The sequence below is a fragment of the Dermacentor andersoni genome, chromosome 1 (assembly GCF_023375885.2).
Source record: "Dermacentor andersoni chromosome 1, qqDerAnde1_hic_scaffold, whole genome shotgun sequence".
In the NCBI taxonomy this organism is placed as follows: Eukaryota; Metazoa; Arthropoda; class Arachnida; order Ixodida; family Ixodidae; genus Dermacentor; species Dermacentor andersoni.
The window spans coordinates 204,258,205-204,330,293 of record NC_092814.1 but is presented as its reverse complement, the minus strand read 5'-3'; the positions used below and the strand labels follow the sequence as shown (position 1 = coordinate 204,330,293).

The 72,089-nt window shown below is 46.6% G+C and overlaps 1 long non-coding RNA gene across 2 annotated transcripts; it reads right to left on the bottom strand.

Annotated features, from left to right (window-relative positions):
• Positions 1-30,055: 30,055 nt before the first annotated feature.
• Positions 30,056-64,346, bottom strand: LOC129380850 (uncharacterized). Of its 2 annotated transcripts, none has more exons than XR_008609068.1 (2): positions 64,267-64,346; positions 30,056-30,701 (listed from the first exon to the last, which is right to left on the bottom strand). It is a non-coding gene; the product is annotated as an uncharacterized lncRNA (long non-coding RNA). The 2 variants fall into 2 exon arrangements; XR_008609069.1 differs by lacking the exon at positions 64,267-64,346 and adding an exon at positions 37,498-37,516.
• Between the last annotated feature and the right edge of the window lie 7,743 nt (positions 64,347-72,089).

The window sequence follows — 72,089 nt, the reverse complement described above, 5'->3', positions numbered from 1 at the left end:
TTCCAAAATTCGTTTATTTGCTGATGATTGCGTAATCTATCATCCTATTACTAATGGCGCTGATTCTCATGCTTTCCAGTCCGACCTTAACGTCATTGGAACTTGGTGTAATAATTGGCTAATGCCTTTCAATGTAAAAAAAACGTCGCTGCTTACTTTCCACCGTCGCCAATCATATATTTAAGCTAATTATGTTTCCACCGGTTCTGAAATATGTGCTGTGACTTCTTATGAGTACTTTGGTATTAACTTGTCCACTAACCTCGGTTGGTTCTCACACTTCTGCAGCATTTGCAATGATGCCATTCGTCTACTATGCTACCTACGCCGTAATCTACGTCTTGTCCCCCCTCGGTAAAACTAATCGCATATTTAACACTTGTTCGACCCAAACTGGAATACGCATGCTGAGTGTGGGACCCATACCAATCAAACCTGACAACAGCACTGGAATCCATACAGAATCACGCAGCAAGGTTCGTTCATTCTGACTACTCTTACCATACTAACGTCACTAAACTTAAGTCTTCTCTGAACCATCTAACCCTCGAGCACCGCCGGAAGACAGCAAGACTGTATGATTTACAAATTTTATCACTCGCTGCTTCACCAGACTGACATCCCGCCTGCGCATCGCACTTCATCCCGTCATAGCCATTCAAAGGCTGTTTATCCCCTCCAGCTCGCACCACCGCTCATCTTAACTCTTTTTTCGTTCAAACAGCGAAAGACTGGATCATCTACCTGATGAAGCGGTGCACCACTCCAGTCATTCATCGTTCAAGGCATTCATTGAAAATATGGCCTAAATACGCCCACCCCTCATGTAAAACACGGAATGGGGTATTTGAGGTATGAATAAATAAATAAATAAATAAATTTGAAAACTACTACAAGGTCATTTGTGTACAAAGGCAAAATTGTAGCAGCCGTCATCGCCTTCCATTGTTCCCACGCACTTCGCCCTTTTCTTTCTTCAAGCAGGATCAAAAGGCTGCTTTTGTCTTTCATTTTTTGTTGCTTTAGATGCTTTATCACTTCGGTAACAGTTGGCGAGCAGCACGCATTTGCACCGTCATGCGATAAGAGTCGCATGCACCTATACCTACACCAGGCATTACGCCCTGTTGCGGGCCAGTCTCGCTGCAGCCGACCTTGTTCATCTATCGCGCGCTTGAGAGCAGCAAAATAACAGTGCACAAGTGCACCGTCACATGGTATTTTTTCATATTTCACGGGCTTTCTTTGGAACGTGGGAAAAAGGGCCACATGAGATATATCGTGTTGGAAACAATTTCTTGAGAGGTATCTCAAGGTGCTCTACAAGTTTGCATATCACACTTGGGGTCTGCAGCCAATACTTCAAAAGTTGATTATTTAAACATAACTAATCCTTTAGTTCAGGGGAAAATAAAAAATAGCTTGAGTAACTTTAGGCCAGTACCAACATTATACATTCAGTTCAACTCGCGTCCGGAGTGCTTTTCATTTTTAAAACTTTGGCTGAAGTTATGTGAGACAACCTGTATATATAGTACATGACTGATATTGAAAGGTTAGATGACATGGCTGGCTGTTCATTGCACTATTACCAAAAAAAGATGTTTGTAAAGTTAAAAAACTAACCCTCATTTATGACTGGTTGCGAATAAGCTCATTATGTAAACTAGGTTGGTACTTAACCAGAGTTATTTAGTCAAGACAAGCATGGACCGGTTGTTGTAGCAATGCATTTTCCCATGGAAGAAAGAAACAAAATAGGGCACCTTGACGTCACATTTTTGAAGAAGTGACTAGCGCAAGTGTGGACACGGGACGCGTAAAAAGGTGGCAAGGACAAGCACTTGTCCTTGTCGCCTTTTTAGTGTCCCGTGTCCACTCTTGCGCTAATCACTTCAGCATGGAATACCAACTAGCCTGGTCTCACCCCCCCCCCCCCCACTTTTTTGAAGCCGGAAATGAAGCCATGTTGGTGTGCTATCTCCCTTTGTGCCTCCAATCAGCTCGCCAGAGCAGTTAGGCACGAGATTAGAGCTTGCATTGCTACGAGCTGCCAGAAGTGTGTGCTCCTGACGCGCATCAGAACAAAGCCCATGAAATTTCTGCAACAGTTTTAGTGAAGCAGACGCAATCCTGTGCTCTTTCGTGGCACGTTGAAGAAGATGGCAAAGACCGGCACCGTCATTACTTGAGTGTGTCTGTTGCTGACTCACACTTGCACTCGCAGACCCAAAACATATTTCGACCTTATACACCTCGCTCCGAAGTCAGCTTATCTCTAGGACATAATGTGCTGCGAGAAAGACAAGGGTCCAAAAAGCTTATCTCACTTTTCAGAGGCCTAGAGCAGCAGCGAGAGCTTCAGGGGCATGGTTGCTATGGCAATTTTTACGTTTTGGGTACCATTACCAGTGCTGCATTGCGAAAAACAGCATGCGACTTCTGCCAGAGTTCCTCCAGCACGTCTGGGCTGGACGGTGCCTCTCCTGCGCTTTCCATCCATGCCTTTTCCCGATGACAATACCTTTCAATGCTTCTCGCCTTCGCGAGTGGTGAAGCGAGGCTATCTACCGGGCGGAGCTTTGAAAGAGGGCACTCATAAACGCGAAAGGCGCTGAAAGGCATTGGTGTCGAAAAAAGGCATCGCTGCAAAATACCGGCCATGCTCGCCGCTTCTTTCTATATAAGTAAATACAAACAAAAATTGGCTCGAAAATCTACAGGACCTTACACAGCATAAGCAAGTGATCATTGTCTTTTTTTAGATTGTTAAATAATAAGGTTGCCATTGAAACCGTTTAACGGTGCGTAGTAAACAAAAAAAAAATCGGTCACATCCGAACATTCATACATTATTCAATCAAACAACCATGCAGGCTAACCGATCGCTGGTTGTCATGTTTTAGGCTTTGAATAACTTGTGAATCAAGCAAGCGAATTTTGTAGAGGCGTAGGATACAGCTAAAGTTAATCATTCGCACAACAATTTGCGTGAAGCGTTGCATATTAAGAGAGCTACGGAAGAATACAAGTTACCCTCCTCCGTAGCCACGCATTATCTCCTCAACTCGTTCGCCAAGTCATCGGGGCTGAGCTCCGCGTTCACTGGCTCTTCGTCTACTTCCGGTTCTCTAGGAGCGAGCGCGTGAAGCCTCTCCAACCTCTCCACCAGCTGCTTGGCAGTTGACCCCAAGCGAGAACTATCGAAGCAGCGTGCGTTGTGAGCATTCTGTCACAACGCCGAACGTGTCTGGTATCCCAGTAACCACAGGTGAGCTGGGCATTTCGACAGATGGGTGGAGGCATAAATTTAAGCTGATGAAGCAACTTTAGCGTAGACGTAGGTGAGCGGACTGATTGGTCTGCCCGGTCTAGCCACCTGTTGGCGCAGAGCTTAACCAGCCAAACAAAGAGCTAGTATTGCTCTAACCCTGTGTAAAACAATTTGAACATTTACAAAAACAACATGTTAACGATTATGCTACTAAGAAAAATTTACGCTAGCAGCAAAGAAAGATACACTTCGTTACTGCTACTGTGTTTGGTCGAGCTCTGCGCCACCAGGTGGCTGCACCATGCAGTTTGCGCTTCTGCTCATCCTGTGAGACGGCCCAGTCAAATGGCCAGGCACTGTCTCCTTGTGCTTGCATTTACCCGAATACCGGACTCACGAAACGCCATTGTGGTAGTAATCCTCTGGTATAAAGTGACGGCTACAGACGCGCAAATCTTGCCGCCGTTTGGGTAGCGACAGTCCGATGCGCTGCAGCCACTCCGCTCGTCTGCTGACTTGCATAGGGCAGCTTCACATAATGCAAGTGACTACGTTTGCAAGCCTCAACGAAACAAAGGCGAATCATGGTTCGCGCGAGAAGACTGAAACCGACAATGACCGCGTTTCTCTCGTCAAAATGGAGCACGTTGTAACACAAGCAAACGATGCTTGCTGTGTGCCAGAAGTGCTTAAGTGCAGTTAGAAATTGTTCTTGTGCATTCTCTTTCTGTTACTTTCTTTTTACAGAAACACATTAACTAACATTCCAACTATTACAAACAACATTTGTTCACCATAAAGCTTGAAAAATTATTGATGAAGCGCCCTGGGCGGCCAGTCAGATAGCTCGCCCTACTACCGTCATTCGGGCAATATGTTTAGGTGCGGCTGAAAATTCAGCCGAGTGGTGTGCTGTGATCGGCAGCGATATAATTTTTTGAAACCTTCTAATAAATTACGTGCTCCAACCGGAGCACTTAGATGCATCAATTAATGATCGGAAGGACCTATACTCTAACGTCTCAGTATGTTTGTACAAACTCATCAAAATCGTTTCATGGCCCCTTTAATGTGAGGCGCTTTACACAGATTGTTGTGCGAATGTTTTACTGTAGCTGTACCCCACGTGTCTACAAAATTTGTCCTGACCGTTTCAGGGACCCTTTAAGTGTGTTTTACCAACAATGCCTTATGTCAACGCTTGTTAGCCTTCATGTAGTTGTGTGATACTTTGGTGTTGCTATCACTGCTTCCACTTTTGGGTTAAACTTCAACTATTTTTTCATGCAAATTCGTTTTTTCCGATTGTCCGATAATTTCATAAGGTTTACGCGCCATTTTGGGTCAGAAAAATTTGTCGGTGACAATAAATAAATTAATAAAAGGTCAAATTGTCATTCAACAAATTTTGATACAACGAAGTAAAGTGCTGATTTTACCGGCTTCGTCATGGAGGACTAACTGTAGGTGCAAATGAATTATATAAAATTTGAAGCTCAATAAATTTGTGAGCTGTTCTATAAAACGAATGATTCACGTGCTTTTTCTTAATCACGATGTTGTAAATTTCTTTTCCATAACATCACAGGGAAAAAGGCCTTGCTATGAAAAGCTAAAATACGCACCTTGATAATGTCCCAAAGTCAAGCAATGGCTTAGTGGGGAATATCGACATTCGTTAATTTCATGTTGCATTGCACTTTACAATCCATAAATTTAAATTTGCATCCCACTTTACACTCCATAAATTTAACGTTGGATTCCACTTTACAATTCATAAACTCAATGTTCCCTTCCACTATACATTTCATGGAAATACAATGTTTCATCCATGGGAATTCCATATGAAATCAACACAATAACGGGTAAATGAAATTACAATGGTTCCACGGTGGCTACTTTTCAATACTGATCAACAAATCTACAATGCTGGGACAATGATATTCCAACAAAAATTTTGCTTATTGAGCAACAGCACGACAATAGAATATCTACTGAAATTCAACACTAATTTTTTAAGGACATAAGAACAGAGGTGATTCGCCCGTATTGCCCCTAATTTGGTCGGAATCCTACTTTGCCCATGGACACATTCGTGCGTTCTTCAGCGCTCCGCTCTGCCGACAATACTCTAGAAGCTTGTGGCGACTATGCACGTCAAGTTTCTCGCGCTCGATTCAGCGAGGTGCCGATCCACCAGCAATCTCGCTACACTAAGCATCGCAGGACAACCCAGTTTGCCCCTGGGGCCCTTGTCCTCCATTGTTTCCAAGCGTGCTGTGTCGGGCTTCATGAAAAGCTGCTGTTCCGGTACACTGGCCCATATCGAGTGTGCCGCCAAGTGGCCGAAGTGCCATAAGAAATCGCTCCATTCTCTTCCTCCCCATGAGCTCGAACCCACACCGACATCGTGCACGACGTCCACCTGAACCACTATCATGTCCCAGACACTTATTAACCCTATGAGCAGTGATACTTTTCCCTCTCCCCATTTCCCAACTCCACTGATCCGGTGCTTTTGCCGCCGTATAGTAACGTTATGGCTAACCTATCTTGCAGACCAAAAGAAGTTGTATAGCAGGCGATAAAGAGGACGTTCTGTGCAATGACCGCCGTTATTGCTGTTTCGCTACTCGCTGTCACTGTGTAAATATGCTATATAAGCCTTTTTGGAATCTCCAACTGACAGGAATTACATAATAATTATATTAGAGGGCAATGTACTTTGTGCACCACTAGGTACAACGACTTGCATCAGTTCGTTTCGTGTTCTTACCTAACGCGCCGCTCTGAATCTTCTGATGCCACAATACGCCGTTGAACGGCGACAGAGTATAACAAACTTGGGAATATTCACTCATGAACGAAGGTGTTCTACGTGGTGCAAGGATTGTGGGTTTCAGGACATATTTTATGACTAAAACCAACCAACAGGAGACGTTATAAGGGGCAGAAACCGGGGTAAGCTTTGTGGCCTGTTGTGTCTCTAGTGCACGAATATACTTGTGTGCTTAAGAGTGAGCATTACTCCGCAGTAACACTATATGGGGTAAGGTAGGAACTGGTTTTCTGTACGGCTACTGCATCGAAACATTGTTGAAGTTTCTTGGTGCTGTTGTTGATTCGAAAGCACTGTAGGTTTGGCCCGGTCTAAACAAGATGCGAGCTGAAGTTGATGTCGGTTCCTTTTCAACATAGCATGCATTCTCAAAGTGGATCGGCCCCACAAGTGAGAAATAGACGAGTAAGTGTGAATAAAAAATTTTTGAAAAGGAAGAACCTAACTTTTTAATTTGATAAAAAATGAAGTGAAAAAATAATGTTTGAGGAAATGCTGAGAACTTTTGAAGAAAAGTAATAGAAAGTGCATGTGAGAAAAATTCAGCACAGAGATAGAACCCCTATCATGGAAGACACTTGATACTTCTACAAACTTATAGAGTGCATTGAAAATTTCCAAGTGTGTCCTGTCATCTTTTGTTCTCGTCTGCAACTCGCAACACGCGTACTGCTAGTAGTGGAGACAATGTTTCCACTTTAATGAAGATTCTGTCATGCCTTAGGGGCTGTGAACCCTTGATAAGTTAGCTACAATTTACCATGTAAATCGGGCAGATGTGAGAACAAAAATGGAAAGCTCCTTACTTAAGCAGCTTTTATTGACTCGCCTATCTTCGCAGCCCCATCATGATCAGCACAAAGACCCTTCTTGTCGGCCTCCTTGTGACCCTTCTTGTCCTGGCACTTGTCTTCACCATCGCCATGGCTCAGCTTGGAGGCTGCGGCGGCGGACGTGGATTCGGCGGAAGACGTGGATTTGGAGGAGATCTTGGTGGATTCAGAGGATAAAGCTCTTCATTCCACATAACGTGTCCCCATGAGGGGACGATGCACAGTGCAATCTGGCTTGGTTTGTTTTTGGAGCGACGGCCTAATTTCCCTGGCATGCATTTCCTTCGAGTGGATGCATCTACGACACCTTCTACAGAATAACCTACTCCATATTCTAGTGGTGCAGAACTTCCACTTTATGGTGTCTGATCAACTCTTCATCGCGGAGTGCAAGGTGCGTTAATTTAGAACTGCATAGCGAGAAAGGATTGGCTACAAAGAAATCACAACATATTCATTGGCATCTGTACCACGTGCGTACTTTGCCCATAAGTTAAATAAAACATAAACATTTCTCATAACACGTGCATGTGTCAGTTTGTTATTTGTTCCTTACTCTGCCTAAACACAATGCCTCAATTCCCGCCTTGTTAGCCAAATATTTTTAAAACTTCATAAGGAATGTCTCTCCAAGGTTATCCCTTTCAGCCTATATCTAATAATTATGAATTGAAAGCTGGAACATACATTATAGTGTAAATGTTGCACACGTACGTTAAGAAAACAATTTAGGATACAGTTATGATTTCACTTCAAATATAGGATATGTGCAAAACAAGTTACCTTGGGTATGCCTCGCTGGAATATGTAAACTATTTAGAATACAGCCATGATTTTACTACTAATATTGTTGCAGGAAGAAAGCAGGCCCACGAGTATAAAATAATGTATATTTACAACAGAGGTATATGGCGTTCAGGCAACTGCCAGACTTCGTCTTCCTCTAGTCTAATTCAACTTCGTCCTTCTCTTCACCGTAACATCACCCTCCCGGCGGAGTAGCTCCGTCCCGGTGCAAGTTATAGAGCCTCACTTAATGGGGGGACATAAGGCTTGAGCCTGACGAGGTGAACAACATCGCTAGTGACGTTGGGAGGCACTGAAGGCTGACCGACTGGGGCGATCTCGTATGTCACGTCGGACAGTTGGCGTAAGATCTGGTACGGACCAGAATAACGCGAAAGTAGTTTTTCCGACAAGCCGACGCGACGTGAAGGCGTCCAGAGAAGGACAAGGGAACCAGGTGAAAAATGGGTGTCTCGGTGCCGAAGGTCGTAGCGTCGCTTTTATTTATTTTTTATTTATTTATTTAACAATACTGTAGGCCTTTGCACAGGCCCAAACAGGAAGTGGATTGTACAATATACACACACGAGCATGGGAAAAACAGGAAAAAGGAAAAAAAAATATATAAAAAGCAAAAAAAAAAATGCCATACAACAGCACTGGTATACAACGCAAGACACCCTTTTTTTGTTTCACATGAATCAGGGAAAAGGTACTCAAAACAATTGCAATATTTGTCGTATAATATTCTTGTAGTTATTGTGGATCTATATAACACCACTACTCAGCCCATTGCAATATTTACATTTGAAATGCAATCACACGTGCACTAGTGTCCAGTCAATCAACCAACGCATTACCTTTAAACTATGCGCTCAACTACTTTCATGAACAGCCAAAATATGACTCCAATTTTGCGACAAAGCCATCCACAGAATCTGAGTCTACAATTTCCTTTGGTAACGAATTCCAGATTTCAATTGCCCATGGGAAATATGAATAGCTGAACGTGTCGCACTGTGTCAGATATTGCCTGATGTGTTTATTATGACAGGTTCTATTGGAGTGTCGGTGTGGTGGCTGCACGTAATCTCGCTTATCTATATTAATTTTGTCATTACATAGCATGAAAAGAAATTTCATGGCAGCCACACGACGCCGACAAACAAGGGTAGGCAGTGCGGCCTGGCTTCTAAGAGCACTTACGCTTTCGTGTCGAGAATACTTATGGTAAATAAATCGCAACGCTTTATTTTGAATGCTTTCTAATTTCTGTGAGAGTCCTTTCTGGTGCGGGTTCCACACTATGCTACCATACTCAAGAATTGGCCTTAATAAAGTTCTATATGCTGTTAGTTTCACGTAGGATGGTGCTGCAGTTAATTTTCTTCGCAAGAAACCGAGTGTTCGGAAGGCCTTCTTGCATGTATTATCGATATGGGTATTCCATTTTAACGCGCTTGTAAAGGTTATGCCTAAATATTTTACTGTGTCAGTTTGTATTAAATCGTTGCCGTTTAATGTATAATTGAACCTAAAGATCGACTTTCTATGAGTTATGGTCATATACTGTGTTTTCTTAAGATTAATTTCCATTCCCCACATGTCACACCAGCGGGCTATATTGCTTAGTGTAGTATTTAGTCTAAGCTGGTCCTCGATTCCTTGCACGCTTGTATAAATTACCAAGTCATCGGCGAAGAGCCGCAATTTTACTCCATTTTCTGCACAATCAGCGATGTCGTTAACATATATGAGAAATAATAATGGCCCCAATACGGACCCCTGTGGTACCCCTGAATAAACTTCGAGTTGGTCCGAGTCATAATTATTTATAGTAACATACTGAGTTCGGTTTGACAGATAGGCTGCTATCCATTCTACTACATTGTGCTCAATTCCGATAGACTTTATTTTCTCGATTAGTTTACAGTGCACGACGCGATCATAGGCCTTCGAAAAATCAATAAAAATAGCTTCAGCTTGGAATTTGGAGTTAATTATTGATGCGAAGTCATGTGTTATTTCTAATAACTGTGTTATAGTTGACAAGCCTCTTCTAAAACCGTGTTGCTTAGGATATAATATGTTATTTTCTGCTAAGTATGTCATAACGGCTTTACTTACTATGTGTTCCATTAATTTACAGCTGCAACAGGTTAGTGATATTGGTCTATATGTTTCCACGTGTAATTTATTGCCTTCTTTATGAATGGGTATTACTTTGGCACATAGCCAATCCTTGGGAAGAGAGGCTGTACTCAGCGATTCAGAAAAGATAATTTGCAAAAAGGGAGACAGCTGCTGCGCGTATCGTTTCAAAAATTCATTTGATATATTATCGGGCCCCGGCGCCTTCTTGGTGTCTATTTCCAAAAGCAAATTTAAAATGCCCGACTCTGTTATCACAACTCCGCCCATCCGTGTGTCAGCGGCTGTCACGGGCGCACTCGATATTGGCCAGCGCGTGAAAACGGATTGAAAATAGGTGTTAAATGTATTTGCTACAACGCGCTTTTCTTCTATGACCAAACCTGCCACTTCTATTTTACTGCTCACGCCTTCTGGCTTTGACAAGTAGCGCCAAAACTTTTGCGGTTGGTTCTTTATGAAATTTGTTAACTTATTTGAAAAGAAGTCGTCTTTTGCAGCTTTTATTTCTAATTTCAATTTGCATGCCAGCTCTATTATCTCCGCAGAATTTATCCTTTTTCTTCGACGTCTTTTTAGTTTTCGTTTTAGGTGAATTATGCTCCGCGTGATCCACGGTGTTTTCCGCTCAGTTCTTTTGAATTTTGTTGGTATGAAATTATTTTCGCAATGCATTATAGCCTCTTTTAGTTTTATCCAAAGGCCATTAACGCCTCCGCAGGATTCAGCTGAGAAACCATCCAAGGTTTCCTCTAAGTAGTCAATAACACTCTCATCATTAGCTCGGCTATAGTCCTTGAAAGCTATTCGAGATGGTTTGGTCTTACACCCAGTGCTCATACGCAGAGTAAAAAATGTTAGAACCAGCATCTTATGATCTGAAATCCCTTCTTCAACGCGTATATGTGGTTTTATCGACTGCGATACCAAAGCAAGATCAAGTACTGAACAGGCATTTCCTTGGACACGCGTAGGTTCATTAACAATCTGTGATAAAGAAAAACTAAACATTATGTCAAACAGGCGCTCACAGTTTCTTGCATCTCTGTTGCCGATAGTTAACTTATTCCAATCTATCCTAGCTAGATTAAAATCCCCAGTTAATAACAGCTTTGTACGGTTATTAATTTTGCTGTGTAGGTAATCATGCACTTTCAAAAGGTATTCCTCAGGCGCTCCAGGATGTCTGTAAATAGCACCTATTAACAATGACGTATTATCAAACTGAATTGTGCACCAAGCACTTTCATGGTTAGTTATTCCAGGCTCTTCTTGAAATGTTAAATTGCTTTTTATCATAATAGCTACGCCGCCGCCTCGGCCATCACGATCTGTACGTATCAATGAATATGAGGCAGGCGCAATTTCAGTATCATGTATTTGGGCATGTAGCCATGTTTCGGTAATTATTACGATGTCTGGACTATACAGTATGATTATCTCTTCTAATTTGTCAATTTTATTAATTACACTTCGAGCATTCAGGCATAATATCGAAAGTGGCGCAGAAATCCGTTGTGTCTTGTTACCTTGTCATTTCTTTCTGCGTTCTTTCGTGCTAACCTGTGCCGATGACGAGGTGTGGGAATCACTTAAGGCAGGTGCAATGTTTCTTGTTATTTCTACTCTGGTGCGTTTATCGGGATCCCACGTGTAAATACGTCCGTTCAGTCTTAGTTTATCAAATGATAGTGATGCTTTTGTACCGTTTGCCCGTTCAATTGCCGTTGAACGCCACAAGTTGGATCGGATGTCTCTTATTCTTTTTGAGAAATCTTCCGATATTGATATCGGTGTGCCCTTGAGTTTGTTACAGCAAGACAAAATTTTGTTTTTTTCTCTGCAATCGAAAAGACGAAGAATGATTGGGCGTGGGCGCTGACCGTAACGATTGCCAATCCTATGAATTCTTTCAATAGATTTAACTTCAAGGGCGAGTATATCCTTGAATATACCTTCTTTTATTTTGTTTTCTAGTGTTCTCGCCTCCTCGTCTGAGTCTTCAGTAACGCCATAAATTACTAAGTTATTTCGGCGACTTCTATTCTCCATATCATCCACTTTAATAACGAGTTCATGCATTTCTTTGTTCATGCTTTTGCAACAACTTTCACATTCCGATATTCTTTGTTCGCATTGTCTGAATCGAGATAGCTCATCCTCAATGGCCGTCATTCTTGTTTGTATACCGGCTACGGTTCTTTCCACTTGCTTCAAGTTAGAAGCCAAATCCTTCAATGTCTTATTTGTTTTACTTTGTTCTTTTAGTATCTTCTTCAGTAAGTCAGTGTTCATGCCTTCATCACTTTCTGAGTCAGAGTGCGGTCCTGGATTAGGTTCTACATCTCCTGACATTAGCAGTAACAGTCTTATAACATCACAACATTCACACACCAAACCAGCAAGAAATCGTGGACTCGGTAGCACCGTCAGGGTGATATCATCATCTCGAACAGAATATACGAAATACTTGTCACCAACCTGTGCAGTGAAAAAGACGTGCATGAACATGTGTCCCGAGACGGTGCCACCAAGTCCACTGAAGGGCTCGGCCTGAAGATCCGCTTTTATATCCTGGGGTGGAAGTTGGTCTGCTGACGTCACTGGCTTTGGTAGTTGATAGCCGCATTCCTGAGCGGCGTCCGTGCTCAGCAGGTCCCGGAAATTTCCTTGGAATGGCCGCAAGGTGACAGCCATTGTTGACTGCTTACTTCCCGGCGAGGCATGCGTGGTTGATCCGAGGCTAGTACCGAGTTGCCACCACGCAACAATTTTGAGAAGCTTACGAGACTGTGAGGCGATGACGGGCGACTTCTCGGGCCTGGGCGGCTAAGTCAATAGCATCGCGAGCGTAGCCACTGCTGGGTGATTGTACTGCGGAAGGTAGCAACGTGTCAAAGGGCAAGGTGGGGTCGCGGCCATACAACAGGAATTATGGTGAAAATCCGGCAGTGTCATGACGGGACGAGTTGTATGCGAAAGTGATGTACGGTAAAGCGACGTCCCAGTCGCGGTGATCGTCGGAAACGTACATTGCCAGCATTTCAGTTCGCGTGCGGTTGAGTCGCTCGGTGAGGCCGTTCGTTTGAGGGTGGTACGCGGTAGCAATCTGGTGTTCTGTAGAACAGGAGCGGAGAAGATCATCGACCACCTTCGATAGAAAGTAGCGGCCGCAATCCGTAAGCAACTGGCGAGGGGCGCCGTGGTGCAGGATGACGTCGTATAGTAAGAAGTCGGCGACATCTGTAGCGCAGCTGGTTGGTAGCGCTCGTGCGATGGCATATTTCGTGGCATAATCTGTTGCTACAGCAATCCATTTGTTGCCTTTGATGGAAATTGGAAAGGGGCCCAGGAGGTCTACGCCCACACGGAAGAAGGGCTCTGTAGGGATATCTATTGGTTGCAGCAAACCAGCGGGAGGCATAGCAGGCATCTTCCGGCGCTGACACAGGTCGCAAGAAGCGACATAACGGCGCACAGAGCGATAAATGCCGGGCCAGAAGAAGCGGCACCGCAGGCGGTCGTATGTACGAGTGATGCCCAGATGTCCAGCAGTAGGAGCATCGTGAAATTGCTGGAGCACGGCGAGTCGAAGGTGCTTGGGAACGACTAGTAGGAGCCCCGGGCCGTCAGGGCGAACGCTACGACGGTATAAAGTTTCATCGCGGAAGGTGAACATCCGGAGGGACGGGTCGTTGGGCGAGGAGCTTAGGCGTTCCATATGTGCTCGAAGAACAGGATCTTTGCGCTGCTCGTCGCCAATATGGAGGAAGCCGGAGAGGGATAGAACACTGATGTCCGAGTCTGCATCGGTATCGTCCGGTTGATCCGCGGGATTGCGGGACAGGCAGTCAGCGTCTTTATGCAGGCGCCCTGACTTATACATAATAGAAAACGTATGTTCTTGTAGACGCAATGCCCAACGTGCAAGTCGTCCAGTTGGGTTACTTCAAAGAGGAGAGCCAGCAGAGGGCGTGATGATCGGTTACGACGCAGAAGCTCCGACCGAAAAGGTACGGCCGAAATTTCGCGACCGCCCATACGAGCGCGAGACATTCTCTCTCAGTAATGGAGTAATTTCGCTCGGCCGTGGAAAGAAGGCGGCTAGCGTAAGCGATGCCATGGTCTTGGCCCTGTTGACGCTGAGCGAGGACAGCGCCGATGCCATGACCACTCGCGTCAGTTCGTACTTCAGTGGGCGCAGAAGGGTCAAAGTGTGACAGAATTGGTGAAGTTGTAAGCCGCTCAATCAGGGTAGGGAAGGCTTTCTCCTGCAGTGGTCCCCAAGAGAAAGACACGTCTTTCTTAAGAAGGTCAGTGAGAGGGTGAACGATGTCAGCAAATGTTTTCACAAATTGCCGGAAATAAGAGCATAAGCGCAGAGAACTACGGACATCGTTTGTTGAACAAGGTACAGGAAAATTTCGCATGGCGTAAACTTTCTGTGGATCAGGTTGGATTCCGGCGGCGTTTACGAGATGGCCGAGCATGTTAATTTCACGGCGACCGAAATGGCACTTGGAGGAGTTTAGCTGAAGGCCAGCCCTGCGAAACACGGAGAGTATGGTTGTGAGGCGCCGTAGGTGGCTCTCAAAGTTCGGCGAAAACACAATCACATCGTCGAGGTAACAGAGGCATGTAGACCCCTTTAAGCCGCGCAAGAGAGAGTCCATCATTCGCTCGAATGTAGCTGGCGCATTGTATAAACCAAAGGGCATGACTTTAAATTGGTACAGACCGTCCGGTGTGACGAAGGCGGTTTTCTCGCGGCCCATCTCATCGACGTTAATCTGCCAATAGCCGGCGCGGAGATCAATTGATGAAAAGTATTGGGATCCGTGAAGGCAGTCAAGAGCGTCATCAATGCGAGGCAGGGGATAAACATCCTTTTTTTTTATCCTGTTGAGGTGACGGTAGTCAACACAGAAGCGCCACGAGTTATCTTTTTTCTTTACTAAGACAACCGGTGATGCCCACGGGCTACTGGAAGGTTCAATGATGTTTTTGTCCATCATCCTGTCTACCTCTTTCTGTATGATGGCCCTTTCTGTTGCGGAGACACGATATGGCCGCCTATGAATGGGGCTGGCGTCACCGGTGTTGATGCGATGCATGACAACAGATGTCTGACCAAGTGGACGGTCATCCATATCAAAGATGTCCCGATAAGATGACAGGAGGTGACGAAGAGCTGCTGCTTGCTCGGAAGGAAGGTCAGGGGTGATCATCTTAGAAACATCGTCCGCGGACATCGAGTACGCAGGAGTGGGTGACAAAGGTCCGTTGGTACTGAGGAAGGATTCAGAGGTCCGAGAAGAAACCTCAAATTCTTCCAAAGGAGTGATATGCGCTATGGCGATACCGTGTGGCAGCACATGCGACGAAAATTCAAAATTGAGGATGGGCACGTAAGAACTCGAATTAGCCTTGACTTGAGGAGGGAACGGAAGAAACTGGTACATAAGAAACCAATCAATGAGTTAGCGGTAAGAGGGAAACTAGAGGAATTCCGGATCAAGCTACAGAACAGGTATTCGGCTTTAACCCAGGAAGAGGACCATAGTGTTGAAGCAATGAACGACAATCTTATGGGCATCATTAAGGAGTGCGCAATAGAAGTCGGTGGTAACGCCGTTAAACAGGAAACCAGTAAGCTATCGCAGGAGACGAAAGATCTGATCAAGAAACGCCAATGTATGAAAGCCTCTAACCCTACAGCTAGAATAGAACTGGCAGAACTTTCTAAGTTAATCAACAAGCGTAAGACAGCGGACATAAGGAACTATAATATGGATAGAATTGAACAGGCTCTCAGGAACGGAGGAAGCCTAAAAGCAGTAAAGAAGAAATTAGGAATAGGCAAGAATCAGATGTGTGCGTTAAGAGACAAAGCCGGCAATATCGTTACTAATATGGATGAGATAGTTCAAGTGGCTGAAGAGCTTTATAGAGATTTATACAGTACCAGTAACACCCACGACGATAAGGTGAGAGAGAATAGTCTAGAGGAACTTGAAATCCCACAAGTAACACCGGAAGAGGTAAAGAACGCCTTGGGAGCTATGCAAAGGGGGAAGGCAGCTGGGGAGGATCAGGTAACAGCAGATTTGTTGAAGGATGGTGGGAACACTGTCCTAGAAAGGTTGGCCGCCCTATATACACAATGCCTCATGACCTCGAACGTACCGGAATCTTGGAAGAACGCTAACATAATCCTAATCCATAAGAAAGGGGACGCCAAAGACTTGAAAAATTATAGACCGATCAGCTTACTGTCCGTTGCCTACAAAGTATTTACTAAGGTAATCGCAAATAGAATCAGGAATACCTTAGACTTCTGTCAACCAAAGGACCAGGCAGGATTCCGTAAAGGCTACTCAACAATAGACCATATTCACACTATCAATCAGGTGATAGAGAAATGTGCGGAATATAACCAACCCTTATATATAGCCTTCATTGATTACGAAAAAGCATTTGATTCAGTCGAAACCTCAGCAGTCATGGAGGCATTACGGAATCAGGGTGTAGATGAGCCATATGTAAAGATACTGGAAGCTATCTATAGCGGTTCCACAGCCACCCTAATCCTCCACAAAGAAAGCAACAAAATCCGAATAAAGAAAGGCGTCAGACAGGGAGATACGATATCTCCATTGCTATTCACAGCGTGTTTACAGGAGGTATTCAGAGACCTCGAGTGGGAAGAATTGGGAATAAAAGTTGATGGAGAATACCTTAGCAACTTGCGATTCGCTGATGATATTGCCTTGCTTAGTAACTCAGGAGACCAATTGCAATGCATGCTCACTGACCTGGAGAGGCAAAGCAGAAGGGTGGGTCTGAAAATTAATCTACAGAAAACTAAAGTAATGTTTAACAGTCTCGGAAGAGAACAGCAGTTTACGATAGGTAGCGAGGTACTGGAAGTGGTAAGGGAATACATCTACTTAGGGCAGGTAGTGACCACGGATCCGGATCATGAGACTGAAATAACCAGAAGAATAAGAATGGGCTGTGGTGCGTTTGGCAGGCATTCTCAAATCATGAACAGCAGGTTGCCACTATCCCTCAAGAGGAAAGTGTATAACAGCTGTGTCTTACCAGTACTCACCTACGGGGCAGAAACCTGGAGGCTTACGAAAAGGGTTCTGCTGAAATTGAGGACGACGCAACGAGCCATGGAAAGAAGAATGATAGGTGTAACGTTAAGGGATAAGAAAAGAGCAGATTGGGTGAGGGAACAAACGCGGGTAAATGACATTTTAGTTGAAATCAAGAAAAAGAAATGGGCATGGGCCGGACATGTAATAAGGAGGGAAGATAACCGATGGTCATTAAGGGTTACGGACTGGATTCCAAGGCAAGGAAAGCGTAGTAGGGGGCGGCAGAAAGTTAGGTGGGCGGATGACATTAAGACGTTTGCAGGGACAACATGGCCACAATTAGTACATGACCGGGGTAGTTGGAGAAGTATGGGACAGGCCTTTGCCCTGCAGTGGGCGTAACTAGGCTGATGATGATGATGACGTGAGTGCAGTTTTCGCGGATCCGGACTAAGGTGCTCGGCAGGCCAATATTGCGCAAAAAACCACGTCAGTAAGCGGCGACACGACGTACTCACCATCAGGTACGGGAGGACAGGGCGTCAGGAGGACATTTGTAGCCGCCTGTGGAGACAGCCTTGCAAACTCAGCAGAACATAAGCGGTGTGAAGCACAAGTTGTTGAGTCGGCAGGAAGCGGCAGATCCAACTGTACAACACCTGCGGAGCAGTCAGTTTGGGCAGAGTGTTTCGAAAGGAAGTCGAGGCCGAGAATTAGGTCGTGCGGACAGTGTTCAAGGACGATAAATAGAACAACGGTATAATGGTCCCCAATGATCCCACGTGCTGTGCACATTCCAAGGACAGGTGAAGTACTCCCATCGGCGACTCGCACAGTGCCCGGTACGGCGGGTGTCAGAACCTTTCTGAGCCTTCGGCGGAGAGCAGCCCTCATAACTGAAAGCTGCGCTCCTGTATCAACCAGAGATCTAACAGGAACGCCATCAACTTCAATGTCCAGTAGGTTTCCACATGTAGGCAAGGTCAACAGAGGATTTGTGGGCCGGGTCGGAGTTGCAGCTTCACCTCCGGGAGCTCCACCGCCTAGTTTCCCGAAGCGAAGCGACCGGTTGCAGAAGGGGACGAAGAGCGGTGAACGAGAGGCGAACGGGACCTACGACCTTGCGGAGACGGGGAGCGGCTGGATCTTGGTGGAGCACTGTCGGCGTTGATGTTCCTAGTCGGCGTATAGGGCGAGAAAGTACGATTGTCTGGTACTTGGCGGTAGTGACTCGGAGACGACCATCGAGGAGGCGACGACCAGTGGTTGCGGCAATGGCAGGCGATGTGTCCAATACCAGAGCAATTATAACAGATGGGTTTATCATCCGCTGTGCGCCAGTCAGCTGGGTTGCGACAGAGTGGCGGAAAGCTTTGCGTCTTGGAGCGAGCGGCCGGAGAAATCTGGTAGGTGTTGGTATGGCGGACCGAGCAGAGAGATGGAATGCCCAAACTTGCTATTTCCTCCCGAACGACCGCTTGTATAAGGGAGATAGCGGGCACGCTTTCCCGACAGTCGGAACGAACTGGAGCCGAAGCCATGGCCTCAAGCTCACGGCGAACGATGCGCGTGATATCTTCCGGTCCTGTGGGCTGAACGAACCGCGGAGGGTCTTCGCAAGAAGATGTCGCGGTGGTATTGGGCAATCGGTCGAAAGTTTGAGTGACGCGGCGGCCCTTCGCTTGTTCGAAGCGCCGCCACTCCTTCATAATTGCATCCACAGTGGCACAATCCTTGCACATCAGGAGATTGAAGGCATCGTCTGCAATACCTTTCAGTATGTGACCAATCTTGTCTGGCTCGGTCATGTTGTTATCAGCCTTGCGACAGAGGGCCAGCACATCCTGTATGTACATGACATAGGATTCTGTGGACGTCTGAGCGCGGCACGCAAGTTCTTTTTTTGCTGCCAGCTGATGACCGACAGGTGTGCCAAACAGGTCTCGCATTTTTTCTTTGCAGACATCCCAGCTCGTTAGGTCAGATTCGTGTGTGTCGTACCATTGCTTCGCAGTTCCTCTTAGATAAAATAGGACGTTTGCTAGCATCATTTTTGGATCCCACCTGTTATTGTCGCACACTCGCTCGTACATCGTAAGCCAGTCCTCGACGTCGGCGTTGTCCGTGCCACAAAATGTTCCTGGGTCCCGCGGATGAGTGAGGATGACCGTTGGCACGGGCTGCTGAGGCGTTGTCGCTTGTGTCGGTTGATTTGCCATTGTGGCGGCAGGTAGATGACGTCCGCTGCGAAGTTCCGTGATTGTACCCAGCACCTCCACCAAAATGTTGCAGGAAGAAAGCAGGCCCACGAGTATAAAATAATGTATATTTACAACAGAGGTATATGGCGTTCAGGCGACTGCCATACTTCGTCTTCCTCTAGTCTAATTCAACTTCGTCCTTCTCTTCACCGTAACAATATAGGGAATGTCCGAAAAAACTTACCTTGCGTATTCGTTACTGCAATAGGCAACATGGTTCCGTGATCATGAAACCAGTATTCCATAGGTGTTTCTTATCACATTCCGTGTTATGTCAGCGTCTCCATATATTGGAGGCCGTCTAGGATTTAGTTCGGCTGCAGTCTAGAAAGGCCGATGACGTTGTCCGGCAGCCCTTCCAGCGTGGAAGCCCCGAAGTGACCGTATCACCAGGGTATCGTTCACGAATCATCGTAAAAACCACGGGCGATACTCCTCTATGGTATTTCCGAATGGTGTGAGAACTGCTTTATGCAGGTTCATCGTCCTTAGTGTATCAGTCACTCGTATTGGAATATACCTCCGAAGGACTTGTTAGCGCAGCTGCCTGCCCATGCTAGCTTGCTCTATAGCTATATTGATGTAATGTGTTAACTTCATCAGGTAATGATAATATTCGTTGATAACTGCACAAAATAGATTCAGCGTAGAAGGTATAACATAAATATATGGAAGCTACTATTTTGGTCTATTAATGTATACACGTGAACCTTCATTGACGAAGTCGTTGGGGAATGGTCGAACCTTCACAAAATCGGGTATTTAGGAAAATCTATATAAAATTGAGAACGGCGAGATTAAAATACCACTTTATTTTAAACGAAAAAGTTGGTTATTTTCAGCTTGCCTATACGTTGTTCCAGTAAAGGCGTCAATCAACTCTGGTAGATGCCGATAGCAATGAGAGCCTGTTCCCCTCCATCTTGAGACTCGGAAAATCATCTGAGGACTGCGTCCACGACCTCACTAAGTGTCGGCACGCGGTCTACGTCTGCGTCGTTCTGCTCTGGCTCCTGTTCTGCGTCGGCAACGAGCTCCGCAAGGTCCCCGTCATCCAAATTTTTGCTTGCCTTTATATCTGCGCTGGCAACACTGTTTATGTAGTCAGCGAAATCCACACCTGACGGGATAGCGTCAAGCCGGGTGAGCTAATTCCAGGAACGGGAAACCGAATGTTCGACCTGCTGCTCGGGGCTGGCATCTTCGTGTTATCTGTAGCTTCTTCGTGTACCATTCGGAAACCAGTGTGCCTGAAGCAACTGATCATTACGCATTAGCGTTTTAGTTGTCTTTCGTTGTTTTTCCGCCTCATTTCTTCGAGGGGGCTTCGTACAATAGGGAGTGTTGGGCAATTTTCGTTTGTCAGTTCAATTGGTAATATGAATATGCTTAACAAAAAACATTTGGAGAACTTGAATTTCTTCGTAACATCGTGACAAATTCCTAAACTGAGGTTTCGAGAGTACATGAATTCAGTTTATGAGGCGCAGTGTAGCGGTCACGAAATATTAAAAAACTGCTGCTACTAATCCCTTAAATAGTTACGCAGGTACATAGAGAATAATCCTGATCCCTTCCATGTCCAGGATTACTGGGCATCACTTGTACTTATATATGTTTAATGGAAACGCAAATAGCATAGGCAGAACGCATCCCTCATGTCTGGCTACAACCTAAAAACCAATGGCGTCAAAATGTTCTCAAGCCTACTCTATCGGTCGAATAGTTGCATGTCACTTGTACGACGCTTTTTCTCGAGAACATATTTACCTGGGGTAGCTTTGATGTACTCTGCCACATCCAGAGAGAGTAGTAGCAGTAGAGTAGTTTAGTTCTACTGTGCAGCGGGGGAGCAGCTGCAGTAGAGCTGATTTTACTATACTGGGGCAGCTAGTAACAGTAACAGCTGTAGAGCTGTTTCAGCTGCTCATAGTAACTGCAGTGATGCTGATATTACTTTTTTTCGGTTAGTTGAGGCAGCTTTGCGCCCGCTTGTAAAACCGACTATTAGCTGAAAGTTTTTTCCATTTAATAATCTAAGCTGTTCCACAAATAAAAGTATGTTTTGGCTCTTTACTGCATTGCACTAGCGCGCTCACTATGAGCTACAACGCACATGTGCTTTGCCGCGCGCCATGACATTCTAACTCATACTGAGCGTGATTTATGCTTATGCGTCAAAAGTCTACAAGGCCACACTTAGCTGCGCAAAACGGTCACTTATAAGGCAGTGCCTTTCAGGCTTTTGACAAGCAGAGTCCGTCCATATATAGACTAGCAGTCAGCAGAGAGCCCTGCCACATATGTAGGCAAAACCACAATCCTTTAAAAATGGACATCCCTGCACTTAAGATTTCCGAAACAAGTCTTAAGGGACTACTATTTTAGGAGTAGGGGCAAAGCTGCACCAAGCTCACAGATCCTGACAAATTATTTGCCAGTGCTTAAACAACAAACAGACATATAATTATTAACGTAATAACTAAAAATATATCATGAATTCAAACAAGCACACATTGAAACACTTCCGTAATTTATAGAATTCTAGCCAAATTCTAGTAGCGCAGATGTATTCAATAACGAACACCCGATACAAGCTGACCAACAAAAATCAGCCCTGAGCAAGAGAAAGCGCTTTCAGGGAGAGAAAAACTGGCTTCAATGTGCTTGTGCTTGTCGCAAGAAGACAGCGCTCGCATACGTGCACTAGTGATTAGCAACATGGAAAAAGATCGAAACGGACAATTTTTCTGCGCAGAGTGTTCCTCCCTCCCATCCCAAAGTTCAGAACGAAGCATCGAAACGGCAAATCTTAGGTAACTGTAATTTGATAAGAAAGACAAACATTGCAAGGTCAATAAGGCTATCTATTGAGGAGTGTTCGCGCCGAAAGCAAGCCATAACCTCTGGATACATGTTGTAAAATTCCAAGTACCATTCTAACCGTGTCCGTAAAATTCATTCCATTACCTTACCGACGCAACTCACCAGTGCTATAGGACAATAAGATGGCCATTCTAAGGGAGATTTGCCAGGATTGAGGACTGGGAGAAGGTGACTGGATTTCCACGTGTTAAGGACCAAGCCGTCCCGCCAGGACTCTCGACCATGGCCTCTTGACCATGGTTTGCAAGCGCAAAGCGTGTGACACCATCAGGCCCTGGGCTGCTTGCACGAACGTTTAATAGCGAAAATAATGACGATTTTATTACTCCGTTTTTAAACGTTCCCTATACAACCACCACTTCCCACTGTTGCGTACTCAATGGTAGCGTATCGTACTGCTGCCGAGTTCTAACGGCGCCTGCCTATCGAAGCTCGACCGACGTTACTTATTGGGTAGCGTGGCGTTGTCGGCGGGCTGCAGGCATCCAGTAGACCACGGCGACCAAGCAAGGGCGACACAATGGCTAGTGCGAAACTTGCACGGTTTATTCAAAGGTAGATGAAAGAGAATGAGAAGAGCATGAAGTGATCAAAAGTACATTTCGAAGCCCCTTAAATAGGCTATCTACAATCGTGGGCGGGATCTTCCTTCCGTCGACGTCACGTGACCGGCGCAGAAAGAGGGCCCCTCCTGCTCTGATTATACCGAGTCTGCTGCAAGGAGGAGGTGGTCCCGCCTCCTGGAATTGTAGACGTCTGTCCGTCTTTTCTGCGCGTTGCGGGTTCGTGGAAGTTCTCCTGCAGTTTGTTCGAGGAAAGGGTCTCTCTAAACTCGCACGCACACACACACACACAAAAGCGGCCTGTACACTGCGGGGCTTCCGCCAGACCGGCAGACACTCGAAATGGTCATGACAAATTAGGAAGTCACGCCTCTATTCGACGAACAAGGTCGCGTGAGAGAAAAGTCCTTTCTGCACGTGGTGCTCGACGCCAGCCATCGCAGGAGACGTCACGCCTCATTGCGACGAAGATGGTCGCATGAAATTTCTTTCTGCACCTGGTGCCAGACGCCCACCCTAACAACACCTAGATAATAGTTTATTCAAAACACCGGTCAGCGAATTTCACATACCTTAGTCCGAAATATTGCGGAAGTTTTTGGAACGAAACTGTTATATCACTGTCTCAAAATTAAGAATCGCTGTATGTTCTACCGTAAAAAATTATTATCGCAAGATTTTGATCTACTTTTAGCAACTGGTGTCGCAAAACATGTTGTGTTCTGACTGCGTGATAAAAGAAACATTATTCTTTACGATTTCATACGTTTCCCAACAGTTAAACGGTAGGTCGTTTTCCGATGAGTTCAACAATAAGGCCTTGGCCAAGGGTAGGGACGCTGGGAAGTAGCCGGCCCTGTTAAAATGGTCGTCAATCACCGTAAACTGGTCTGCGCCTTTTCGTCGGTTTTCCACGCTCACGCCAACTCAAAGGCTTTCTTTCGATGACCATACACGCTCAGATGATTTGGTACACCATCTTCTCCCCCAACAGTTATTACGAGGCACGAACGAGCCATGCAGAAGTCTTCGGGTCACCGAATGTAAACGGAGCGGACGCGAGCGAGGCGCGGCGTCTCTGTGACAGCTTCCTGCTTCGTTAAGGAGAAATTATGGCGTTGAGTTGTCAGCTGTGAGTGCAAAAATTGCAATTGTGTGTCCACATGTTTGTCGCAATGCTCTGACGGTGACATGAATAGTGTTCTAGTTGAAATGCTCCGCAAAAATGGCCCAGTGTCTCGGTTGTAGCGACATACCTACTGTGAGGATTGAGTGGGGGGGGAGGGGTCAATCCCACCGCTCGTAATCCGTTGTCAAGATTGGAGTCGGGCATGAATTAGGTGGTAGCTGGCCCATGCCGTCGTCCAACTTATCCACGTTGAGGACGTTGTTGAAGGGGAGGACTGCTTCTCATCGAGAACGAGGAATATCGGTTTATTTACAGTATCTGCATAAGGACGTTGTAGTTCATCAGTCTAGCATGACTGCGAGAGAAAGTACACTGAGCAGCCGCACAACAGCGGTTTACAAACACTCGGTCCTCCCTCGAGCCCAAGGTGAGGGAAACGTTCGACCAGGTACCGTAGACGAGCCGTCTCTTTGCGCGAGGGTTTACACACACACACTTCCGCACAGGTTCACGGTCCCCAAACGAGGTCAGACGGTCTTCGCAGAACTCGGGGCTCACGTCAAGAACGGTGCGTGGGAAGGGGCCTCGAACTACGTTCCCTCGGGGACTCCCTTGCTCACAGCAGAGTGGGTCGGCGGTGGCGTGTTCCGACACAAAGCCTGGTTCGTCGAACTCATCTCGGCCATCCCGCGACGCAGAGTGGCGGACTCGACGTATTGTCCTTGGTACACAGTAGAATTAGTGACGCCGTTTGGCTTTCCAGGAAAAGTCGACGCCGCTGTCGCACCTGGCTGGCAAAACTTGCACTTCAGCGGGCCGTTCTTAACACTATTTGCTCTTAAAGCAGCCGATTGCCAGAAATTGACTGCGTCACCCGTGTAGATTGCTCGGGGCGGAGTTCAGTAAGCTCGGCCTTGTCGTACATTAACGTAGCTGTCATGCTTACCGTGCACTATGAGTTCTACGCAATCTGCCCGTACAAGCAACAGCAATGCACTAATTGTTGACTACCGCTCATCGTGATGTGCTTAGCGTTGATATCCTGCCGCTCAGTCTCGAAAGCTCATCTTGATGAAACTATCACATTTACGTAAGTACGGAGCACGCCTAAGTATACCCGCGAAGTGTATTGCATGAGTGTCGGAGGTCAAAACGCAGAATGCTTTTTCACGACCCGCACACTGCGTCTGCGCGTGTGATGCCTGTTCAAGGAAATTGTCTGCGCGCCGTTATGGCCCACATTGTGCTGCAAATAAAAATGTTTATTCACCGGTTCCTGTCTGTATCTTTTGCAGCGAAATGAAGGTGGCTTAGCCAAACATACGCACTATGTTGCTTAAATGAGTTCCTACTGTACGTCGCCCTTTTTACTAAACTGCTTTTTCATTCGTGGTCAAATTTCAAACAAAGAAAGCATTTCGTGCTTTACGCATTTTATTGCCATGTTTGCAAGCATTATTGGTTGTCTAGCTCAGAATAAATCAGAACACTTGCCAACTTTGTCCTCTTTCGTTGCCTAGCAGAAAGAGTAAGTAAGGCGTGAACGGAACCACAGTACCGTCTGTCGTTATAACGGTGAAACATTGCACATGCCTTGTTTCACTCGTAGCCTATGGTTTTACCTTTACACTACCCGACGTGCCACAGTTCTGTTACAACAAATTCTACGCGTTAATCTATAAGCTGCGGTAAGCGGGGCCTATACAACCAAGTAATACGCTCGACCGCTGTATTAAAATGTGTCCAATAAAAATATTTGAAAGCGAACAAGCCAGCAGTCTAGACAGAAGAGCCATGAATAGCTCGCATTCGGCCTCTATTTTGATCAAGATGTTTGCTGCACCCGTGGTCTGCTAAGCAGCCGGCGAGCTAGGGACAGCTGTGTGATGTCGAGGGCTGCCTTGTCCCGGTAGCCTAGGTACTAATAAGTTGGCGTCTTCTAGGAAACGTTTCAAAACTTGTTATTTAAATCGTTATTATTTTCGTTCTTCAATGTTGTTGAGGGCTGTCCCAGATGACGAGGAACGCCTGAACCCAGAATATGCGGCTTACAGATCTTCCACGGAGAAAGGGGCATCTACACACGGATCTCAGTAGCCATAAATGACAACGGGGATAGGTGTGCAAGGCTGGAACGTCAGGTCAGCGATACATGTGCAGCAATATTTCGCTACGTCGACTACTCGGCGGCCTTGATGCAGGGCTACAGATTTAAGTAGCAAGTTCAAATTCAAGCAGTTCGCACAGTTGTGCATCTCGCTAGAAAAGTCACAGTTCCGTACGAAAGGCGCAGAATCGATTGCGATAGCAAATCACTGGACAGCTATACGAAGTAAGGATAGTTGTTTTATCCGCCGTGTAAATTAGTGAACATAGGCATACTCATTAAATTAACAAGCATGGTGTCACGCGTGTACCAGCAAACATGAGCCCATCTCACTCGGTGACCGCGGAAGCACGCTGTCAAAACGCTGGAGCGAGAAAGTGCGGAAGCAGCCCCGAGCAAAATGACCTTCGTGCTGCGTCTCGCATCACTGTGAACTAAGCAGCGGAAACACAGCGCGGGGCGGACGGTGTCCCCGTAGCCGATGGCTTTCCAGATACAGCGGCCCGAGTGGGCGCGCGCGGCCGCCAGGGCCGCCCGGAGCGCGTTTCCTCGCCGCTTACCTCCCTTGCGAGCGCGAGACAGAGCCGCAATCGCCGGCTCACCCTCGCGCGCTTTCACTCGGACATATAGCATACGACGTGCGGTGATGATTTTATCGCCTTGGATTTTATACGGGACCTCACGGTGACATCGACAGCAAAAATGCGCCTGGTGTGTCCATATAATTGCTATCGCAATAAAATTATCTAATATATGCAACGTTCAGCATTCATGTCCGATTTCTCGTCGGCCTCATCTACGGATCCTCCTTCAACGTTTCTTGTTCGACCGCCAAATAAATTGGACTGCCGTTTCCGCAACAGCGATATCTAAATTATTTGTGACCACGCCAAGTTCTACTCTGTTCCATATGACACTCTGATGGCAGGCTGGCCGAGTAAGCTGCTGTACCCACCGCTCTGACAGTTACTGACTATTTATATCGTTGACAGGTGTAATTCGTTTCAGGCAGGGCTGCACATGAACCAGATATCCGTGCGCGCGCTTTTCTATGTTAGCTGATCCATTCCAAAGGGCATTTCGATGCGGCTCTCTTACCTGAACGGCTAGACCACACGTACGGTAGAAAACAATTAGTTGTTTATAGTCATTCATATATGAAGAAAATAAGCCAATATGTTATCACGCCTGATTATGTCCATCACTTGAGGTACTATCGCACAGCATGCAGCATCGGTTACTTGTAAGAATTAAGCAGAGTTACGATCTGATTTCAGAACAAAATGAATTCACAACACAGGACAGGACAAGTTGCAGTTCCCCGCGTAAGGCGGTGCTATCACGATGTGCTTATACAACTCGACGATGATGATAGTGCGCGTTTCTGAAGAAGGCTTCATTAAAAAAAGCGCTAGACGAGGAGACCATTCAAGCAGGCAAAGGCGAACAATAACCGAAGGTGTTATGGCTAATCTAGGAAAAGGAACTGAAGGGAACCAAGGTCCCATTAGGTAATAAAACAATCATCATTAGCCAGTTCAAGCCTAACGAACGAGGAAAGTCTCTCCGAGTGAACGATAATTACCTAAGGTTCATGTGAGAGGCAGTTGAAGGTTTAATGGTGCACCGAAGTGGGGAATATTTGTTCTGGACAGGAATTTCCATTTGATACTAGTTTATATAGGTTGTTTCACCGTGTACAGTTTCAACCCAGCCGACCTCGACAGCTGTTGAGCCAGAAAGAGGCACTAAAAATGTAGTCACTTGGACAGAGATCGCAACCTATAGCCTTTAATACTGGACGCAGGTGCTTCATTTCTATAGTGGTACCTCACTTAGCGAATTCTTCGCTGAGCGTACATTTCACAGAGCAAACCGGGCTCGGTGGAGATCTTTAACTCGCAGAGTGAGCACAATTCCTCTGAACGAACCAGGAAACGTCTGTGCGCAGTCACACATGTGCGTTTCCTGTGCCACTATTTTCTCTCGCCTAGATTAAAGTCACACGTCACTTTCGCGTCGTTTCGGATATGTGCATAAGAAAACGAAACGGTAGGTGACTTCGGATCGCTTCTTCCATCCTGGTTCTTTAAAAATATTATTACGATATCATTGAGCGATGCTCAAGCGACGAGCCGCCGCGAGAACGACGAAGAAGTTGGTCGGTGCCCTTGGCACGAGCGAGTGTCAGCCTGGCTGCCTGGCTCCAGGGAAAATAGCGTGTAAATAGCATCTTTCGTCTGTGTCTTTCCACACGTAACATTTCTGGTGGAGGTCAGCGATCCCCGTCCTCACCACGGAACTCCGAAGTGGTCGGCACACCGAGCTTGTCACCATGCCTCCCGGTGACAAGCCCGCCTCTGCAATGGCTTCGGCTTGTCCGACTGCTCCAATCGTCACGGTTGCCCCACATGGTAACCCAGGTGTGTTCTCTGGCCTGGAGGGTCAGGATGTCGATGACTGGATCAAGCACTATGAACATGCCAGCGCTAATAACAGGTGGGACCCAACGATTATGCTCGCCAATGTCATCTTTTATCTCGGCGGCACCCCACGCGTGTGGCACCAAACGCATGACGACGAGATAACCAGTTGGGACAGTTTTAAAGAGAAGCTACGGGAACTGTTCGGTGACCCCATTTGGCGCAAGGCTGCCGCGAGAAAGGCTCTTGCGTCTCGTGTTCAGTCATCTACCGAGCCATACGTTTCCTACATCCTCGACGTCTTGGCTCTATGCCGTAAAGCTGACGATCATATGTCCGAAGCAGATAAAGTGGCACATGTGCTAAAAGGCATCGCCGACGACGCTTTCAATTTGCTTGTTTTCGGGAACGTCTCGACTATCGACGCCATTATAAAAGAATGCCGTCACCTTGAACAGGCTAAGAGCCGCCGTATCTCACACCACATTGCGCGGCTACTCAACACTGCTGCTACGTCGACATGTGAGGGTCGACCGCGTCAGACCACCACCTGTGACGACGTCACCCGTATTGTTCGCCGCAAACTCCAGGCCGCCTGTTCGCCAGCCTTCTCCACGACGCCTCCCGATCCGTCAGCAACCACCATTGCGATGATTCAGGCCGTCGTCAGACAGGAATTTAAAAACATGGGTCTGAACACCGTGTGTTCCACGTGTCGACCCAGCGTTCCCCAGTTATCTAGCGGCCCTCCTCGTCCCCGCCAGTCCTTTTCTGCCACATCTCGCCGCAACCCGTCCGAATGGCGTACCCCTGATGACAGGCCGATCTGCTTCCACTGCTGTCGCATCGGCCACGTCGCCCGTCACCGCCGCAACCGATGGCCACCACCTCCTCGGACTTACGCCGCCACTTATTCCCGCACCTTTGGACCTTCTGTACCTTATGCCACCCGCCATGAACCCACTACCACTGATGCCCCTGCTCCGATCCTTCGCTACAATCGCTCGCCCTCACCTCGACGTCACCAGTCTCGTTCGCCCCAACCCCGCCGCTTTTCTCGCCGCCTATCGCCTCCCGGACCCAGCCGGAAAACTAGGCCCTGCAGCTTCTGGAGGTGAAGCTGCGTTGTCGACCCTGCCCTCAAATACTCTGCTCACGTTACCTACTAACCGAAACCTTCTTGACGTCGACGTTGACGGCTGTCCTGTCACGGCACTCATCGATACAGGAGCACATCTTTCTATTATGAGTGCTGCCTTCCGACAACGACTGAACAAGCTCCTCACCCCAGCGTCGGCACGCGTCGTCCGCGTTGCGGATGGCGGTACTGTGCCTATCATCGGCATGTGTACGGCACGTGTCAGCATCGCCGGCCGCCACATTCCTGTCCTCTTCACCGTAATTGCTCATTGCCCCCACGACCTTCTTCTCGGCCTCGATTCTCTTGAGCGTCGCTCAATGATATCGTAATAATATGAAGGCGGAGACAGGAGGAAGTTATTCATGCCGTGTCTTCTGCTTGAATTAGCTGAAAGAGACTGGCACGGGATTAACTGAGAAGCGTTCCTAAAATTTATGATGGGTGTAAACACTGGTGTAAATGTCCTTCCATCCTGCACCATCTATCTCTGCATATCGAACATCTTATTTTCTCTCTAAACACGTTGATAATTTTTATCAACGTGTTGTAATATATATTTTTGCCTTTTCAAATGATAAACCACCATCAGGGAACGATTTATTAAGAACCCATAGGAAACCATGAAAAAAACATGTCCCACAGAATGAACGTCTCGCAGAACAAACCTGTCCACAGAATGTATTCAGTTAGTCAGGGCAAGGAGCCACTGTACTTCATTGCACCATGAGATAAAAAAGTGAGCACACATATGACAGCAAACTTGTGGGTGCCAGTAAATGAAGGCAATGTTTATGCGAGTTCATGTTCAATAGAGGCACATCACCATCTGAAAGGTCAGCGATCACAGGTCCAGCCGGATCTCGCAGGCCTCTCTCAAATCACAGTATTTGGTTGGCCACTCAGCCTCGACGCTGTACACCACAGAGTGACGCCTCAGTGTGGCAGGTAGGAATCAACCACGGAAGCCGCCAAATCCACGCCCGCCACCACCACGTCCGCCACCACCGCGTCCACCACCACCACGTCCGCCTCCACCGCGTCCACCGCCACCGCGTCCACCACCACCGCGTCCGCCGCCACCGCGTCCACCACCATGACGTCCACCGCCACCGTAATCTCCGAACTGTGCCGTGGCGATTGTGAAGACCAGGGCCAGGACGAGGAGGCTGACAAGGAGTGTCTTGGTGCTGACCATGTTTTATCTGCAATGGTTGCAAAACAAAATCGTGAAACGAAAAAGATAGGACATATGCACACGTAACATTTCAAAGTTTCTCAGATGAACTTACTATTTCCCGGTTAAGGCGAATGCCACTGCTATGACAGCAATCTATAATAAATTATCTTCCTGAACGTGGCTGTTATCCAGCATTATGCTGAGTTTGGTAAACTGATAGCCGAAGCTGTGTTGAGAGTGCTTGTCCTCCATTGGAAAAGTTATTACTCGGCTTTCTTTGTCATGTTGTTCAACGCCGCGAACAGCCAGAACTATTTCTTACGGACAGTTCTTGAACAGAAGTGGTTTTATGAAAGACTGCTTTTATTCGGAATCTAGCGGTCACTCACCTTAGTTCTGTCGCAGAGAACATCGGGACGTCATGCTACTGTCGACGAAGATGGAGCCACGATTGGCTCATCGCCATTTTAAACATATTGTGTCTATTTCGTGCGATACTGTGATTGAAATGTCCTAGACTCTTAGAACTACGTCGACGTACGACTAATGAAGCTGATATTACAATCTGTCTCTATTTGTAAGCGGGGTCTTCTGAACCTGTGACGAAGGTCACAGGTTTCCTTTAGAGACTGCAAATGGGTCCCTGTTTGGCGATAAAGAAAATGAAACTGTCGCAATAAAACAGAAGTAGTCTCAATCTCGTTCCACACCCGTAGCTTGGCAGCCATGCTTTGCTTTCATCTCGTTGTGTGGCCGGTTGGTTATGCGATGAAATCGCTTTAGCCGTGAAAACATTTTTGCTTAAGAAATTTTCTGTAATCTGTTTATGTAAGCACTGTTCTTCGAAATTTATGTACGACTTTTATGTTACAAACAAGCATAATCGCCAAGGTCCATTCACATGGTCACGAAGGCGAGGATGAAATGTGGTTCCAAACTAATGAGCACCTGCATCAATTACGGTCGTGCGATTGAAGCGCGACTACATCTCGCGGAGCAAAACACTAGTTGATAAAAATTATGCATCTAATGTGTCACCAATGGAAAGATTTGAAAAAGTAGAGACACTGTAAATAAAATAGGCAAATGTGACCTCACAGGCTGTTCGCTTCCATCCACGAACAATTAGTAGTACGAAACTGCGCAGGCTTTCTCAAGTTTGCGTGTGGCGATACGTGCTTAGATATGCCAAGATTGTATTACTGTATTTAACACTTTAATGTCGTCAAAACTCTCCTACACTAAGCCATAAAAGGTAATGACAATGTATATAGTATGAACCTCATCATATTTGATCAATCACTACCCTTTTTAATAGCCTTTTCACTAAACATAGTGTGTTCATCGTGTCTTCACTACCCGAGAAAAAGTACCGGTGGTACACATGCGGTGTTAGTGAATATTAAAGTGTGGTTTTTGTAAATTATTTCAATGTAATGTTGATTTTATCTTAACATCGAAATAACATATGTGTCTTGGTACTAAGGATGCATGCACACGTTACTTAGTTATAGATCTGGGTGAACCCATTGCTTTGAATTCATACTTAAGGAAGGGAACTGCGCTAAAAAAGACACGGACGAGTAATGACATGGACGGGCGCAAACACGCGACTGATTTTATTCAGAAAGAACATAAATATATATATATATATATATATACCTAGAGTCTTATTCAATCATTGCCTAAGCGCACATGCCAAGAACGTTTTCTCTTTCTTATACAAATTGATACTAGAATCGCTTACGCATTCATCACCTGACTTATCAATGTAAAAAGCCTCTGCGAGTTCACGTGCTACCTGGTTACGACTGCGCCTTAAGATTTTGGTTCTAGCCAGCAAAGGCTGGCATGCTTTATCAGGCGTAGCCAAAGGGCATGCGCCGCAATGTAAGGCCAAATTTGACCCTTTTTCGTTAACCATAGAAAGCTTATGTTCCCTTAGTCGTTCATTTATACAACGGCCCGTCTGGCCAATGTAAACTTTTCCACATGTCAGGGGAATTTCACACACAGCCCCGACCGAACACCTGACAAACTGGGTGGCGTGACGTTTCGTGCAGTCTCGCACGCATTCCTCGCCGGACTAAGGGAACATAAGCTTTCTATGGTTAACGAAAAAGGGTCAAATTTGGCCTTACATTGCGGCGCATGCCCTTTGGCTACGCCTGATAAAGCATGCCAGCCTTTGCTGGCTAGAACCAAAATCTTAAGGCGCAGTCGTAACCAGGTAGCACGTGAACTCGCAGAGGCTTTTTACATTGATAAGTCAGGTGATGAATGCGTAAGCGATTCTAGTATCAATTTGTATAAGAAAGAGAAAACGTTCTTGGCATGTGCGCTTAGGCAATGATTGAATAAGAATCTAGGTATATATATATTTATGTTCTTTCTGAATAAAATCAGTCGCGAGTTCGCGCCCGTCCATGTCATTACTCGTCCGTGTCTTTTTTAGCGCAGTTCCCTTCCTTAAGTATGTACGACCGACTCGCCCAACAACGTGCTCTCCTTTGAATTCATGCAAAACTCTCAAGGCTCACCATTGTAATGCATGCCGTTATAGAACGAGACCTCTAAATAAAGATGAGTCTATTAAGGTTTTAATGTGACGCGATGTTGTGGCAAATATTCTCACTTATTTACTCGTCGTTTTGTACTCTTGTGTGCTCTGTATATGCAATGTGATTTGAGCTGGCGCAGTTGACTAATTGGCACAACAAGCCTCGAAATACAAACGTTCATTTTTTCTTCACCGAGTAGTTGGCCCCGCGAAATATGGATGGCGCTGCCATGCCTCCACAAGCCGCCATTGCGGGACGCATGGGCTTCTATGGCACCTTCGCTACCATGTGCACATATACCTGTAATCGCTTTCGAACGTTTTAGCAAGTGACATGTTCAGAGGATACGGCTCATTAAGCAGATTATTAAGCAGATTAATAAGATTATCAAGCAGATTATTAAGCAGCATTGTGAATGACAACAATCCTTCGTGCTCCCTACCCTGCAGTGACACTTAAAAAACGGGTGCCCGATTTTTGGCGGTAGTAGAAATTGGTAGCAAATGGAAACGCTAAAGATGCGGGACCTTATTCACAAGAAGCTCTTGAGATATAGTGCTTCGTAAGATCGAATTCCAGCCTATCCTGATTCCGAACATGCTATTACGATAGCGACACGCCAATGCCAATGTTAAAGAGAATTGATGAACTAAGAACATTGTGTATTAGGCGGCAGCTCTTGCTCAGCAGCAGAATTATGCGATAATTAAACCACCGCGGTGGGGTATTGTGGTCAGTGTTCAATTCATATTCAAAGCAATTATTTTAGTTTGCAAAATCGGTGAGCAGAACGCTAATGTGTATGCCCAATGCGAGCACTTAGGAAACAAAATAGCCTTATATGCATCCGCAACTGATTCCGCGAGAAAGTAAATGTCACAAAATGAGTGTTTAATTCGCGTACTGAGAGCAGTAATATTTGCGCTCGTTGTTCGTCGGACATATTTCCAACATGGGCTGGTTTCATTTCCTGTAAGCTTTGGTTAAGCTTTATAAAAAAGTGCTCTCAGTTAACAGCGTTGGCTTGAGTGCATAACGGGAGTGCTAGTTGGCATTATCTGCGATTGGTTTTCAATTATGTTTTTTTGTTATTTTCCCTGGTGACGCAGAGGCAAATGCGGGGCCTCGCCAGCTAAGGCATCGCTTATATTGGATTCATTTTCTTCTTCTTGGATTGTAGCGCGAAGTGACACAGACAGAGACTAGAAGCAGACAGGCGAGTTAGCGCTCGTCTTGTCTGCTTCTAGTCTGTCGGTGTCACTTCGCGCTACAATCCAACAATACGTTACCGTACCAACTCGCCCAACTTTCTATCCTTTTCCATCGGATTCATTGCCTGATGATCCCTCCAAAAAAGCTGAGCGTGATACTTACCTCCTCATATACATACACACGCGTTCCACGCATTCAGCTAACATTCGGAACGAACTAGCAACGAATGTCAATGAAATAAAGACTGGTGCACTAGAAATTTAAGCCCAAGTCTTATAAATCCTGGAAAGGCTTGAGGAACTCGAAGCCAAAACTAAACCAAAAACGCAGCTGAAGCAAGCCGTTGGCGACATACAGTTGGTGGCTTGGAATCGTGTCCTGACGAGCAGGATCATTCGTGGCGCAGTAACCTATTATTTTGAGGCACCCACAACTTCCACGTATCGTGGGAACAATCTGAGTCAAAGATAAAGTCCCATTTATCGGCCGTGGTTGGTACTATGCCTCACAACGAGATTGAGCATGCTCATCGCTTAGGTTCGATTTCCCCAAATAAAGCCGCCGTATCCCGGTGAAGTTTTCCAACAATAAATAAAAAAGGTGGTTTTTGTGGGAGCAAAATTTCAGGAACGAAATATGGGCGTTAGAGAATACATTGGGTAGCTACGCGTAACAGTAGGCAACAACTAATTCCCTTTGCCAGCAACCAGCTTGGCTCAGAATTTGCCATTGACACATGTAAGCCTGATATCGTAGCCTTGACTGCAACATGGCATCGAACAGAAATCAAAGATCGCGAATTATCCGGAAACTGCTGCCAATGTTCAGTTTGCCATCAAGGCGGCGGCGTATTAGTAGCTATTAATAAGAATTTGCCTTTCTATTGTGTCGCCGTTACCTCTGATCTGGAGGTTGCATGTGTAGTCGCTCAACTAGCCCACCGGAAAATAATCTTGGCATTTTGCTTCCGCCTTCCTCATTACTGTCAAACTTTTGTGGGTGATCTGTAAGGTGCTATGGACTGTGTTGCCTCTTGCTACACTACATTGTCAAAAAATGTTTTATGAGGTCATTTTAACATGCCTAAAATCGCGCGGAAAGATGGCGAGAGATTTCTTAAAATTACGCAACGTCTTTTCACTTACGCAAATGGTAACGGAACCGACTGGAGTGATCTCATTCCTCTCCAATGCACTTGAACTTACTATAACAAATCGCCCTGATTTTCTTACTGAAATAGCATGTCTACCAGGCATAAGTGATCATTTCGTACTCTATTGTAAAATCTGCCTAGATCGAACAAAACAATTAAAGTCTACTAAACAAGCAAAAATATCGCAGGGCTGGCTTTGGCGCTATAAATAAACAAATCTCAGAATTCCTTTATGAATACTTGCATGGCTTTGAGTGTCGTAGCGTTGAAATCAACTGGAACATTTCTGTTAATAAAGTGGCTGAATTACCGGATAAGTAGACTCGTGTTTACACAGTAACCTCTAACGTAAGGGATGCATGATATAACCGAAATTGAAAACGTCTGCCTAATAAGAAGAAGCGTCTATTCAAATCAACAAAGCAAACTCAAATATAACTTGATCGTCGGCCTGCAAACAGAGCACTGATGAATACACACATGCATTTACAATCGTTAGGATGCGTTCAGACATATCACCCTGCCTGCACTGAATAAAAGCGATCCTAAAAAATTTGGCGCGTAGTAAACTTTAAAGAAGACGACTTGATCTCGCGTATCGACCACAGCGGTAACTACATACCTACAGACCAGTGTCCTGCCTTGCTCAACCATGCTTTTTCGAGATGTTTTTCCGTAAGAACGTATATTACCTTGCCTATAAGCTGCACCGTCATGACTATCCTGCGATGTTCCCAGTTATTATTACCTATACCCGTGTTGAAAATATTACAAAGTCTCTTAAACCATCTTTTATACCGCATTAGGAACAGGTCAACGTAACATTTCTGCAAAGTGCTTCTTGAATGAATGAATTCTGAGGTTTTACGTGCCAAATTCACGATTTGATTATGAGGCTTGACTCCGGAATAATTCTGACCACCAGGAGATCTTTAACGTGCCCGAAATGCATGGAACACGGGCATTTTTGTATTTCGCCCCATCGAAATGCGGCTGCCGCAGCCGGGATTTGATCCTCCGACCTGGTACTTAGCAGCGCAACACCATAGCCGCTAAGCCACCGCGGTTGACTTCATTGGTTTTATACTGTCTAGCTACAATTCGGAACCGCAAGTATCACAATAATGAAAGCTAGCTTTCAACTAGCTTCCCTTGCATCGCACCATATGATGTAACAAACTACAATATCACTCATGCCTGCGCGATCTGTTTGTATTTCCTCCGCTTCATATTTCACGTCGTATAGATCCTGCACATAAGTTGGTTGGCATTCCGGTAAGCAAGACTGCTTCATTTTAGCACTGTTACATACCACGAACATGCAACTATTTGAACGGTCTGTCCGAACAATTAGTAAAAATCTGAAACCATGAAACATTTGTGAACGCGTTAAGGATTATTTTGTAGCATTACTTTGTCCTGGCGCTGTTCATTTTATAATTATTATTTATTGCTCGCCAATATTTTCTAGCATTTTCTGTAGCGCCCTTCTTTTGTTCTAGCTAACATTCCATAAGTACAAACACTCTTGTGCTTTTTTTTTATTCTTCATCCTGTTCAGTATCAATACTTCCTACTCCACCTGTAATGTCTGTTGATTCTAAGGGTAATATAAATAAATAAATAAATAAATAAATAAATAAATAAATAAATAAATAGACGTCCCCTGCAGATCATTGTGTGACTGCAGAAGAAACGATTGAGAAAGTAATAATATTAGGAGCGATGCATTTGCTTCTAGAAAGTTATTACATTTCTTTTCCTCTTCAAAGGTAATAAAAACCGCCTTTGCAGCGTCAGGCACAAGCCGAATATTTTAGTTGTTAGTTAAAACAGATAGTTGTGAATATACGAGATGTTTGCTTAGCCTGATCTAATGGTTAAGCGGTGCTTACCTGAATAGCTCTTCGGCCGACAAATGATGCTGAATCTAGAAGTCATGGCGAATTTATAGTCAAGAGCGCTACGCGTGTTGTAATCGGACAACTCTGCCTGTGGATGCCCACGACCGTATTCACCGGGTAGGATACGCAACCGAACCACAGTACGTGGAACGCATACAACGAGTCTTTCCACGTCAGATTCTACGTACTTACCTGCAGGCTCCTAAACATTGCCTTGGCAGCCGGCAAACACCATCCCCCAGCGAAGGGCCCGGACGACGAAACCTGCTAGCTCGCCTCGCCGCTGAAGGTGACACGACACGACGTGACTGTCATGCGAATACGACGTCTCGTTGCAGTAATCCGTGGTCTGCGCAGCGGGAAACGTCATAGCCATTCGAAACGAGGCAAATCCCAATCTCTGAAACGGTGATTACCTTGGGACACCGTGCACAAGCCAAAGGGAATCTCTAAGACTGAACGAAAACAAAATAACTCGCTTTACGCCATTCGTAAGAGAAACCTTCGCTTCTACATAAATAGGAGAGTTTTGTCATTGACACGTGCAGCAAGTTTTCAAATGCGTAAGCTCTTCTATGCCTGCACAACGAGGAAGCCCGTCCGTCCGTCACGTAGGACGAATCGCTATAAAGATGAATGTTTGAAATAAAATAAATTCGAAACTAAAAACGTTGTCGGTGGTGAGACTCGAACTTATGACGCCACGATCAGAAGCCGAATGCCTTACCCACTGGGGTAAATAACCCCACCCTACACACGTATTGCACTGGCGGCACAAAAAAGAAATGTCAGGAAAACAGTTTCTATGAAAGATTTGTTAAAACATTTGGTGACAGTGGAATAAAAGACCTCTGTAGGACCACATGCAGAGCCCACTTGATTGAGCCGGCGATCGCGGCTCAATCTGGCGCACGCCATCCAGGGAAGTGGGGAGGAAGCGAGCCGTCTCAAGTCGCACGCAAGTATCCAGGGGGGAGGGTAGTGAGGATGGGGAACACTCTACTTTGGGCGGCCCGGGTGACCGCGCGCCTGCCCGGGCTACTGTATCTTGAACGCCATCTACGACACGGGGACCACGTCCGGCCGCGCACTGTGTTTTCGCGGCTGAGTTCGTGTTCATACTCGACACAGAAACTTGGAAAGAGAAACTTGGTTGATTCGAATAAACCTACTTATGCCACGCCTGGACACAAATTCTACACCTGGTGAAAAGAATAATCTGAAAATCATGGGGTGCGGACGAGCGGATAGTATGTAAAATGGCACATGCTGTACTTGTGTCCAAGGTATTGTACGGTATGAATTCCCAGCAGCGCCCAAAATCACAACTCATCCATAACAGGCGTCGGGTACTGACAGGTCTTTCCAACTTCGCCATGCTTGAACACCTCTACGAGAAAAAACAAACGAAGCACCTAGACAAGTTAGAGTTGCAGCCTGCGGCACAAATTCTGTGCCTCAAGAGCTCGGAAGCTTCTCGCAAGGTACTATGCCAGCTAGCATATAACCTGCAAAGACAACAGTACCCCTCCCTTCATAAACACAACCTCAGGAGCACCTGAACTCAATACACAACAGGCCCGTACCGTAGGCTATGGCGTAAACAATTAGGCCAGGAGACTACATGCAACTGCCAACCACACATAGGAAGTTGCTAATCATGAAGACACAGACATCACGCACATATAGTATACCGATGTGACAATAATAGAGTATACTAGTGGTGTGATACTACATAACATTGAATTCCTTGCAAGGGAGGGGCGTCATTCCAGGACATTCTACACCCAGAGAAGCTGAACTGAAAGCACCACTAGCAGTGCAAGTTCGCAGGCTACAGCATCCTGCATGGCTACATGGATTCACCAGAAACTGTCAGGGCCTGCACATCACACAATATTGACAGGGAAATCAGGAGGATGACACATGTTCTGCAAGCACATGGCCAAGAAATTAAATTACAGGATGCATACCCACGCAGATATTCCAGGACACAAGCGGGCTCATGAGCCCGACATAAGAACTAAAACTGGACGAGATTATGTGAATTCATTATTAACTAAAGTGCAACAGATCGACAAGGGACAAAACGGAATTCCAGAAATACTGATGTTCTGGTTGCGCCAGGTTTCAATTAGCACATTTCTTTGCAACCAAAAATTACACCGCACAAAGATTGTAAATATTATGTCAGCTCAGAGGCATAATAAATATTATGTCATAAATAAATATTATGCCAGCTTAACACTTGAGAAATTAATAATTATACCTTGATATCCACACTGAAACAGATTTGGACAGCAAGAAAACGAATTAGTTTTTCCTTCTTTGGTCATTGAATTGCAGCCAGTTCAAGCAAGCATAAACTTCTGCAAGTAGAATCTCTTAGGGAATACCATATACGAATGAACATTAAGGCTTTCCTTTGTACTTTCTTACATTGGCTGAGTAATCTAGTTTGAAATGACTCCCATTAGCACGGCGCATCAATGTGGACCTAATACTGGTTAAATAAAATTATGGGGTTTTACGTGCCAAAACTACTTTCTGATTATGAGGCACGCCGTAGTGCAGGACTCCGGAAATTTCGACCACCTGGGGTTCTTTAACGTGCACCTAAATCTAAGTACACGGGTGTTTTCGCATTTCGCCCCCATCGAAATGCTGCCGCCGTGGCCGGGATTCGATCCCGCGACCCAGTGCTCCGCAGCCCAACACCATAGCCACTGAGCAACCACGGCGGGTAAAATACTGGTTAAATACACGACTAACTTGAGAAAGCTGGATGATTGCCATAATTTTCAGCGAAGCAACTGTAACATTTAATAACAATGGAACGAGTGGGTTTTTCGCGACCAACAAAAGCTGCAGGACGATTATTGAAAAAGGCAGGTGACAGACATGTTCTGGAAGAAAATCCACACGAGCAAAATGCAGTGATCACGCTGTGGCAAGCAAGAATTTTGTTCCCAGAGCGCTTAAAGATACAGAAATGGAAGCCTATGGAAACGACAAAGATTTGTACTCGATTTTTGAGACAAAAAGGAAAGCTCTGATAAAACTACAGCTGCTATCGTATTAGCTGCTACATCGTATGTAGTCTGGAGACTCAGCTTTTGATTGATGCCTATCTCGACTCTCTACACATGGCGTAATATTGTTCCCAAAAGCCATTTTTGAAACACAGTCGTGCAAGTTCACGTGGTATCGATATAAGCCCAAGCGTATCACTAACAGGAACCTTGGAAGCCGTGGCTGAGTCGTTTAATCGCTCTCACCCATCGTTACGCGTCATACTGGTAAAGGTTTGTTGTCGTGCTGCGGGACACTTATTCTTTAACGCCACGTAGGACTGAGTTCGACAGTCCTCCACCAGATCGCCGAAACACAAAACGCAAGATTTGGTTTCAGTTTTTTTTTTTTTCAGGAGGGATCTTTAATTATTATATGTTCTATTTTTGCTTCCTGAAACGTACTAATGGGTGCTTATTTGTTAAGTCATCGCTTTTATTATCAGGTTTTATTCCTTGGGCAAGATAATAGCTAGCATGCGCATGTCCTTGTGTTAAGTTAAAAAAAATACTATCATGCCTTGTAGCACGAACATACTCAGGAATTCTGGACATTGCACCTTCACCATCCTGTGGAACTTCACGGCAATGCCCATGAGTAACTGAATGGGCTAAATTCTAAACAAGTTTATCTCTATATAATAGGCGAGTATCAACAAGCTTCAACTGACTGCGCCAATACGTTGTTCTTTGTAACAACATGTGCATTTATGCCACTTAGTCGGAACATTGGTGGTGCGTTAAAGCAGCGTTTTGGTCGGGGATGGGCGGTTGGTTGTGTCAAGTAACAGGAGTAAATGGTTTCGCACCCTCTCCGCGGAGGGCACATTGACTTGAAGAAGTGCGAAATTTAAACCGTAAAGCGAATTATTACTGCTTGAGTTTTGAACGGTAATTGCAGAGCGAGTGCCATTCAGTCTGTTTGCACGCGCTTTTTTTTTTGTGAGGCAACATGGAAGGAGAAGGACTGTATATGGGTGTACACACCTTGAGTGTGCGTGCGTGTGTAGTTGTATTTGCGTGTGCGCGCATGTTTGTGTCTCAGTATTTGAATATGCGTGCGCATGAGTGCGTGTATACGTGTGCGAGCATACGCATGTTTATGTTTGCGTGCAGTTCCGTGTGCGTGCGTGCGCACATTTTTGTGCGTGTGTGCATGTGTGTGGGCAGGTGTAAATGTGAATGTGGGCGAACATGTGTCGTATCTCCCTCTCTCTCTCTGTGTGTGTGCGTGCGTGCGTGCGTGTGCGTGCGTACGTGCGTGTGTGTGTGTGTGTGTGTGTGCGTGTGCGTGTGTGTGCGTGTGTGTGCGTGTGCGTGTGTGTGCGTGTGCGTGTGTGTGCGTGTGCGTGTGCGTGTGCGTGTGCGTGTGTGTGTGTGTGTGTGTGTGTGTGTGTGTGTGTGTGTGTGTGTGTGTGTGTGTGTGTGTGTGTGTGTTCTTCGTGAGTTTGTTCTACACGCAGACGGGATAGCGGGGAAAGTAGCCCTTAAGAGGTAGCTTTACGTCGGGTGGTGCTATCTAAATACATGTAAAAGGATAATTCGTTTTTCTCGGCAACCACTGCACCAAATTTGACGAGGTTTGTTGCATTTAAAAGAAAATTTTAAGATATACTGGCTTTCGTTTCGAATTTTTGATTTAGGTTATTGTTTGCCCATAAAAAATTGACAAAAATCGCAAAATTCTGTGCAGTGCACCTAACAGTACAACTAAAGCGGACAAAATTGATATATTGCACATGAATCTAAAAAAAATTAGTGATATGGAAATACAGCTTTTGCAGAACCCTTGTACACAACGTAACGAATTCATGTAAGATATAATCTACCATAACGAATTTATCCACTTTGAATGATCTAGTGGATGCCGTTTACAAAACCGCGATATCTGTTCTTGATGCAGAGCAATTAATTTGTAAACTTCGTGTGTCTATTTTTTTTTTTTTTTGCACTTTCAAATTTTTGAAAATTCTTTTAACAAAATTCAGCACCTAAATGGAAATTCGCTTCCAACAGACACTATAATTTACCTTTCTCTCTCAAATGCAACACATTTCATTAAAATCGGTCCAGTGCTTGTCTCAGAAAAGCTTCCTCTTAAGAGGAAGCTTTAGCTCGGGCCCAACTCCGACGCGGCCTATTCAAATACATGTAAAAACGCAAAAACGTTTTTCTGAGATAACCCCTGGACCGATTTTAATGAAATTTGTTGCTTTTGAGAGAGAAAGTTAAATTCTAGTGGCTGTTGGAAGCGGAATATTGATTTAAGGCTTGAATTTTGTTAAAGAGATTTACAAAAATTCAGAAGTTTGAAAAGATAGAAGCACGAAGTTTACAAACTAATACCTCTGCATCAAGAACAGATATCGCGGTTCTGTACATGGCATCCATTAGATCATTCAAAGCGGACAAATTTTATATGTCATTTTACATCTTACGTGAGTTTGTTACGTTGTTTACGAGGGTTCTGCAAAAGTTGTAATTACATATTAATAAATTTTTTTAGATTCATGTATAATATGTCAAAATTGTCCGCTTTAGATGTGCTATTAGGTACAATTCACAGAATTGCGATATCGCCTATTCTTGCTGAGTTACAGAGTTGTAAACTTGATAGTTTCGTTTTCTGAAAATTTGCGATTTTTGGCAATTTTTAATAAACAATTGACGATCTAAATCGAAAATTCGAAACAAACAGTCACTAGATTTTATGTTTTTCTTTTAAATGCAACAAACCCCGTCAAATTTGGTGTTGTGGTCGCCAAGAAAAACGAATTCTCCTTTTACATGTATTTAGATAGGAGCACCCGAGCTAAAGCTTCCTCTTAAGGGCTTGGCTGTAAAAAAAAAAAAAGAAAAAAAAATTAGAGAGAAAAAAACGCCACAGCCGTCAATATCGCCGCCCCAGATTTCGCCATGATGGCACCGTCACCATCGACACGGCTCCGTGAGCAGCTACCAAAGTGTTCACTTTCGTTGTCTTCCTTCCCTCGGCGGCAAAGCATTGTCATGCCAGCTATGTGCTAAATCTGCACCATCACTGCGTCATGGATCGCTTCGGCGATCAAGCAAGCTTTCGGCAGCACACGTACAATGCTATATTGACGCAAGAACTTGAAACTGCTTCCCTTAAAAGAAACAGCGCCAATAAAAATCGAAAGAGGAGTGGCCACAAGGAACATTCTATTGATAACAACGTCGAAAAAGGCTAGGTGTGGTACAGGTTTGCATGGATTGACTGACAGGCTAGTTGGTTCATTATCACAGAATGTACTGCACTTCAAGTTACATAGTGTATGTGTATGGCTCCCCCTTTGGGTCCCGTCTTGAAGAGCTGTCCTTTCTGTGACTACAGACGTTCTTTTTTTGCGTCAGTTACACTTTCCAAGAGCGTTGGAAAATTTTTTTGCGCATGGCTCTTACAGAAGTATGTTTAATCAGAATTTCTGCGCTCAGCTCGAAAATCTCGAGGACGGGCTCCAAACTGATCATTTTGATTAGCCACCTAAGATCAATTATTGAAAACCTAATTCACGTAACTTTGTTAACTACGCACACAACTTTTCAACTTGCTCCGCATTCAGAGGTTACCAATCTGAACTTTCGAATGATAAAATGATATCACCAATACTTGTATTGGTTTAATAGTTTTGTTTGGTGCAGTTCAAAGCAGCCGGCGTATTGCTGGTGCTGTAGGATTCTTATAGAGCAATTGTGAAAGCTTGGACAGCTTATCTTGGCGCAAATAAACTTCGTGAGCTTATGCACACGTGCCCAACCGTGCACTCGTGCCTTTATGACCGATTCTCCTACATCATACAAGAAGCACCTCAGCGCTACGGGACATCACACAAGGTGTGCGAGAACATTGTGTGCGCTCCCGATTAGATTTCTGAGCATTGGTGGTATCAGGCTCCGTTTCCTGGCATCATCAGGAATAAAAATAGCAGCCTGGGGGAAAGCACTGAATACATTTTCAGTACTTTATAACATATGGATCAGCGCGGATATGTACGTTAGAACGAAAAGTACTGAAATATTAAAATGAGGGTTTTCCTGCATATATTTTGGCTGTCTAATGTCAAGATCTAAAGCAATTATACTGTCACTTTGTCACAATTAATGCTAACAAGAAATATGAGCTCCCACACGGTACCCGTGGTGGAAATGGCCCTTGGACCACAGGGCTACATTCAACCAAGAAATGCTGGTTGGACAAATACCAGTAATTAAAAAGTGTTTAGCTCTTGAATTTTTGGTATGTCGGCGCCGCTGTGTAGTCTCGGGGGCCCTTTTTACCACGGGCACTGTTTTTGTGCTAAAATTCAAAGTAACTGTGCTCCATTTTTTTTTTTTTTTTGGGGGGGGGGGGGGGGGGGGCGTGAGCTTTCTTTAGCGTCTCACCACTGTTCCAAAGGTATCGGTTAGCTCAAGAGGCGCCTGCATGTGTTTCTAACACCCAGTGTGTTGTCACAAATTCAATAGCGAAAAAGCGTTACCTTATCAAATTGCGCGCGTGAAGCGAATACTGGCGTACATTCTCCATCACATTTGAGGACCCGAGATTACGCTGCAATGTACGAGCATTCCAATCTGTTTAACCGATGCCTTGTTCCATAGATCAGATTCAGAGGACGCACTACTTTGCGCGCAGCAATCGTTGTGCTTTGAGTGCTATGTTCTTTTCCAGCTCAAGCTCACCTTATGAGTCATATTCGTGACTCACTCTTTTGGAACTGCCTTGTTCTTCCCATCACTACAACTTGACAGTATCGACGTGCTACATCTTCCTTGAGTGAATGCTGGGAAATGGAATATGGACTTTTGTTGGGCGTGTGCGCTTAATCATTTACTACAACAATTTATTTTTCATAACCTACTTTATAATTTAGGAGGCTACAAAAGACAGAAACCTTATATTAAGTGGGCGTCTTCATATTACAGAAAATTTAAATGCTTATTAGTCGGCGTTCACCTCATGGTAAGGAATTTCAACAAAGATATCCTTATGATAATAAAAAGCCTATCCGCTTCAGAACGTTTCATCTGAGTTCCCCCTTTGCAAGCTGATACCGACTTGAAGGTGTTTCGTATCGTGGGCCCTTGACATATGTCCCACCGTCAAATAAAGGGTTATTGCGAATGTTTTATTTCAGGAAGGCGTGCTACCCTCCTGTCTTTCACTCCCGTTCGCAAACACGCATATGACGAAAGTGCTGTGTGAAGAGCGTCGTTAGTCCAAATCCACAAGCTACCGTAACTCACCTCGCCTATATTGTTGTCATTCAGGCTTAGATGAGAAATGAGCAACCCGCGACCAGCCCAGCTAGGATTCTTTCATTTCGTACTTCGTCCTAGCGGCTAATAGTAGCTCACGGAGCAGAGCGCTGAGTGCGGATGTAGCAGAGAAGGAGCTCTGTACTGTCTCATCACCCACCAAAAATTGCACACCGCGCTGCTTGCCATTCCTAGAAAATTTTATATGCAACACCCAGTCATTTTTAACACAGCAACATTGTTTTGCGATGGCAGAGTCCAGGTGATAGACAGGGTGGTTATGGAGATAAAGACACGCTAGTTTCTGCAGTAACTTAGGAATGCATGAATGAAGGCCTTCATTTATTGAGAAAAAGGAGGAGCAAGCATCAGTGGAAGCACGTCTCAGCAGATTGGGAAAGAAGCGGGGCACAAAAGAGGAAAAGCTGGGGCCCGGGTGGCAGGCGAAGTCGCAGCTTAGGGGCCAGAGAATATAAGCGAGAGTTTGTGAGACCGATTGAATTCCAGTGTAGATGTGTGATGTGGCGAGAAATTGATTGGAGTCACCGCCCAGCATCCATCCTTTGCTGTTGTAGAAGCACCCGGCGTGGTTGGTAATAAACGTTTACTGAAAACCAATCTTGGCAATTACTTCTTCATCGGTCATTCCTTGCCGCGTATTCTTTAGTGGCAGGGTCTGTGGATTACAACTGCGCTGTCGCGACAAGTTACGACCATACCGTGACGCTTGCGGTTACGGTTGCCATACTCGTTGTTCTTGTTGCAACGGGAATACTGTAAAGATGGGCTTACTGCACAAGTTAGAGAACAGACATTTTAGAACAGCGTTTCTCGCCCCACATACGCTCAGTGCAATCACCATTGCAGCATGTTACCGTGCGCGTCCCTTCAAGACAGAGACGCGAACGCAAACATAACAATGCGTTAGAAGACAGCGTGCCGTCTTGGGCCTCGTGCCAAAGATATCCAAGCCAACAATATATAGGCAACCATGCTGCCGTTTTTATGCAAGGAGGTTATATACTTAGACTTCTCGAGTGCCAGTCCCAGCCGCCGCCTACGGGAGCGCGTAAAGGCGCTGGCGGCGATAATGCTAGAGGAATTGCTAGCAATATATTGCTACAAATATTCCTAGCATCACAATGGCGGGCGTAATCAGGCAAAAATTGGAAGCATTTCATTGGAGGGTGCCTGAGTACTCTGTGTAGATTACGTGCCACAATAATAGCAAGAATACAACATAATTGAAGAATATAATTTGAAAGCAAGCTCACTTCTTAATGCAGCGTATAGTGAAAGGGAAGTACTTCCACAGTATAGCCGTGGAGGGCGCCAATTATGAGCAGGCTAAAGAAACAGTTCTGTAGGTCTGTAGCAAACCGGATAGATAATTCGAGTCTTGGAAACAGGGTAGGGTTGCTGCTGAAGCCAGAAAGTCTAGTGGACAGATCGGCCAGTTGGCTCTCGCAGCGTAGACATCCCGCAAAGGACGCGTTGACGCCACGGCGAAACTCCACTGTACGCCAACAAATAAAGACAACTTTTTTAAACTGAAGCTTTCTTTCTTTCTTCCTGCGACTTTTCGACTGGTGCTGTTGCTGTCTCGCACGCCGTGTCGAAGGGAGGTCCAGAGCGTACATATACATGGAAGCTGCGTGAAAAAGCGGAAAGACATGTTTTAGAGTGTATACTCTAAAACAAAATTGCACCATTCGGCTTGTATCTTGCCACACAACAATAAACGTCATCTCTCTTGCCCGCATTTCCCTTCTTTAACGCTGCGAGCCCAGTACTTCCCAGTAGCGAACGGCATGCGCGTTATCAGCATGACATAGCACTCCCGACAGAAAAGTAGCGGCCCGGCGTTTTCAGGAAAGCGCAAGCAAGCAGATGATTATTGTTGTGTGGCAGATATACACCCCCAAAGGGTGCATACCTTTGTCTAATGGTATCTTCGACTGGTCGCCTCCATCCCCCGAAGCAGAGTTGGGCAGATCCGGCGTTCCCCGAGCTCAGAGGTAGAGGACAAGCGCGCAAGCCGAACGTGTGACTCGCTCTCGGAGGAGGAAATGGCAGATGTGAAACCACGTGACTACTGCCAACGTCCAATGTTTCGCCTATCAAAAGCTCCCGGCGCTGCCGAGAACACCGGCGGACGCGCCGGCGGCACGAGCGTTCGTCGAGACGCCAGCATGCAGTGGCCTAGGTTGCCTAGGTTACGGTGGGCCGTCACCAACAGCAGCGACGCGGCGCTGCGATGACGTTTAAATCTCCACGACTGCTCCGACGACAGGGTTCGGAGCGCCTCAGAGCGCTCGAAGGTGGAGGAGAGCAATCGAGAAGAACCAGCCGAACGCAGGGCGCGCGCCCTCTTTCAACCAGCCGAAGACAACGCCGCTCGCGAGAGCGCTCCAGAGCGCTCAGAGGCGACCAGCCGAAGATGGCATAAGAGTGTAGCCACAGAAAGTTGTCCGTGAGTATATACTCTCTAAAAAAAGTTTACACCCTTTGAGGTGTATATCTGCCACACAACGATAATCGTCATCTACCTTGCTTGCGTTTCCTTTCTTGAAAACGCCCTGCCCGCTACTTTCCTGTCGGCAATGCTATGTCATGCTGATAACGCGCATGCCGTTCGTTACTGGGAAGTACCAGGCTCGCAGCGTTAAAGAAAGGAAATGCGGACAAGACAGAGGACACGTTTATTGTTGTGTGGGAAGATACGACTGAAAGGGTGTAAACTTTTCTTAGAATGTACACTCAAACAGCTGCACGCTTTGGGGTGTATATTTGCCACACAACGATAATCGTCATCTGTCTTGTCCGCATTTCCTTTCTTTAACGCGGCGAGCCCGGTACTTTCCAGTAACGAACGGCATGCGCGTTATCAGCATGATATAGCATTCCCGACAGGAAAGAAACAAGCGCAGCGTTTTCAGGAAAGGAAATGCGGGCAAGACAGATGACGATTATCGTTGTGTGGCAAATATACACTCCAAAGGGTGCAAACTTTTCTTAGAGTGTTGCTCAAAGTGCGGAGTTATTCCGTCGAAAGGGCCTTTTGCTTCCGTCTTCTGCTACATGAACGAGGATGTGTGTGAACGGAATGAATCGTAGTATATTGGCGGCCCACGAGCTTGTTTTCTACATTGAGACAGCGTAAGCGACAGACCAGTCGTAAAGAGCGCACCTTCTAGCCCGCGTTATCGCTATCTCGTGAAACGCAAGTGACCTAGCCCGATTCCGTTGGCTGAGAAACAGTAAAATTAACTGTAGAACTTCGCTGCTTAGTCGAACTAGCCACGCCGGTCAACGCACAGCAGCGCACGCTTCGCGATAACAGCAGATAACGAAACATGAAACGTCATGCAGCGGGCTGAGCTGGCTCCGGGCCGGCGGGGCCGCACGGCGTGCGCGCGGAGACAGTCGAAGGTGAGGGAGAGAGAGTAAAACATCTTTATTAATAATATTTGAATGGCAAGAGCAGTGTGGGAGGAACCCTCAGTCCAGGGTCCCTAAGATGATTCCGGCGATGTTTCGAGCCCGTTGTATCACAGCTCGGAGGACCTCGGGAGGTCCGTCGCGGAGGGCATCGTCCCACAGCTCTTTGTTGCGTAGGGGGTAAAGGAGAGTTGGCAAGGGAGGAAAGAGGTTTGCAGTGCACTCAATCGTGACGTGGAAGATTGTGGGCGAGCTGCCACAGCCAGGGCAACGATCTGCATAACAGTGTGGGTAGAATTTATTGAGAGAGACAAGATTTGGAAAAGTTGCGGTTTGTAACTGGCGTAATGCCACTGCTTCCGAGGGAGTTGCGAGGGTAGTAACGAGGGAGGGCAATTGGAGAGGAGATGGCGAGGGGGAAGGGCTCAGCCACCTGGATCGGCGCGCGTGCGGGCGACGATCTACGAGGCCATGCAAGGGAAACGGATTTTTGCGTTCGCCCATTACAGAGATGGCGCCAATTATCTCTGCCACCTAAAGCCCCTCAATTTTTCAAAAGTAGCGCCATTCTTAGATCTTTCCGCCACCCCTCTCACCCTGGCGCGTCCTCCTCCACGCTTCCTGTCGCCCTAGCCTCCTCCGCTCCCCGATTGGCCAATCTGTGTCACGTGGAAGCAGGCGCCGCGCTTTTGTATATTTTTTCTTTCCAGCGTGGAGCAGGCCCCGCGCTTTTGTATATTTTTTTCTTTCCAGCGCGCGCCGACCTCCATTGTTGGGCCTGCGCAACGAAAGTACGGCAGGCGGACTGACGGAGTGCGTTAGCGTAATAGTATGTGTAGGGCCGAACACTTTATTGCGATGCCATGCTTCTGCCCCTTCGGTTGCTGCAACAGACACAGCGAGGGCAAAAAGCTTTTTGCTTTGCCGTCCGGCGGGCGCAACGCAAGAAGTGTGGATTCGCAGGATCGGGCGGGCTGACTTCGAGGAATTGGCAAAGAACGCACGGCTTAGTGAAGTAAGGGCCACGGCTACTCAAAACCTCTTATTTTGAGCCTAGTTCACGCCTTCCGCTTCGAAAAAGTGTGTGTTCATGCTCTGCGTGATATTTAGCGCGTTGTTTGACTTTTTTTTTCGAATGTGCTCTCTTTGTTTCATGTAGTTTCGTCTTGCGGTGAAATGCACGCATCTGCAGCTGGCCTGTGACATAAAAGAGACTTTATTCAGGGTGTGTTTTGAGCTCCACCAGAAGTTAGCACATTCTCGACGCTTTTGCAAGGCTCAATATGACTTACGATGCAGTCTTTTAGCTTCGTATGTACGCCCGCATGTATTGATTTGGTTTGTGATGATTAACGTTTTTAACGTCCCGAAGCGACCAAAGCTAGGATGCAGGTCGTAGTGGATGGCTCTGGATAACTTTATCTAGCTCGCCTAGGGATGTTTAACATGCACTTTGATCGTAGAGTCGTATGTGGGCCGGTAAATTCCTCGTTGGCGTTTGATAATACTCGCGCGGACGCGCTAGCGCTGCTTTAGAAGTTGGCGCCTCGGCGCGATTGCATTTCTTCAATAAATTTTATTTACTAGTTGTAACACCTTGTCATTATTTCGTATTATTGACGGCGCCTCCAGGGCACCAAAGCGGCAACGGGAACACCAAAGCTAGAACCAGGGCTGGATGGGGCTCGCCGAAACCTGTGCATGCCAAGGGGGTATAAGATCGCGGACAGCCAATTTTGTATGCTAACACTCCCTGCGACGCCTGCATTATTGTAATGTCACGTGCTCTTCAGAGGCCTACGTTAGCCATTACATGTGCCCTCCTGGAGCAGTACTTGTAAAGAAAAGAAACAATCCATCGTCACGATTACCAAAGTACCACGCAATGAAAAAAACGGCCCTGTTGCCAGGCATTGCTGACCGCACACAGCCATTCCGGCTGTGTGCGGTCAGCAATCTCTCACGCGCCGGCCGAACAAAAGTATCCTGCAGGTACGTAAATGAACCTACGAAACCACGTACACATACTTTCACGCTGTCAACACCTGAAACTTTGGTAATTACGCGCGTGTTTGAGTACACCGCGTGCTTGCGTCGTGTTTCAGCAACACGGACTCTCAACGTCGCGCGCTTTACGCATTAAATACGCCTTGAATAATGGTCCTTTTCTCTATTTCTTCCGCAATTCCAACACGAAATTCTAAAGGCCAGTTACCGACTGACGAAGAAAGATTTCGATTGAAAAACTGCTCCGCAGGGCTCGAACTAACTTTTCTGCGGATTTCCTCCCGTAGCGTGTTAGCCGTCGTCTGCTACGGCAGGCCCACCACCAGCGGCGCCACCGTCGAGGCCGCGCCGAGCGGAGGAGGAGGGAAGTGAATGGCGCTACTTTGGGAGATTGAGGGGCTTTACTGCCACCGAAACCGGGGAGTTTCCCCCCACTGGCTTAGTTGCATCACGTGGTGAAACCCCAGGTGTGAATGTCCGCATAGCTGTCATTGGTTGTTTGGAAGCAGACGCTCTTTCGACGCTAGCGCCAACGTCCCCTTCAGTTACGGCCCTAACAGGAGAGCGATGCTTAAGCAAAATGGCGACGCACATGATTGTTTACGTTGTCATGGCACCAGGAACAGCAGCCGCGTGGCGCCTTCTCTACGTAGCGTTTTTTTTATTATTATTATTATGCGACCCGCTCCACTCCCTCTTCACCCTTCCCCATGCCCCGCGCGCCTTTACTCTTGCTTTCTTTTTGCCTGTCCGCGGCCCGTTTTTTTTTTTTCCATCGTGTGCGTGCGCTATCCCAGGCATTGTTTGTGAAATGGCGAGTGGTGCGCCATGGTTTCTTAATGCGTCAGCACGCAGGCAGCCTTGTCCATACTTTGAGTATGCCAGCATATGCCAGAGCATATATAAGGTCGACTTCCAACACAACAGATCTTTGGCCTCGTTTTACTGACTTCCGTTTCCGAAAACAAATATTTTCGCATAACTTGGTATGATGCACGCTCAGAAAATAAACGAAAGTGAAAAATGCATGGAATGTACATGAACAACACAAAAGTTCAGACAGTGAAATAACAAAAAAAAAAAACCTCAGGAAAACGCGAAGGCCGTTTCATGTACATACATACAAAAGATTTTTATATAATGCCCTAAAGACCAAAGTGTAGAAGAGCTTCTGACATACTTACTGAGATATTGCACAAAACTGGACAATGTGTATAATATATACAGTCATGACAACTAAAGAAAGCGAAAATTCACTCGTAATAGCAAAATCCCATCACACGCAAAATAACTAAAAAAATTGAATAAAATAATATTGTTTTATTGACAGCCCCATACCAGAAAAAAAAAACTTACTTATAAACCTCACAAAAGTATATGAAATGCATGACATGTTTATTACTATTGAACAAAATGAAAAAGACATGGCAGAACAATATTAACATTGCACTAAAAATGGAAATACACCTTATCACATTCTTTTACACTTGGTTGCAACTTGAGTAACGGTGGCAAGGGGGAGCAGAAGGTAGTCATCTTTTGCAGCAGCACATAGAAAACATTCGCAGAAAGGCCTATTCTTCAAACAAAGACCAGGTGAATTAAGCCAAACAACACGACTTTTCTTTCACCACGAATGCAATGCTTAGCAGTAAAACTACGTCACTTAAGAGGAAGCTTTAGCTCGGGCCCAACTCCGACGCGGCCTATTCAAATACATGTAAAAACGCAAAAACGTTTTTCTGAGATAATCCCTGGACCGATTTTAATGAAATTTGTTGCTTTTGAGAGAGAAAGTTAAATTCTAGTGGCTGTTGGAAGCGGAATTTTGATTTAAGGCTTGAATTTTGTTAAAGAGATTTACAAAAATTCAGAAGTTTGAAAAAAATAGAAGCACGAAGTTTACAAACTAATACCTCTGCATCAAGAACAGATATCGCGGTTCTGTAAATGGCATCCATTAGATCATTCAAAGCGGACAAATTTTATATGTCATTTTACATCTTACGTGAGTTTGTTACGTTGTTTACGAGGGTTCTGCAAAAGTTGTAATTACATATTAATAAATTTTTTTAGATTCATGTATAATATGTCAAAATTGTCCGCTTTAGATGTGCTATTAGGTACAATTCACAGAATTGCGATATCGCCTATTCTTGCTGAGTTACAGAGTTGTAAACTTGATAGTTTCGTTTTCTGAAAATTTGCGATTTTTGGCAATTTTTAATAAAAAATTGACGATCTAAATCGAAAATTCGAAATCAACAGTCACTAGATTTTATGTTTTTCTTTTAAATGCAACAAACCCCGTGAAATTTGGTGTTGTGGTCGCCAAGAAAAACGAATTCTCCTTTTACATGTATTTAGATAGGAGCACCCGAGCTAAAGCTTCCTCTTAAAGGGACACTAAATATCAGTAAATTATGCTTCTGCAATAGCAGAAGCGTCTTTCGTTACAGAAATACGGTATGAAGTACGGTAATTATGTTGTTGCAGAAAATCAACCGGATGTTTAACGTAACCTAAGCACGGGGAGAAAAAAAAGAAGACAAATTGCAGCTGAGTGTAACCAACGACACATTGTTTGCCGGCATGTGTCACTCGTCAGGGTTTTTTTTTTTTTTTTAATATTCCGCATAATTAGTTCAAGGGGTATTACCGATTTTTATTGAAGTCGAGAAATGCATCTGAGGTACAAACAGACCATTTCGGAACTATTTCAGAAACGCGGTGCTCCCGGCCCTTAAGGCACCAAATCACACCTACTGGGCACTTCTTTGTGTATTAAACACGAAGTGGAAAAATCTGCATATAGGACACTTGCAATACTCATGCTTTCCAGAAGAAAAAAAAGCGTATCATGCCTACACATGAAAACACCCGTGTACTTAGATTTAGGTGCACGTTAAAGAAACCCAGCTGGTCCAAATTATAACGGAATCGCCTACTACCGCGTGCCTCATAATCAGATCGTGGTTTTAGCACGTAAAACCCCATAATTTATTATTTACCATTCCTTAAGGATGTCCTTGAGAGTCGCACAACTCTTGAATGCAAGTAAAGGGGAGGAGTTGTGCGCGAGGTCTTTGAGTATGTGGGTAGCCATTTTGGCGTTCGATATCTGCTAGTATACATTGCGGCTATATCATATAGGCGGAACGGAAACATGGTAGACAATACGGAGAATAGACAAATCCCACATCTAATACTGAAAAATAATCTTAAATAACGGTTTTCCTTCACGCGCGTGCATAACCGTGACAGGACATTACTTTCACAACTAAATGTAAGTACTGCATATGTCATGCCTGAAGGTGTACCTGGCCTGATGGCCAGTAAATGGGACGTAATATTGTGAGCAGCTGCGGCCATAGCATGTGAACGGACAACCACACAGAGACAGTTTGTATAATTCTTGTGTCGTGCCTTTTGCCTCAAGGTGCAAAACGAACTTATCCGTGTATCCATCTAAATAGTTATGCACATCTCGATTTGCAGCAGCTGTGGCAGCCCATGAGTGCGGATAGCAATGTTGTTAGCGAAATAATTGGGGCACCTGAACGAAATCGATAAATCAAAATCAACAGCCGTCCACGACGGCGTCTCTCGTAGACGCTGCGCAATGTTCGGACGTTATATGTGCCGATTGAAAAAAAGGCTGCCGCGGGGTGGTTCCGACGATTACCCTAGCTTGTTTACTCCGTAGAATCGAAAAGAAAGAGAAAAAAAAAGAAAAACAAACCATATCAAAAGCCCAGAATCGATCATCGCTCGTTCCGACTAAACACTCTTAGGATGATAAGGCATTTCCAGGCGACGAGCGGTTACGCTTTATCAAAAACACTGATAACGCCGACAGGACAAGCATTGTGGCGAAGCTCGCACAGGGATAGCTTTTAATATTATATTTTTGTTTGTTGCGGTCATCACGCGTTACCACGGGAAGATTGAAAAGCTTAAGAGGAAGCTTTAGCTCGGGTTCTCCTATCTAAATACATGTAAAAGGAGAATTCGTTTTTCTCGGCAACCGCTGCACCAAATTTGACGAGGTTTATTTCATTTAAAAGAAACACTTAAAATCTATTGACTAATATTCGAATTTTTTATTTAGGCCGTCAATTTTTTATTAATAATTGTGAAAAATTGAAAATTTTCAGGAAACGGAACGATCAAGTTAACTCTAACTCAGCAATGAGAAACGATACCACAATTCTGTGAGCTGCATCTAATAGTACATCTCAAGCGGACCAAATTGATATGTTACACATAAATCCTCAGAAATTTAGTTATATAGAAATACATCTTTTGCAGAACCCTTATGCACAACGTAACAAATTCATGTAAGATATAAAATGATATATCGAATTTGTCCGCTTTCAATGATCGAACGCATGCCGTTTATAGAACTACGATATGTGCTCTTCAAGCAGAGCAATTAATTTGTAAACCTTGTGCTATTTCTTCCGAACTTCCAAATTTTCGAAATTTGTTTTAACGAAATTCAGGCCCTAAATCAAAATTCCGCTTCCAACAGTAATTAGAATTTAACTTTCTCTCTCAAATGCAACAGATTTCAATATAATTTGTCCAGCGGCTATCTCAGAAAAGCGTTCTTGCGTTTAACATGTATTTGAATGGCCGCGTTGGAGTTTGGCCCGAGCTAAAGCTTCGGATAGATGAATGCAATGATGTGATAAGCGCCCCCTTTGGAACGGGGCGGTGGGTTGTGCTGACAAGCTCTTAAGCTCTTCCTCTTAAGGTCAGTACGCCACGTCGCGGCACTCGAACTAAACCCTCGTGTCCAGAAAACCTGGATACGTGTGGCGGGAAACACCGGCTCGCTCCAGTGGTGTAGCGTCAAAAATGAAAAGGGCGTACGTGGACACGCATTCTTTATTGTCCCAACGTTTTGGCAGGTGAGCAAGCCTTCCAGTCACTCTGATAAAGGCTGGCCCACCAGCGGAAATCTTGGACTGCAAAGAACGTGGTTCCACGTACGTCGTTTCCCTTTCTAACGTGCAGCTATATGTATGTATGCATGTATGTATACACATACATACTCTTGCGGTATGCTTGCATCAGTTGTCGGAATGTGGCGTTTTTGAAATCAGTGTGCACCTGCGCGGTCGAAGAGTATAAGAAGGCTTCGCTTGAAACACACACACATGCGGCAAACAAGAACACTGGGCACAGTTTATTTCAGTCTTGTGCGGCGTCCACAGACCCGTTAAAAATGAACTCGACAATATAAAATGCATATCAGTTCTATAAAATGCACATACGGTACGGAACACGCCAGTTGTGAAAAACAAGTGCCAACGTTACGAAATAGACAGCACTTAGCATTGTGGTGATGGAATCTGAGATGCTTCCTTTTTTTTTTCTTTTAATACTTTTCGGCAAATATATTTACGTTGGCAGACATTTTTACCACAACCCATTAAAATGAACAATGAAGCTAAGACTTATTTTGATGACTTGAACGGCGACGCAGTGCGAGTTAACGCCGTTTCTTCATCTGCGTGAAAAGACGCAACAAGCACATCGTAGCGTGAAGTGCCGTTGCGCCCGAACGAAGCACCGACACGGGCAAAGCAACTCGAAGTCGTGGGTAGGTGATCATCGTTATGCAGGAAGCTGGGGTTAAACATTAACTGGCAGTTTTGGGGCCATAGCACTCCCGCGTACGCGTCGCCGCAATCACTCGCAGCAATGTCAAGTGATTAAGCACACGAGGTGCAATAAATACAATTATTCCTTCATGTTCACATTAGATACCGGCGCGGTATTAAGATATCATTCGGCAAAAACCCGGCTGTCAGTAATGCCCTAAGCAGGTTGTCATGCCCTTCCCGTCTACAGTACGCGCGTTAACACCGCACTCGGTCCAGCTACAAATCTTGTAGGATTCAGGTGCGCGTCTCATAGGGCAAATCCTTCGTCGGCGCATGCAGGCCGTGGTAAATAAAGTGCGTCACTATCACAAACAAAATGAAAATGATCGTCAAAACAATGGCTAACACCCACATACAGCTGTAGTGCTGCTTCCACTGCATGTAGCTCCGCCGATACCATCTGTCCCAGCCATAGTGCCTCCGGGACGCCGGTTCGTCTGTATCATCTACCCATCGCCCTTCACGCTCGGGGAACCTCTCCCGCTGCAACTGGCGGATGTGACCGAGGTGTCTTGCAGCTAGGGCCAATTCATCTTCGCTGAAAGGCGCCTCGGCGGGGACGGCGAGCACCACCTCACGGTATGAGGGCGGTGGTGTACCTGGCGATGGCACGTACCCTCTTGACGCCATGGGTATCCCCCTCTCGTCCCCGGTGTCTTGGCCACGGGACCGTTGGTCGTTGCCGCCGCTGGACCGCCTGGCACCACGTCCGCGCAGGAGGTGAGTCGCCAGCATACCAGAGGCCCTGTTGAACTCGGCCATGGAATCCTTAGCAAGAGAAAGGCCAGACTTTGAATGCGTAGCAGAGCTTCGATGGATGGCAGACGGCAAGTCGGCGTGGGGCGTTACCAAAACCCGACGCAGAAGTCAATACACTAGACACGGCACATGTGAAAGCACCTCTTGCAGTGCGTGCTGTGCTCCACTATGAAGACGCTAATGGAATGCGAACTGGATGACAACGGCGCTATTTATACCGGCCAACATTTTTATGGCTTTATCTGGAAAAAAACAGAACAGACAAATGTGAGCGACGGTGATAACGTAAGATATCTATCACATATGATCTGCTCGGCCCAGTGCGGTTGAAGCCGAGAATTTCTCTGTTGGTATAAAAAATTGTTCTAGTTTTGGGGGGAGGGGGGATTAACATGTCTATACGTTAGTAATATTAACTTTGTTTACTGTGCTATAGTTTAACCTGACTTCCATCTGGAAAGCCGCAAAAGATGAAGCATTCGCATCAATCATCGCTGTTAAACAATAAACCTGGTGAAGTCTCCAAACCATTGTCTTTATAAGTGATAGGTTTCAGGCGCCAAAGCACACGGAAGATTCCTGAATAATTCGCGCTCCTCGTAAATCATCTACTCAACGAAAATCTGCTAAAACTGATCGAGAAGGTCTTAACCCTAAATGAGAAAAATAGATCAAGCAAGGCCCGGTTTTTCGCAGCAAAAAAGGCCGTATATATATGTGATACGAAAAACAAGAGAGTTGGGCTAAGGTTAACCAATGCAGACTAAGGCATGAAGTAATATGCGGGAAAGCCACGCTTGCTGTTGCTAGAACTAGCCTCGTTGCAACACCGTCGATTCGGCCTTGTTGAACGCCCGCTGCACTCAAGAACGGCTGTTTTCAAACTCAATATATCTGATCTATATGAGTGCTATATTATAGTATGTCGCCATGAAACTTCAAGGACGGGAAATTATTTCGTAATATGTATTCTAATGTATTCTGCACTATTCTTGCGGGAGAAATTTACTATAGCTGCAATAACACAAGCTTCAGATTAAGCGCGGTTGCCCTCTATATGGCTGTTTCGTAATATTCATCCTAGCAACTTGCTTTATTCGCTGGCGCACATGTGACGTATGTCAATTGTAAAAAGAACTGGCCGACGTGAAACTTTCTGGTGCGGTTCAATTCAATTTCCTTTTACGATATGATAACTTTTGTCAGTAGGGCAGGATACGGTCAAATTCGCATGCGCAAACGAACGGCAGCTGCTGTTGTTCTCCCTGAATTCACAACGATGAGTTTGTCGCAATAGACAGTTTAATTCCCCTAACACACGGGCACTCCAAATGCCTTCGGAGTAGGGGACAACTACGAAAGAGGAGTGTATGTGGGTGAACCGCAGGGTAAAATGTACCCCCCTTGCCGTAGACATGCCTTCCGGAAGGGGAGCCATCCGAACTGGGCTTCAGGGGTCACCTCAAGCGTTGTTCTTCAGCAATACAAGACTCGACGAAATAGATTGGTGCCTTAATAATAGTTTTCCTGCTCGGAACATGATCTTATACTTACACTGAGACAATTTGACCCGCAGCACGGCTGGTGCTCCGCCACTGTCAAGAAAAACGCCCTGCGCGTCTCTCGTCGCGACAGCACCCGTGAAGCGGCAAGCAGAGAGGGGCACCGTGAGCGTTTCAATGGCAGCAGGAAGCCCATTAGCCTAAAGCACAAGATCATCAAGTCGTCGCGAATGCCTTAGCTCCCAAAGGAACACTGGAAGATTACCGCCAGCCCCAGGGGTGGTCTGGATGTGCAGAAAACGGGCTCCACAAGGCTTGGTCGGGCCGTCGCCGCCGCGGCAGGACTCACGTCCGAGGAAGCTAGCCACGACATCGTCTGCCCCAACGCAACACAAAATATTATCGTCCTCAGCACCGCGTCTCGCGATAACGCAGATGCTTATCTAAAAATGAATTGCATCACTCTGGGAAATAAACAATACGAACTCAGCACTTACGAAGCCGCACCGCACGCCACGTGCAAGGGTGTCATACGCCAAATTGATGTGTCGGAGAGCCAGGCCGACCTGGACAGAAGCATTCTCAACGAGAGAAATCCCTTAGCCCTGGGAGACAAGCGAATCAAGAATAGCGAAACGGTAGTCATCGTTTTCGACGGCTACAAGGTCCCCAACTTCGTTTTCTACGGTTCGGCGCTAGTCAAGTGCTCCTTGTACCTCAGGCAGCACGACTGCTGCTATGCCTGCGGTAGACTAGGCCACAGAGCCGACGTCTGCCCAACGCCAGGGGACAAGCTATGCGGGAAATGTGGGGACAACAACCCCGACGACAACCACACCTGCTCGCCTACTTGCGGCCTCTGCGGGGGCCCGCACGCCACAGCGGACAAGATTTGCAAGCAAAGATTCCAGCTCCCGTACATCGTTCGACGGAGGAGAAGGGAAAGAAATGCGGAACCCAGGAATCGAGACCCGTCACCAGCACAGACAAGCGCCGACCGGGAACCGGCTAGACCTTCGAGCAGGCTCTCCCGCTCGAGAAGCCGCTCGAGGTCCAGGTGCTGTTCCCGGTCCAGGTCTAGGAGCCATTCCAGGTACAGGTCCCGGGGCCGCTCCAGATCGGGAAGCCACTCCCGGGGCCCACAGAACAGGGTCCGGTTCGAAGAGCCAGCCGGTTCTGGGAAACAAGGTGCCACCTGGGCAGACAGGGTGCGGAGTGGAGGGAGAACTGCCGAAAAGGTAACTGGAGGTGCGGCGCCAGAGCATGGTTCGTCTGAAATAGCTCAGCTTAGGAAAGAAAATGCCGAGATGCGCAGCATAATCGAGTTAATGCGAGCCGATATAGCAGAACTCAGAAAGGCTAATCAAGCTCACCACCTTCCAGTCCCTAGTTCAACCCCCTCAGGGAGCCCTCGGCGAGCCCCTCTCCCCAACCCCCTCGGGGACCTCATGGCGTTCCACTCCCTAGTTCATCCCCCTTGGGGACCCTCTCTCCTCAAACCGCAGACGTTCCCATTGTCGTGGATGCGAGCCACTCGGGCAATCCAGCCAAAAGAAAGGCCGTTCCCAGCATGCCCGAAAATGTACCGGCTAAAGCCAAGTCCGAAGTCAGAGAAATGTTGAATTGCATCTGCTTCGAGATCAAGAAGATTAACGAACGACTATCTACAGTGGATCAGCGACTGTTGGTCGTGGATCAGAAGTTAGACGCGCAAAATGTCAAAATTCAATGCTTAGAAAACAGAATACCAGAGATAGAGACCAAGGTGCAGAAAATGGACATCAGGACGTCGACCCACGTACGTCCCGTTTACTTCCCGGATGGCGCGTTGGTACCTACGCGGCCACCACTGCACATTCCCGGACCGATTAATAGAACCACCTCCCTCGAGACCCTAGTAGCAACGCCGGAAGGCGCTCTATACAGTAAGGATGAGGCCACACACCCAATTTAGGATTTGGCAGTGAAACTGCAGGGGACTCCACCATAAAAGATGTACCTTGCAACAGTTTGTTCGCACTCACAAAGAAAAGCCACATGTTATGTTATTGCAAGAAACGATGACTGATCAGGTTTCATTCCAGGGATACAAAGCTCTTGCTCTCCGTGGGGACGGCAGAGGAATCTGCACATTAGTCAGCAGCAAGTTCACTTTCGTCGCACACGATCTAGGGGTCCGGCCTAGCAAGACGGAGACCTCCCTAGTAGAAGTCATCCCAAGTCAATCCAACATCTCCAGCATTTTTATACTTAACATACATAGCAGCCCGAGCGATCACACACGACGTTTCTAAACCATCATCACTGGGGCAACGAAACTCGCCGGAAACTCTCCACTGGTTGTGGCCGGCGATTTCAACGCCCCCTTTCCCGCTAGGAACTACACGCACGACACGGTCATGGGCAGAAGCCTGTGGCAGGAGGCGGGAGATGCGGGACTTTCTCTATTGACGGGCCCAGCCTTTCCCACCAGACGGGGCGCCTCCTCGACCAGGGACTCTGTCCCGGATCTCACCTTTGTTAAAAACGCTGGCTCAGCCATGTGGTCGAATCTGCTCATAGACCTCGGTAGTGATCACTACAACACGGTCACCAGCTTCCAAGTGGAGCAGAAAAGAAAGAAGGCCTTCTCGGTCCCTGACTGGGACAAATTCTGTGAGGTTCGCATGGCCCGCGCCACCCGTGGAGAAAAGCCGGAGAGTCTCGTCCAGTGGTGCGCACTAATTCTGCAAGATATCTGCTCCACCACCAAAACCATAGAGACGGATCTACAGACAGACAAAATGGATAACAGGCCAGCGCACCTTCTCGAGGATAAGCAATTACTTCTCGAGAGGTGGAAAAGCCAACGCTTGAATCGCAAGCGCAGAAAAAAGATAGCGGATACCAACAGGCAGATCGATGAGCACTGCCAAGCCCTGTCTAGGCAGCAATGGGACGAAATTTGCAATTCAATCGACGGGCAGATGCGCACGGGAGGCAAGTGGAATCTTCTCAAACACTTGCTCGACGACTCCGGCACCAAGTCAAACCAGAGAAGTGTCCTCGCTAAAGCACTCCACGAAGCCAAGAAGTCGTCTTCGGAAAAGGACGTGCTGGAGATGTTGGCTAAGAAGTACCTGCCGCTCAAAACTGTGGCCGATGAGGCGGCATACCCAGTATACAAAGGGAAGCCGAACTCCGCGCTGGACGAGCCTTTCAAAGTCAGTGAAATCCGCCGCACCCTACACGACCTCAAAGGTAAGTCAGCACCCGGCCCGGATCACATTAACAACAAGGCTCTCATAAACGTAGAGGACGCATCAATTGAGTTTCTCACAGATTAGATAAATCGGATTTAGGAGGACGGAACTGTACCGGAAGAATGGAAGTTGGCGAAAGTCATACTAATCCCAAAGCCTGGTAAACCGCCGAGCTTGGACAACCTCCGCCCCATCTCACTGACGTCATGTGTAGGGAAGGTGGCCGAGCACGCCATCCATAACAGAATTGCCAAGTCTATCGAGACCAAGGACCTTTTCCCTCACAACATGATAGGTTTCAGGCCAGGCCTCTCCACCCAGGACGCCATGAAGCTTATCAAGGTCCAAATCCTGGAACGCTGCACTCGGGACACGAGAGCCATCCTCGGTTTGGACCTGGAGAAGGCCTTTGACAACATCCGTCACGGGTTCGTTCTCGACGCCATCTTCAAACTCGACCTGGGATCGTCCTTCCATGCCTTCGTCAGGTCTTTCTTCAGCAAACGATGCGCCATCCTCAAGGCTGGAGATTTGGAATCGAAGAAAATGGAGCTGAGCGGAAGAGGCGCCCCCCAGGGGTTAGTCATCTCACCGCTCCTCTTCAACATCGCAATGGTCAACCTCTCACGATACCTAGGCAAGGTCCAGGGCATCGGTCACACGATCTACGCGGACGACATCACTGTCTGGTGCGCGAGTAGCAGTGACGGACAAGTCGAAGCCACTCTCCAGGAAGCTGTCGACACTACAGAGCGCTTTCTAACCGACGCGGGACTGCGGTGCTCCCCAAAGAAATCGGAGCTCCTTCTCTACAGCCCAACTAGAAAGGGCCGCAAGCCACAGAACTGGAAACCCCCCCATTGAAATTGACATTAATCTCTACACCAAGTGCGGAGATCCCATTCGCAAAGTCGCGTCCATTCGAATCTTGGGAATGACACTCGAAGGGGCGGGCACGAATAGCATCATCATTCACAAACTAGCAAAGAAGACAGATAGCGTCATCGGTCTAATCAGGCGGGTAGCTAACAGAAGGAGAGGCCTGAGCGAAGAGAATCTGATAAGGCTAGCCCACGCTTTCTTGTTATGCCATTTTACGTACGTAGCGGCCATGCGCATCTGGAAGAGGGCCGAGCGAGACAAGCTAAATGCCATGATAAGGACAGGGATCAAGAGCGCACTCGGACTACCAAACTACACACGCACCGACCGACTCCTGCAGTTGGGTATTCATAATACCCTGGAAGAAATTGCAGAAGCACAAGAAAGGGAACAGATTCTCAGGCTCTCCGGCACCAGGGCAGGCAGACGACTCCTAACTGAGATGGGCGTCCCCCCGGCCACTGTCGAAGACGCCTACCAGAGCCTTCCGAAAGAGCAGAAAGATAACATCATCATATCGCCTGCCCCGCGCAATTGCATCCCCAGCGCAACGTAGAAAGAAGGAAGGCCAGAGCAGTGGCGCCTACTCCGCGCAACAGAACTCCCTGGCGGCAGCTGCTTCGTTGACGCGGCCCAGTATGGCAACAGCAACAATTTCATGGTAGTGTCAATCAACCACAGGTGTTCGACCGTTAACGCCGCTTCGGTACGAAGCACGTCGTCGCGTGCGGCCGAGCAAGTGGCCATTGCCTTGGCCCTCCTGGATGACAAACATGCCAATATCTTCAGCGACTCCATGGCAGCCATCCGCGCCTTCAGCGTTGGCGCCGTGTGTAAGGAAGCCTGTCGCATCCTCGACGGCAAAAGCATCGCCACCCACACTCTCACGTGGTTCCCCGCTCACATGCATGGGATCCATCATGGGAGGCCCGACAAACCTCAACGAGCTGGCCCACTCCAAGGCGCGAGGTCTCGCTTTCCGCGACCATGGAGAACTCCAACGCCGGCCTGCAGTGGTGGAGAACAGAGATCAACCGACCACATACAATGAAATTGCGCAGCACTTTTATCTCGGCAGGAGAGACTTTCCCCTTCCCCAGAAAAATTTAAATAGAGCGCAGGCATTGACCCTCAGATAATTGCAAACAAGCTCATATCCCAGCCCGGCTTTATTCCACAAAATTTATTGCGACACCTATGCCACTAATCCTTGCAGGAACTGCAATGACATCGCTAGCGTAGACCATATGCTCTAGCGTTGCCCCTCGTTACGAGGCACAGAACAAATCAATGAGGAGAAGTGGCTCTCCGCTATCAAGAGCCCCGATGTCGGGGCGCAACTATGGGCTGTCCAGAGGGCCCACGATGCGGCGGTCGGGCATGGCCTGACTGTCCCAACGTGGGAGCGGCCCGCAGCGCGCTGAGTCGCGTACCTCAGGACCTTTATTAATGTTTTGCGTCCATCCATTCATTGTCAAATTTAGTCGAAAGAAGCAAAGCAATTTACTTTGATGAGACCCTTACTGCACCATAGCGCGTATCAATAATGAAACTCCTATTGATGCGAGGTTCTTCAGCATGAAAAAAAAACGAAATAAAAGGAAACGGGCTTATCTCACAGGACTGCGGTTCGCCCGAGTCTTAAGGGCACGGAGTAAAATAGACAGGAGCGCCGACTCGCCTGATAAGGCCTTCCAACCTGTGTCCTTATGAGCCAGCTATACTTTTTAGACTGAACATAGACGCATGGAAACTTGCTATTATCCATCCAGAGACGCGTCATCTCCAGCGGCCGATGTGCGCCGTGGCGTGTAGCGAAGCAACGCGTGCTTTCTGTTTGTTGACTAGCAATTCGTTTTTCGGAGAACTATGCGCGCGTTTCCGCTGTTCCCCGCATGACACCGTGCGTGTGCGCGCGCTAGCGCTTCTCGCTTCTAAAGCCTGAAGAAGTTCGCAGGATATTTCGTTTCCTTTATATGCATGAATATTTACTGCTGTATGTGCCAATGTCATGATAACGACTGTCAAACAATAGAATTTTGTACGCCAGTATGATCTTGCTGTCTGTTAACAATAAAATAAAAGAAAGAAAAAAATTTGTAAGCTGCCGCACATTCATGGGCATTCGATTTTCACTGAGGGTGCGTATAGCTTAGCGTACTTGCGGGTGTTCTTGTATACCGTCTTTTCACATTAACTTTCATTTATGGCATGTTTCGGCCTGTGTCCTCGCATGCTTCTGGCTGTATGCTGTTCACATGAGTCCTGCAAGGAGGCTAACATGTCAAGCTACAATAAAAGCTTCCATGTGTATTTACCACACACTGCACCCCTTAACTCAGCGACTGTTGGCAGCAGTGACCTAAAGTTACTTAAGGGACACCGCAGGCCCTCTGAAACGTCAGCACATTTTTGTTTTATGCTAGAACTCTGAACAAAACAATTCAATTTTTTTCAACTGATCGTAGTAGCAGACTGGCACCCACGGTGCCACAAATCATTTCATATCGTTTACTAGCTAGATTAGCTCAGTGCTTTTCAAACCCCATCCCAAGGCAATATCTCGCTGTTGCTCGGCTCAAAAGGCACTTTTTTGTACGCACGTAAATATCTTGTAAATCTCAAAAGCGCAAGCGCAGAACATAAAAAACCTTCTCGCACCTCACGGACGCAGTTTAACTATAGCTAGGCGCTTGCGTTGCATTCCATACGTACGGGATGCGCTTTCCAAGCAACCATCTAAAAGATCCCCGCTTATTCGTGGTCGTCAAGAGGGGCCGATTTCGCCTCATGAAATCAGTGACAGGAAAGGAAGATCACAAAGGATCACCCGGCGAGGCAACATGAATCTCGACCACCACCGCAAGATACTACTAGTCATCTAATATTTTGAAAAAAGTATTGATTATAAAAAAAATATCGAGGAACTCTGGAACTACATATGCGCAATTCATGCACTTAACAAAATTATAGGTTTCTTCGATTTGACTGCACTTTCTGCCCTAGTTTCGCTGCGTTACCGTGCGAGTGTAGCAGGGTGCAGTGCGAGTTCCTAAAGTTCAAGCGCACTACTTGCAATAGAGCAACAAGCTTATTTAAAAAATAGTAGAAGCGCACAAGGCTTATTCTCTGCTCGGCGTTTCTGGCGCGTTGGGCGCACTGCGTCGTAGCGTCTGCTGTTGTTGCCACATCGTTCTACGGGTGCCTTTTGGGTTGGTGCTACTCATCGCGGTTCGAGAAATGTTTTCCTTTCAAGGATACTGTGCTCAAAATTTGCCTACTGGGCGGACATGCTTCTGTAGTCCAGCAGCACCTCCCATCAGGTTGGAGCAGCCCTCTCATAAACCTTTCCAACAGAGAAAGAGAGAAAAGCCATAAGGGAAAGGCAGGGAGATTAACCTAGCTGAGCCCACTAGGCTACCCTGTACCGGGAAAGGAAGAAAGGGAATTCAAAGAGGAGAAGGAAGAAAGAAGTTCACAGTTTCCACTATTGCACACCCAAACGTTCATCACTAAGTCAGTCAAACGCGGTCATACAGGCAGGTGCATTTCAAGGAACGCATCAGCGCCTTTGTGGCCTTGCACATAAACGCACAAGGCCACGGACCTAAGATATTCTCCTCTGTAAAAGGACGGTCGTCTAAGTGCTCCAAAGCTGTACAAATTTGCATATGGCAAAAGGAACGGTATTTTCTTTTCGTTATCGCAATAATCGCTATCGGGATAGTACTACTTCGTGAGAACTGAACAGTGGATGTGGATGAGCTGCTTTTTCGTCAGAGAACGTGTTCCAAGAAAAACACATGCGATCGAAAGCACTTTAGTGTGTCGCATGATTTTACTAACCTTCCCGCACAACGATTCAAGAATCAAACTTGAACCTCACATTCTCATGGCAGCTATATACAGGCTGTCGTTTTTAATGCGAAACCATTATATGCCCCATTACGCGAGAATCCAGCGTTGTCATCGGCGGCGTGATCGAAAGATGGTACCAAAAATGGCCGACGGCGCAAAGAGTAATAACACGTCAAAAATGCTCGGATTGACGTCAAATTTGTCAGGCAGGTTTCTGCAAACAAAGTAAATGAATGCCTTGGAAAAGAAAATTGGGTAAACGTCTCGCCTCGCACCCCGGCCCTCCGGGGTGCGAGACGAGCACGCTTCCCCGACGCCACGGTGGCTGCATGGTTATTTATGGCTGACTAAAGTTGTGCCTGCGGCGTGCGTCATTCCACACGTCACGTCCTTGCCTCCGTCGCTGCCTCCGTCACTTGCTCTTCGGATTTCATACGTGTTGACACTACCGTGACGACTGCGATGCACTCTCGACGCCAGATCATGAGTATATAAAAGTAGGCGTGTCTAGTGCGTGCGTCACTGCATACGTCACTTCGCTGCCTCCCGCGCGTCACTTATTCCTCGGATTTCCTCGGTGCTGTGTCTACTGCGATGCACTCCGAAGCGCCTACCTGGGCGACAGCTGTGAGACATGGCCGCCCACGGAAGGACGCCTCAGAAGACGAAGCAAGGGAGCACAAAAGAAGACGACATAGTTACGACAGACCTACCATTAGCCATAAAATAAAATTAATCGTTCCGAATGTTTCCAGTCTGTGGCCAACGTATACGCAAACATACACACCGATTCAGCGGAAAGAACTTTAATGCATGTCGAAAATATCAGTAGAAAACATATCAACTAAATGATTATGTTGTTCTCGCATGCCCACAGCCAAGCATTCGTAAGCGTCTCTGATGAACTTTTTTAGACCATGCGCAATGTTTAAAAATTGCCCATAGCAGATATCATAATTCTAGTTAATGGGCAGCATTACTTAGAGAGACGGACATTACTTCCACGAAAAATCGAAATGCCTGCTTGACTAATCAAGAAAAACACACTAATAACCTTCATAACTAATTACTTTACGGCACAAATTGCAATTTCCAAATTGTAGCCGGTAAGTTGGCATAGCGTATCCACCACTTTGAACGAATTTTGAGAGAGGAAGACGAAGTGCCTTTCAGGCAGAACACCGAGTCTTCCAGCTCTACTTATTTTGTGGATTTTTTTAGACTTTGCCAGTGAACTGCTATTTCCTCCTTAACTGCGATGGAGATGGAGTCTCACGCGCGTCCGCCGGACTCGGCAGTGCCCGCGACGGCTGCCTCCAGGAAGCGCAACGGCACCGAGAGCGACACTGACAGCGACGACACCATGAAGTACTATGTCAGCGGTGAAGATTCTTGTGACGACGCCTTCGAGCTGGTGCGGAGTCGTAAAGCAAAACGAAGGTTTCTCAGCGCAGCCTCGAATTCGAGTGAGTCCACCGTGAGATCTTCGCGGAATACCGAGGAGCTCACCATCCTGTTCACGCCAGTTCTCGCTACTGACAACCTGAGACGCCTCAACAGGCAAGCCGTGTCTTCACATCTAGAGGCACTGGTTCCGAATGAAATCAAAGACATCAGAGTGAACACCCGTAAGAACGTCCTAGCAATTGACGTAGAACACGCGGCTGCGTTGGATTCCTTGCGCAATGTCACGGAACTTGACGGGATGAAAGTCCGCCCTCATATTCCGCTGGGCAAACAAATCAGTAGTGGCGTAATTTACGATGTTGATGAGACCATTGCCGACTCCGATCTGTCGATCTTAATCAAGCCAGCTACAGAAAACACCATCATCACAAACGCGTTTCGTCTCGGCACGTCACGGTGTGTCAAAATCATATTTAAAGGCGAATCCCTACCATCGCATGTAAAAGTGGGCCACTTCCGACACGCAGTTCGCCCCTTCATACCAAAACCGCTGCAGTGCTGGAAGTGCATGAAGTTTGGGCATGTGAGTAGTGTGTGCAAGAACACTACCGTCTGTTCTCGCTGCACTGGGCCCCACACCACTAGCACGTGCGAAGCCAGTGTGCTGAAATGCACAAACTGCAGCAGCCCTCACGATGCCTCCTCGAAGGAATGCCCGTTAGTTCGCAAGGAAATGGCAATATTGAGGAAAATGGTTAGAGACCACTCGTCTCACCGAGAAGCAGCAACATCTATTAGGCGGCGACGATCGCGCCGCCGACGTCGATCACGAACCTCCAAAGCCTCTGCAGAGCGCCAACCACGTACACTGCCACCCACTCTTCCGCCCAGGCCAAACGCAGTCAGCTCAAAGGACAAAGATGCAACGAACAGCCCTGCTGCTGACGCGTGGCCTGCACTCCCGAGGCTACATGCTCCTACTGAGCGAAATCAGACGTCTACAGCAAGGGACACTTCGACTGTTCCTGAAAAACTGACGGACCAAGATCAACAAATTGTTGTCATGATCAGCTCTCTGGTGAGTGCTATTCGTGTTCTTCTGGACAAGATACAGACACCAACAGCTCGAAGTGCATTGCAAGTGCTGGATGCCATCAATCCGGTTCTAGCGAGCCTTCAGAAGTCCAGTGCTTGAGAACTTCTACAGCAGAACCATGGCTCATCGACAGCAACAGCGATCGTTCCGGGATGATGTGAGAAGTGCCTCCATATTCCAATGGAATGCGAGAGGCCTAAGGTCACGTATTTCGGATTTTCGACAGTTCGTGTTTGACTACCACTTTCCTATACTGGTGATCTGTGAACCGAACTTATCAGCCTCCATAAGACTATCAGGATATGAACCTTTTGTTTCAACAACGTGTGCCCGTAGTAGTAAGGTTCTGGTTTATATTCGCAAGGACCTAACGTATTTTTCGCAACCCGTAGCGCCACACGACGGTAACCAATACGTCTGTGTTAGTGTGAAAAAGAAGAGGCTGTCTTTTACTATTATTGGCGTCTACCTATCCCCAACAAGTCAGTTTGACAGCAAAAGACTAGAAGATATTATGGCTACTACTCCCGGTCCTTGGATAATAACAGGGGACTTCAACGCTCACCACCATATATGGGGAAGCTCCAGGATAAATTCGAGGGGCAGGTCACTAATATCCTTTGCATCAGGCCACAACCTGTGTCTTCTAAATGACGGAAGTCCGACATTTCTGCGAGGAACAACGTACAGTAGCTGCCTTGACTTGACTTTGGTGTCACGTTGCCTGACTTCGAGCGGGCAGTGGTTCACTGATATTGAAACCCATGGAAGTGATCATATTCCGACCTATGTGAGAATCAATGGTCTAGACGCCGCATTACCGGATGTATCTCGTCAAATCGATTGGACAGTCTTTTAAGATCGAGTAGAAGACACCTGCAAGAAACATATCGCACGCAGATTAGAAGACATAATTGCAGACGCAATGCAAGATTGCACGCGTTGCTGCACACATTCGAAAAAGCGTACAGAGAATGACATTGAATTGGAAAGGCTTCGTACAATACGCCGCCGTGCTGAAAGGAGGTACAGGCGCACAAAGTCAATTCTTGACCTCAGAGAAGCTCGGCGCATGCAAAAGAAGATAAGACGCCGAATGGATAAGCTAGCGGATCAAAGATGGAAATGCTTTTGCGAGTCACTGGACCCCCGCAAGCCATTGTCCCGTGTGTGGCGTACCCTACGGGGTCTTTGCTCAAGACCCCAGCAACGACACCCTTTTAACGCCCTCGCTCTCTATCAAAACCGCCGCGAGATAGACGTTCCAGAGGAATTTTGCGCGCAAATCGCCGGCGGCACAGTTTTAGTCCCTGACATGGCTTTAAGCGACATCCCCGGTCCACGAGATACCAGCATGGAGGCTCCATTCTCTATGGAAGAATTAGAAGCTGCTATGGCGCTCTGTAGGTGTTCGTCTTCACCAGGGCCCGATGGCATAACATATACTGCTTTGCGCCACCTAGGCCGAGAAGCACGAAGAGAACTCCTCAGCCTTTTTAATAGTTCATGGCAAGATGGTGTCGTCCCACAGGAGTGGAAACGCAGCCGCCTGGTACCGCTACTAAAAGCAGGAAAGTCGCCGCTCGAACTGGCATCGTATCGGCCTATAGCACTTGCAAGCTGCGTCGGGAAACTCATGGAACGCATGATCCTCATGCGTCTCGAATGGTACCTAGAACACCACAAGATTTACCCTGATTCTATGGCGGGATTTCGACGAGGCCGTTCATCGATTGACAGCGTCATCGATTTAGTGTCATCTGTAGAACAGCAAAAATCTTGGAAACGATTATCAGTAGCGCTCTTTCTGGACGTGACAGGCGCTTACGACAACGTTTCGCATCAACCCATTCTAGACGCACTTTTGACAATTGAACTAGGAGGGCGAGTATATCGATGGATCAGAAACTACTTGACACAAAGGTCCATGTTCGTACGTACGGAAGATGGTCCCACTACCGACCACTACACATGCCGAGGAGTTCCCCAAGGTGGGGTTCTAAGCCCTATTCTTTTCAACCTCGCGCTTCTTGGGCTGGCCGAATCCCTACCGGAAACAGTGAGTGTCTCAATCTACGCCGACGACATCTGCATCTGGTCATCAGCGGTCACTCGTCTGCAGGTTCGCGCAAGGCTACAGAAAGCAGCAACACAGGCATGTCACTATCTTCACACACAAGGCCTTACCATCTCTACAGAAAAATGTGCGTTAGTCGCTTTCACACGAAAACCAATGTCTCATTATCCAGTGTGCATTAATGGCCAGCCTATCTCCTACAAGAAAAATCATCGGTTTTTGGGTGTCATTGTGGACCGGGACCTCTCTTGGAGCCCTCATGTTGCCCACTTGAAGAAGAAGCTCACAT